General features: G+C 39.6%; 1 protein-coding gene and 1 non-coding gene across 2 annotated transcripts; both read left to right on the top strand.

Annotated features, from left to right (window-relative positions):
* Positions 1-35,984: 35,984 nt before the first annotated feature.
* LOC149297836 (homeobox protein CDX-1) lies at positions 35,985-49,654 on the top strand. Its single transcript, XM_089488120.1, has 3 exons — positions 35,985-36,417; positions 48,535-48,680; positions 49,442-49,654. The coding sequence occupies exons 1-3, from the start codon at positions 35,985-35,987 to the stop codon at positions 49,652-49,654; spliced, it is 792 nt and encodes a 263-aa protein (XP_089344246.1).
* Positions 37,137-37,210, top strand: TRNAI-AAU (transfer RNA isoleucine (anticodon AAU)). The gene has a single exon. It is a non-coding gene; the product is annotated as a tRNA-Ile (tRNA).
* Positions 49,655-72,089: the final 22,435 nt, after the last annotated feature.

Below are 72,089 nucleotides of genomic sequence, written 5' to 3'. Positions count from 1 at the left end.
TGAAAATAAATGGAAATATGATGAAAAATTGGAAAAAAGCACTTTAAAAAAATTTTACTCATCCATAGTTTAGAAATACCCAGTGGTTTTATGCAAGTTATAGGGCAATAGGTACAAGTAGCATTTTGTTATTTCACAATCATTTTTAACCAAATGGTTATTCCCCCCCATGTGCTTTTTTAGACATCTTTAAAGACAGTCATTGCAATTTACCTCCATCAAACCATATATTTTTGAAAACTAGACACCCCAAGGCATTTCAAATGCTGGTATTTTAGACATTTCCATGCACTATTTCTACTACCACCCTTTCTCAATCTTTGTGGTAGTAATTTATTTTTTTTGGTTTTTATCACACAAATTGTACTTCAGGTATGAAGTTATAGCTCCTGTTAGGTGACTGCCAAACAACACTCCAATATGTGTTCAGCAACATCTTCCTAGTGCAGTGATACCCCTATGCATGGGTTTGTTGGGTTGTTTGGGAGGTAAAATGCCACATTTGGGAAGTGCACATTTTTCAACTTGGAACCTACTGCTCCTATGTTCTAATTAGGCCATCTTTGAAGCCGGCTAATCCACCAAACCATGTACTTGTGAAAACTAGACACCCCAGGGTATTTCAAATGCCTATATTTTAAATAGCCATTTTTCAAACTGAAGGGACACCCCGTGCTACATGCACTTGCTTGGCAACACAGAGGGAAGAAGAGGCAAACAATGTACCTTGCCAGGGAAACTTTGGGACTTAAATATACTAAGTATGTAAGGTATGTCGTATTGTCTTACTTTATCTACATACGTTATATCTCTTCAATAAATAGGAGGGTATTTATCAAGACTTTGGCTACTGTTCTAGTTTATGTGTGCACATAGAAGCACCAAATTCCTCATTGTATTGTATTATTTCATTGTCTGGAGCATAGCCAAATAGGGAAACTGGATTTTTTTTCTATGGATACCACTCATCTTGGTGAGTCTTTGCTAGTAAGGTTTGCAGCAATTCTATATTGTTTTTTCCCTTGTTGTGCCAGAACGACACAGCCCTTAAAACTAGACTTGGGCACCAGGGGGCTCTTCGTCTTCGTGCTCGTCTTCGTCCAAAAAAAAATCTTCGTATTCCGCGAATATTCGCCCGTTCCTGTCTTCTCTTCGGGCGAATATTCATGGACATTCTTCGTGTTCGTTTTTTCTTCGTTTTTCCCGGTTAAGTGGTTAATACTGGGTTAACGTATACCGCAGCAGCTCTGGCGCCAGTAGTTTAAATGTGCGTATCAACAACTCTATTGGCCGCCAGCAGGGGGCCTCCTGCTGGCGACCAATGAGCACACTACCATATATAGATAATATATGTTCAGACAGAATGCTACCCTCTATTGGTTATACATTGAGTAGCATTGTTCCATATGCTTGAAATCCAAAGTTATTATGCTACTTAATGTATCTAACCAACAGTTCTGTCCGAACATATATTAGCCATATATGCTAGTGTGCTCATTTGCATTTGTTCAAATAAAATATATTCCCATGATCCTTTCGTGTAATGGTTTAATACAAAAAACCCCCCACAATAAATAGAAAAAAAGAGTTTGCAAGTTCGACAGAATTAATGTCCGCGAGTGCAGATCATGGGAATATATTTTATTTAAATAATTAATAAATGAAAATGAGCACACTGACACATATGGCTCATATATCATCGGACAGAATGCTGCCCTCTGTTGTTTTACATTGAGTAGCATAATAACTTATTAAGCTACTCAATGTATCTTACCAACAGAGGGCAGCATTCTGTCCGAAGTTATAATAAGTTATTATGCTAAGTTAAATGTCCGTACCAGCGACTTTGTTGGTCGCTGGCATAGACTTTTAACTGTTGCTGCAGGGTCCCAGGTTTTTTTTTCTTTTTTCTGCATAGCAACTAGTGGTAAGGGTCTTCCTCTGGATTGGTTGATGACAGATGACAGATGACAGAGGAAGACCTTGCAGGTGACCAATAGGCTCACTCGCACAGCCTTTTTAACTCCTGATTTCCGCTCCCGTTAACCCCTGCGATGCAGCATTGGATAACGGGAGCGGAAATCAGGAGTTAAAAAGGCCGTGCGAGTGAGCCTATTGGTCACCTGCATTGGTTGATGCCAGAGGAAGACCCTGCAGGTGACTAATAGGCTCACTCTCACTGCCCTGTAACCCCTGAAGGCGAACCTGCGGATTTCCGCTTCAGTTAACTCCCGCGATGCCGTGAAGATAAGGTAGGCTAGATGGGGAAGGGACCGGGGAGATTAGTAGACGAAGTTGAAGACCATCACGAAGATTCTTCGTGTGTGTGTCTTCGTCTACGTTTTACCGACACTGTCTTCTCTTCTACATGTCCTCGGAACGAACACGAAAACGCACTCTTCATGTTCGTTTTCATGTTTGCCCGAAGACGAATGCACAAGTCTACTAAAAACCCACCTCAACTAGGAAAGCCTAGGAAGAAGGAAGGGTAAAAAATAAACAGAGCAATGTAACAAAAAGTTAGATAGTTACATAGTTATATAGGCTGAAAAAAGACACGCGCCCATCAAGTTCAGCCTTTTCTATATTTGTTAATTTGTTGCTGTTGATCCTCTATAAAAATATGAAATTACAACATTGCTCACAGGTCATAGCTGCAACCAGAGCACCACTTCCCAGCAGCAGGTGGTCTAACAAGAAAGCATGAAGATCTGTCTGAACAGCACCTAGGTCTTCAACTACTGCCAACCAACCTGCATGTTGCTACGGACTCAGATGGCCATATATTAAGGCTAATAAACATGTAGCTGTTATTAGACCAATGCTTCACAAGGAGGTGAAGGGTAGACTTTTTTTTTACTGCATCTAAGAGTAAGAAAGCTGTATTTCTTTATTTCTGCACCACAATTCATGAACTTAAAACTCTTAGCACTCCAAGCAGGGCCGGCCCAAGACATAATGCCGCCTGGGGCGAAGTTTAAAATGCCCCCCCATTATCTACCCTTCCTCTGTCGCCCCCCCATTATCTACCCTTCCTCTCCCTCCCTATTATCTACCCTTACTCCCCCTCCCTCCCTATTATCTACCCTTACCCCCCCCCTTGTACTTACCTTTCAGCAGTCCTACGCCGACTCTCTCTGCTCGGTCTCGGTGCCGGCTTGTAATGCTGAGCACCGGAAATGACGTCAGCATTACAAGCCGGCACCGAGACCGAGCTAGAGGGCTCGCAGAGGAGAGAGAGGGGCGCCGAGTGGGTACTGACAACTTGGTAAGTGAAAACCACTCTGTGCCCCTCTCTCTCTCTTCTGTTAAAAAATAAAAATAAAATAAAAAAGGGGCTTCAAAAGTGCCGCCTGGAGCACTCTGCTCCATGGTAGGGCTGGCCCTGACTCCTGTCTCTGCAGTGTATAACCAGTGTGCATGATCTCTTTATGCAATGAAGGAATAAAAACAAACAAACAAAAAAGTTGGTAATTTCCACTTAAGTTTCTTGCGTTAATATACTATATAAATTTTTTTTAAGTAATGCAACTATTTTAACATATCCACATTTTAGAATGGTCTGTATGGTAAACACCTTGAATGTGCTGTCCCACTAAACAAAAACATTAATTACACACTTAAGAAGCTTTGCTCAGTTTCTCACACAACAACCTATACTAAAAACAAAATACAGCAACCTATACTAAAAACAAAATCTTTTGGGCAGATTGAGAGCATCATGGGCCTGTTGCTGAGGATTAAAATAGACAGAATCTTAACTACTCTGCATCGATGTATACCGGATAAAGATGACACCAGTGTGAGGCATATAATATAGGATAGAATCTTATGTGATGGGACTGCGAGGAACTCTGCATATTAAAAAAGTAATCATACACGGGACGCCTGAAGCCACAATTTACTGCCACTAATCATTTTTAATAAAATATGCAGCTTGAAATAGCGTAAATAACACAAAATTTTTACTTTTCCTCTCACTGATTTCTGAGCCTAATAAGTTTTGTCCTCTGAAGTGACTACAAATTCAGGAGGGCGTTTTATCTCTAGATAAGTAAATATTAAATAATTCAATTTATTCCTACGGTAAGTAAAGTGCCAGGAAACAGATGACCAAATACACACCAGGACAGGCTCTGTCACACCAACACCCAAACACACACCAGGACAGTCTCTGCCACACTGACACCCAAAAACACACATCAGGACAGGCTCTGCCACACCTATCCCCAAACACACACATCAGGACAGTGTCAGGAAACTAGGTCCATACAGGCAACTGTAATGACCCAGTGCGTCCAAAGATGGAGTTCAGGAGTTCAGTATGCAGTAGTGGAGTCTCCGGGCCTGGTGCAGGGCGACTGCGCTCACCCTGGTGTTGAGCACCTAGGGTTGTGCAGCCACATACCAGCGCCCTGACATAGCAGCAGATGTAGTCCAGAACAGAGCAGAACCAAACTTGGCTGGATGTGGAAATCCAAACAAAACTTGGATCTGACAAAATGAGCAAAACTTGGAGATATCCTGCAGGCACCCTGGAGCAGGCACGAGACATAGCACTAGCATCATGTCAGGGTGCTGCAGGCTGGGAGTATGGAAGCTGAGCAGATTATCAACAGAAACGTAGCAAGCAAGGAGGACCGAGCAAGGAACAGGGAGACTGGGCAAGGAACATAACCAGACAAGACATACATGATACAGGGCACAATAAAGGACGGGGAACAAGGCAAGGAACACGGGGGAAGGAGTGAGGAGCCGGAATCCTCGGACGCTTCTCCTATAAGCAAGGATAAGACATCTTAACTGGGACATGGGGACAGGAGAGAGGAACCGAAATCCTCAGATGATTCAGGGAAGAAGAGCAAAGGTACATAAGAGACAGACAAACATGAATACAGGAACTAGCCTAGGACTATGTGATAACAATTGGAGATTCCGTCACATCATATGGCCATAGTATGCTTAGCCCACCACTACGCCAAAGTACTCCAATGATGGTGGGTCCTAACGCTAAGCCCTGCTTACGAAAGTACTGATAAACTAAACATTGAATCCAAACACAGAACCGAGGACATACCTTTAGACTGCAGACTGAGACAAACAGAACAAACGGGTGGGACACACCTTATAAAGGAAACAGGAGCTGAAGCAAAGAGCAGACTGGAATCAAGGAATCAGAGGTTCAGGACAGAGCATACGGAAATCCAGGAGTGGACCACAGCATAACATGGGAACTGAGGCAAGGCAGGGAAAAACAGATATGCAGCTCCGCAGCCTGGATGGACCCTGACAGGCAGGCTCTGCCACACCGACACCCAAACACACACCAGGACAAGCTCTGCCACACCGACACCCAAACACACACACACACACACACACACACATCAGGACTGGGTCTTCCACACCGACACCCAAACACACACACACACATCAGGACTGGGTCTGCCACACCGACACCCAAACAAACACACACCAGGACAGGCTTTGCCGCACTGATACAAGGGATACACCGAAATGAAAATTCTGGGCGCAAACTGAAAATTCAGGAGTCACTTGGCCCGTACATGCTGGAATCTGGGTATGCCTGAGTGTGATTGCTGTTAGCAAGTATATATATATATATATATATATTAATATTGTTATTGCATTTTTTGTCCAATTAAGTTACACACCAAAGTTGGACAAAAAAAAAATAAATATTAATATATATATATGATTAACAGCAATCACACTCATATCATGCCGAGTCAGTCAGTACCTGCTAGAATCTAGGCATGAGAGGAGTGTGATTTCTCTTAGCAATCACACTCTTATCATGTCACTTAGCCAGTACATGCTGGAATCTGGGTATGCCTGGGCATGATAGGAGTGTGATTGCGGTTAACAATCATATATATTTAATACAGCAATCACACTCCTATCATGCACAAGCAGCCAATACATGCACATCACTTACAGCCTCCCTGTGTCATGCTTCCCCACTTCCACATCCATGCTATCATACACACACTCATTCACTCATAAATTCATTCATTCACAGATACTCATTCCCTCAATCACGCATACTTGTTCATACACCCTCCCCCACCCCCATGGGCGTAGGAACCCCTAAAAATCTGGGAAGAAAGCATTTTCCCCCATCAGATACCCCCTTTTTCTCCCCATCAGATACCTCTTTCCTCACTATCCCCTACCCCACTTTCTTCCCTTCTCTTTTTGCATACACGTACAATAATAAATAACTTGAAACACTGGTAAAAATAATGTACGTTTAATACATTAAATAAAGGAAAGAACAAAAACCGTAGGCAAACATTTCCTTGGTCCCCTAGCATGCAATCACTCCTTCTGCTCCCGCACCAAAAAAATACAATTTTTCCACACTGACTGCAGGTTAGGGGAAGACTGTGAGAGTCAGTGCATTCTTCCCTCCTTCTGACCCTGACTGTGACTTTGAGAGGTCCTCTCCCCCGTAATCATCCCCAGAGTCCCTTTGTCCCCTCATTCACTAAACCACACCTCTATTTTACTTACTCTCTGTAGTTCAGAAATAGATGAAATAAACAACACATGGAAACAGCACGTGCAACTGAATAAGACATAAAAACCCTGTATTTGCAGGTATACATAAATAATGTATGGAAACATGGTATTGCAGGTATATATCAACATAACACACAAACCCAGCATTGCAGTTATAGATCAACTGGAAATCACATGTTGTCGGGGTGCTAGCTGGAAAGGTAGGGAGCGTAGAGCAGGGTAGCACCAGATGGAAAGAATAAGCCAAATACAAAGTCCGAGTGATAAATCCGGGTCAGGGCAGGCAGCGAAGGAGCAATAACGAGAAACAAGCCGAAGTCGAATACCAGGAGGTCAAACACAAAAAGGCAGGATAAATGGGGAATCGCACAGAGCAGAACACAAGGCACTAGAAGCTCAATAGTTAAGCCCAGACTGAAGGGGGAGCTGGGTTTTATATTCAACAGGCCAGGTTCCTCCCACTGACTCACAGGTGTTACACCTACACCCGAGAGCATAAGTATTCCCCACCATGGGGGTTAATTTAGGGGTTAACTCAGTCTGCCCTGCACTACCGTGCGGCGGCCAGCAGAGGGCGCCTGAGATTGGGATTGTGCGGGAGCGCGCCTTGCTGTAATTGCCGTGCGCGGCCGCAACAGCGTGGGGGCGCGCCTCGCAGCAACTGCCGCTGGCGGCCGTGATGGCCGGATGATCTGCCGCGTGGTTGCCGGCACGGGAGGCACCGGAGGACGAGGACGTAGTCCGCCCCGCAACGGAGCACGGCGTCCAGCCAAAGACCCCGGTAAGGGGCATGATGAGGGGCTGGGGGCCTGACATATGTAAACTCAGAACTGAAGGAATAGATCAAATAAACAACACATGGAAACAGCACTCCAGGTATCGATCAACTGAATAAGGCAAACTCAGCATTTAAGGTATAGATAAAACACCCTAAATTACAGGCATAGATCACAGGTTGCCCACCCCAAAGCCAGCCCTGGCGTCCACATTGCCCACATAGAACCTGACCAGCACCCAAATTGCACACACATAGGACGTGCCATCTTTGCCCCCAAACAGCGCAGCATGAGTCAACATTGTCCCCAAACAGCCGAGCGTACGCCATCTTTGTCCCATAAACATCCTGCTTATACAATCTTTTACACTCACTTATTCACTTTCATTCACACAATCATTTATTCTTTCACTCTTTCACACAAATGATTTACACATATTCATTAATGCATTCTCACAAATCCATTAATTCTCTCTCTCATTCTGACTCTTTAGTTCAATATTCTTGCTACCCTACTTTCTCCCTATCTACCCCCTCTCCCTCCTCCCTATCTACCCCCCTCCTTCCCTTCTCCCTATGTACCCCCTCTCCCTCCCTTCTCCCTATCTACCCCCTCTTCCTCCCTTTTCCCTATCTACCTCGTCTCACTCCCTTCTCTCTATCTACCCCTTCTCACTCCCTTCTGCCCTATCTACCCCTTCTCCCTATCTACCCCTCCTATCTACCCTCTCTCCCCCGTCTCACTATCTACCCTCTCTCCCTTTTGAAGTACTCTTACCTTGTAGAAGTCCTGCAGTGGGAGTGCGAGGCCTCTGTCCCCCTGCTCTGCCGCGGTACTCACTACTGAGCGCTGGAATATGACGTCGCGGAGGAGAGTAAGAGGCGCCGAACGTATTCTGAGCAATCGCTCAGCGCCTTTCTCTCTCCTCCCCCCATGGCCCCCCCTTACCGACGCCACTGCCTAGAAAAACTTTGTCTCAGGTGCCCTCCTGCAAGTCCCTCCCCAGCTCAGTGCCCTGAGTAGGACCAACCCTGCCTTGAATCTCTTCCATCTTACTCAACTCTATTGTTAACAAGTTGGTGTACACCTAACCTGTTTAGACTTTTAAACACACAAAAAGAACATTTCTTAAAATGAAGAAAGAAAATCAAAAGCGACAGGACAATAGTGAAAGAAAACAATAACCTGTCATGGATCGAAATGCTAACTCGCATATATGAAAGTCTTAAGTATAATATCGTAATATTTCCAAAAAGCTATGGTTTTGCTCCCAATCCTTTGATCTCACATTGAGATTTATACGAGCGACAATTTAAAAGCCACCGACTTCCTTTGCCCGCAACTTAATATGTGGAAACAAATCTTAACAACTAAGCTGTGTGATCTGTATTAGAGGTACATGTTACTGCCTCATATGAATCATGCTTCCTTTTAATTGGTTTTATCTTAGTGTGCCTTTAATTCCATTAGAGAAATACAGCTTTTGATAATAATTAGTGTATCTTAAGAAATAATGGACACACAGGCGGATCAATAGAGGTATAAAAGCTATGACATGCACGCAGTCCTTCTCTCTCTCTCTCTTTTCATTACTTTTATCCATTGCAGTGCCAGAAATATGAAGATTAGTGAAACACACAATTACATAAATGAGCTTGACACAAGATATAGATATGCCCTCTTTGTAATGTGTACATTAGATTATCGCATTAAGCTGCAATCTTGTGTACACTTTTAAGCTTATCTCCGCATGCAGAACTTTGAACATAAGACATGTCATACACACAACAAATACCAAAAGCATTAGGTAAATGAAACTTCACTTCATGCATATGTCCACTAGGTGGCGATGTAAGGCAATTATCACTTAGCCTGAAATTATTCCCAGAATTGCCCGACAAAGCTTTTCAAGCTAATTATGAACTGATAATTAAATCGACTTAATATATACTTACTGATATATTCTTGAAAATGCATTAAATGTGAGAATTTGATCAAGCTGTAGTTTATTATTTTGGATGGATTCTAGAAAATGTATCTGGAATGGATTAATCACCCTGTGGTCTAGTTTGGCTGCATGGAAAAACCTTTGACTTATAGTATCTAGACATTTTGTGGAGTATTGTCTGGTTGGACATTACATAGCATTCACGTGATTGGGAATTATTTTTGCTGTGTTGGTACTATTTATTTTGATAACATGTCTAAAAAGTGTTTTGGAACAAAAGTAAAAAAAAATAAAAAAAAGTCTTATCACCTTAGCGTTAAAGGGAATTTTCTAATATGGAAAAACATACCATACACATTTGGCTGCAATAAAAAAAATATTGAATTTGTTGTTATAATGATTGCCAAATAGAACACTTTTAGAAATGTTGATTACTTGGATCTTTAATTATATTTGAATCTTGTATTAATGTGGATGTTTTTTGTGTTTTTGTTATCTACATAACACTAATTCTTATTTTCTATTTAGTGCATTATTTTGAATCCTGTGAGCAAGCCTGAACGGGTAAGCAATCTGGGATCCTTACATGCTGGTTGCTGGACAGTGTGTGTCAGAGTGTGTGTGTCGTATTAAACACTTCCAATAAAAGTTGGGATATGAAAGAGAGAAGGCATCCTACGCAAATAGCAATGATGTCAGCTCTACTTGGTCAGTCTATCATGAGCCGCTATTATTGTAAATTGAGCTTACACGTGGTAGAACAACTGGCACCTTGAGACCCCCAGGGCCGCCTTTAATATTTATTGGACCCTGGGCAAGCCGCATATATTCACACATATTCATACATTCATTCATACACTCCCTTACCTCAACTGCAGATTTTTACTGCCCAGGAGAAGCAGGAACGCAGCAGGGTCACATGATGTAATGTGGCTCTGCGGGGTTCCTGCATTCCCTGGGCAGTACAAGGGACGTTGTTCGTACAGTGGAAGCAACAGACTCTGCAGAAGTGATTGTGGGGGTCGGCCGGGCCCGGTCGCAGTTTCGACCTCTGTGGGCTATATGTTTAGTGCTCGACTGTTGTTGTTTTTGGTTTTGGATTTACATGTTAAATTCTGTTACACTGGATATGGTCATGATGCCTATGCCCCAGCACTGGCAGGTGAAGTTATTACTTTGGACTTAATTCTTGGCCATGTAGTATTTTTGTCCTGCATATTGTTTATTTCTACATTTGTATCTCTCTAATGTAATTAATTATTTCAAATAACCTACCACAAACACAGATTGATTAGTGATTAGTGGTGATTAGACGTCTGCATCAATTGGAAAGCAGATCTATGAATTAGGAACCAGAAACTTGCTTAAACAAAGTCTTTATATGTTGTTCTTATGGTCTTTAAGTACCACCGCTTCCAGGATGGCATAGAGAGTCCAGATTTGCAGAGGTTAAGGGTCATTTTGTTAATAAAAACCTTTGTTTACAAGTGTTCTGATCATAATGTTTTTGTCTACTGTTGTCTATTTTTACAAATATTTGTATCAGTCTGAATTATAAGACATTAGTCACCAGTGTTTTTCTTATTAGCAGATGGTTGCCATACATCTTTTCGGTTCTACGTGGGTGGATTTTTTCCGTGAAGGCTTTTTGTTTGAAATAATTCATCTAAACTGAAGCAAAGAAAATTATTTGGGGGCATGCATGGGGTAGAATATAGATCTGTGGTCAGACCTCAGCTAAAGTATTATGTACAGTTCTGGAGACCCCATCTCCAAAAGGCTATTGGCACATTGGAGAGAGTTCAGAGTAGAGCTACAAGAATTGTAAGTGGTTTGCAAGAATTATCAGGAAAGATTAAAGGATCTTAATATGTATATCTTACAGGAAGGAAGGGTATGTAATAGAAACAATTAAATACTTAAAGTGCAAGGAGGAAGCTTAGTTGAAATGAGGAGCAATGTTAGAACAAGAGGCAGAGCCTCATTACACATACGCCTCAAACTACCCCCCTCTGCCCCTTCAAACTACCCCCTCTCAAACTACACCTCCCCTCTGCCCCTTCAAACTACACCCCCCTCTGCCCCTTCAAACTACACTCCCCCTCTGCCCCTTCAAACTACACCCCCTCCCTCTGCCCCTTCAAACTACACCCCCCCTCTGCCCCTTCAAACTACACCCCCCCCCTGCCCCTTCAAACTACACACCCCCCCTCACATACCTTGTTGCCGGAGTCCTGCGGTGAGAGCGGGAGGCATCCGTCTTCTCGCTCTGCCGCGGTGCCGGCATTTCATGTTGAGCGCCGGAATAGTCCGGCGCTCAACATGAGATGCCGGCACCGCGACGGAGTCACGGAGAGTGAGGGGCGTCGAGCGGTTGCTGAGAACTTCATGAGCAACAGCTCGGCGCCCCTGCCGGGGACTTAGATTAAAGCATCGTTTTTTTTTTAATAACATGAATGATGTTAAATAAAGTTTAAAAAAACCCCGATGTTTTAATTTAAGTCCCGGGCAGGCGCCCCTGCTACCATGGTGCCCTGTGCGGTCGCACAGGTCGCACACCCCTAAGGCCGGCCCTGACAAGAGGTCATGGTCTTAAACTAGAGGTTCAGAGGTTTAGATGTGAGTTCTACTTTACTCAGAGGGTAATAGATAAATGGAACAGTCTCCAAGGAGAAAAGGGATTGTACAAAACCTTTACCTGGTACCTGGAAACCCCTGTCTACCTTGAAATTTCCGCCTGGCAGAGACCTTGCTGATCCAGTATTATGTCTAGTTGCTGTGCTCAGTCATGCTATGGTGTATGACTTTTGATAACCTCTTCAGCAACCTCACTTACCTGGCTTTATTCCTCCTACACAGACAGCCCTCAAAATAATTTCATATTCCATATTTCATGGTGCCATTTTTGGACACATTGCACATGTCAGGTTCTGGCCCAAATATTTTTTGTTTAGAATAGGTACAAGCTCTGCTTATTAAAATATATATGAAACGTGTTAGTCTTAAATAATATACATATGAAAACACATATATCACTGTGGCCCATGACATCATGTAATGTGCTGGGACCAACTGAGAGTGCACTCGTATAGTTTTCTAAATTACTGAACACAATGATATTTACAACAGAGAAATTACTTTCACAGTGGGTAATACACATTGCATTTAAACTTGTAGCTCTCCTTAAAAAATGAGATAAAATGTAAGGAGAATGGGGACGTGTTTGAGCTGTATGGAGTATCACAGAAAGTGAATGTGTGCATGTACTGTATATATGTGTAAGTGTATATTGTAAAGCTTGCTGTGAGTATACATAAGTGTATGGTTTTATATTGTGTGTGCATGTATGTTTAATTATATGGTGTAAGAGTGTGCGTGTATGGATGTATGTTTATAAGTGTAAGTGCATGGTGTTAGAGCGGCTATGTGTATGTATGTATAAGTGTATGGTGTTGAAGGGTCTTTGTATGTATGTATGCATACATCTGTAGTGTTAGAGTGACTGTGTGTATTTTGTGTAAATGTCTTAAGAGTGTGTGCATGCATGTATGCGTTAGTGGGTATGTGTATACGTTTGTGTGTTTATGGTTAGAGTGGCGGTATGTATGTACACCGATCAGCCATAACATTATGACCACTGACAGGTGAAGCGAATAACAATGATAATCTTGTTATCATGGCACTTGTCAGTGGGTGGGATATATTAGGCAGCAAGTAAACATTTCATCCTCAAAGTTGACGTGTAAGAAGCAGGAATAATGGGTAAGTGTAAGGATCTGAGCGACTTTGACAAGGGCCAAATTGTGATTGCTAGATGACTGGGTCAGATCATCTCCAAAACAGCAGCTCTTGTGGGGTGTTCCCGGTCTGCAGTGACCAGTACCTATTAAAATTGGTTCAAGGAAGGAATAGCGCTGAACCGGCGACAGGGTCGTTTGCGGCCAAGGCTCATTGATGCACGTTATGTGAGCATAAGAACTGGACCACGGAGCAATGGAAGAAGATGGCCCGGTCTGATGAATCACATTTTCTATTACATTGCCTGGATGACCGGTTGCGTGTGTGTAGCTTACATGGAGAACACATGGCACCAGGATGCATACATGGAGGCCCAACAGAGATTAGTAGAATACATCACATAGTAAAACATCGACAGTCTCAAGTGGATTAATGTCGGACATAAATACAGTAACATAGTTTGTATCAACAGGTATCGTCATGTGGTACAGATTATGAACAACCGCAAGCAGCAAGATACGTGAACTTTCAACAATATACATACAATGCATTAATAATGGCAACAACATGTTTGAGCTGGTGGCCTAACAATAGGCTTTCTACTACCAATATGTTTTCTATGAATATGTATCTGTTTAATACAAGGGTCACCAATGTTATTACAGTACAATAGTGTTGGAGCATAATTAGAATGGAAACTACATTTCGTTCCAGGGGAATCCCTTACGAAAAAATTACTGCAGTTTTTCTGAAGTAATACTGCAGTTTTTTGGACATGAAAAAACTGCAATACTGCACTTTTACTGCAGTATTACTGCACATTTACTGCAGTATTACTGCATTTGTACTTCACTGTACTGCAGTTTTACTGCAGTTATTTTTGTACGGAAGTACAAATGCAATAAAGCTGCAGTACATTGAAGTACAACTGTAGGTTTGCAGTATAAAAAAAAAAGTATAACTGCAGTACAGTGAAGTACAAATGCAGTAAAACTGCATACGCGGGCCGCACCTCGAGCCCTGCTACTTACCTGTGGGAGGGTCTTCTGTACTGCATAGAGGAAGCGGAACCTAGCAGAGTTCACGTGACATCACATGACTCTGCTCCAGTCCTGCTTACTCTGTGCAGTACCAGAGAACGCAGAGGGAGGCCGAGCCCTCTGCTGAAGTCTGTGAGCAGTATTGCAGTTTTTTCATGTCCAAAAAACTGCAGTATTACTTCAGAAAAACTGCAGTAATTTTTTGTAAGGGTAATACACTACACTACACCTGTAAAGAACAACATCCTATAGAAGGCCCACCCAATACTGCAGTATAGGTCCACCACTTGTTAAATAACGACTTGGCTTTGCATTCTTAATGCAAGGAAGCCTCTATCCAGTCCATCTGGAAGACACATTAAGAGTTAGCTGGAGTTGGTTCACAACAGGTGATTGTCTCTGGATCCATTGCACCAAAATTGCGTTTTTGCTGGTTGCAGAGATTATCAACAGCAGCGTTTTATCTCTGGCCCTTAGGCTACAATTTTTGGAGATGGAGTTTCAAAAAGCGCCCACGTAGGCGAGAGTTAGAACCCAAGCCTCAAAATGTGCGTGATATAATGACAGACCTCTCGCCCAGTGGCGTCGCTACAGGGGGGCAATTGCCCCCCCTAGGTTAATCCTTGCCCCCCCTGTTGCCCCCCTGCCGAATTTGGAATAAAGTCGCAACAACTTTAAATCCCGTCCTTTTTTTTTTTTTTTTTTAATGCGGAGGAGAGAGAGGGTGCGGCCCGCATAAGATCGGCAGCCAGAGCAACCGATCTTACGCGGGCCGCACCTCGAGCCCTGCTACTTACCTGTGGGAGGGTCTTCTGTACTGCATAGAGGAAGCGGAACCTAGCAGAGTTCATGTGACATCACATGACTCTGCTCCAGTCCTGCTTACTCTGTGCAGTACCAGAGAACGCAGAGGGAGGCCGAGCCCTCTGCTGAAGTCTGTGAGCAGCATCGAGGAGCTGCAGTGCAGGTAAGGGGGTGGGGAGGGTGTTTGAATGAGTATGCGTGATTGAGGGAATTAATCTGTGAATGAATGAGTATATGAATGAATGAGTGTGTGTGTGATAGCATGGCTAAAAACTGCAGTATTACTTCAGAAAAACTGCAGTATTTTTTTGTAAGGGTTTGTATGTCTGATTCTGTTTATTTGATATATACCTTCAGTGCTGAGATCACAAGTGAAGTTCAGTTAATCTATACATGTAAAGCTTGGTTTGTGTGTTAATGTGTTGATCTATACCTGCTATCGGCAACTGGGGCTAATATTAATATATATGGGCAGCAGAGACATCAATACACAAGGGGCAAAAACACTAAGGGGGGTATACATGACAATGCAGTGTAAGAAATCCATCCTGATGTAGACGTCTGTGACGTAGATTGTGTCCTGCTGTTTGTGTGTTTTTGGTTATCAGTGTAGCAGAGCCTGTCCTCGGGTGTGTGTGTATAGGTGTTAATGTGGCAGAGCCTGTCCTGGTGTGTGTTTGGGTGTTGGTGTGGCAGAGCCTGTCCTGGTGTGTGTGTGTGTGTTTGGATGTGGGTGTGGCAGAGCCTGTCCTGGTGTGTGTGTGTTTGGTTGTCGGTGTGGCAGAGCCTGTCCTGGTGTTCGTGTCTGGGTGTTGGTGTGACGGACCCTGTGTTGGTGTGTGTGTGTTTGGTCATCTGTTTCCTGGCACTTAACTTACAGTAGGAATTATTTAATTTATACTTATCCAGAGATAAAATGCCCTCCTGAAGTTCTAGTGACTTCAGGGGACAAAACGTTCAAGGCCCTGAAATCATTTAGTGGAAAAGTTATTTATTGTGTTATAATATTTATTTCAAGGATTAGTCGCACTCAATTATGGCTTCAGGCTTCCCATGTTCAATGATCAAGTATTATTTTAGCCCAATAACAAAAGTATAATTCCATAGCACATTGCTTTTGGAAATTATGAATGCCCCCCCAGTTTGACTGTGGTATCTTGTGTGCCCCCCCTATATATTGTTTCTAGAGTCGCCACTGCTCTCGCCAAAACTCAGCTATGAATCGGCAGAACCACAATGCATCAAATTAGCATTTAGAGATTGGCATTTCAGGCATTTAGAGTGGGACATGAATGACATGGATATTAACACCAACGTTGCCAATAATCCTCTCTACCCCCAAGCCAGGACGTTCTGTTCCCCAGGCCACAAGCCGCTTTGTATGGTTTTCCAGGTCAAGGTTTGTTTGGGACATTGAAGTTGGCAATGTTCTTTTGAGGAGTGTGAGTCGGCCCAACGGGTTATTATGATCTATAGTTAAATATAAGAGTAGTAAATCACCCAGGCGATAATAAAGGATATACTTCCCCTAGAGATATTGGCATGCAAAATCTTTAGTATCTTTTCACAATATGAACACACAGGAAAGAAGTCAAAGTGTAATATTTTCACAGAAATGGTATGTGTAATAAAAAGCAGGTGGACTCTTGCCTGAGAAAGAAGCAATCCACTGCCCCTGTGTTATTAAGTATATTGATTTTCCTCGTGGTCTGTAATTATATGCTTCCAACAGGTGAACTCACTGATGGCTCATCGATATAAAGGAGATGTCAAAGGAGGGAGCATGATTAAAAGCTGGTTAATATATTTTAAAATAAATATATCTGTTTACATAAAAGAACCCTACAGTGTCCTTATTTGTAGTTCAGAGTCTCTCTACATTGGGTCCCCAAAATGTTCTTAAATAATGGATTTGACAATCTGAACATGCATGCGGACCTTCAACTGTGTGAGTCCTAACTTCGTTCAGGACATGCAAGTCTTTGTTTTCCGTTTCTTCAAGGTGCTATGGTATTGTGATCTATACCTGTCAGGGAGGAGGTCACTGTTGTAATGTAGCTAGTTAGTTGCAAGGAATGCAGAAGCTGGATGGGGACTGTTTCATTAGCTGTAGTAACGTAAGCCTACTACTATTTCCTGGTTCTAATCTTCCCCCTTGATTATACAGACCAGGTGTGGTCTACCTTGCCATGTTGGACCATGGGATTACAAATCAATGGTACAAATCTAGAGAATGTTCTTTTCCTGACTATTTTTCAAGCTTTCCAGGCTGACGACAACATAGGGTTAAGCATCTGTTCAGGCCAGGATGCACAAGATGCAGGAGGGCGGCCGAATGGATATCCAAAGAGAATTGTTGGTCTAGGCCTGGCAAATCTGCCATGATTTAAGATTCAATCTGTAGCTATGCGATTATTAGCCGCTAAATTATAGTCTTGTATATTGGGGGGATATAAGTGGTGGGCTGCTGTATCTTAAATTGTAATAGTCTACTCTTTTTGTTCTGCCAGATAAATCATGCAGCAACCTATTGTGCCTTTTCATATCATTCCGATTCATGATTACGGGAAGCAAATGTTAGAGGTACAACAATCTCAGAAAGCATACCATTTTGTACATTTTCCTATAAAAGATAAGTTCAATTTTGACCAACTCCAACATGTTTCTTCTACTCTTGCGCAAAGTGGCACTATGTTTAGTTATATAGATTGTATAGGTTGGATATCCACATATTTTAAATGGATTGGCTTCCCATTTAAAAGGTAATGGAGATCACCAGCCCAATTTTGCTTGTGGAAAGATGGGAAGTGTCTTGGTTTTCAACATAGTAATCACAAAACCTCTAGCCTGTCTAAATCTCTCAAGAATTTCTAAATGTGGAACTATTTATTGCTTGGGTTCAACTGCTCCTACTGCGATGCCCTTGATTTCCTGTATGGCTCAGGGGCTCTATAGCTAGGCTAAAAAATAAAGGGAAAAGGGGGCATTCCTATCATGTGACCCTACCCATTCAAAATCTGGCCGAGTTAAGGTTGTTAACAGTCACCTGTGCCTCAGATCTATCATATAAGGCCATGAACAGATTTAAGTAAGGTACACCAAAGATGAAGAAACTAAGCAGATATTCCCAAGAAATACCATCAAATGCCTTGTCAACATCACAGCTAAGAATGATAGAAATTGTATTTTTGAATCTAGACTCCTCAAAATGGATGTCCTAGGTTATCGTCAATAAAGCTGTTCCATTCCTTTTTTTAGGAGGGAGAGAAATGTGTCAGAGGGGTAAAGTTAATCTCCAGTTAGAAGAAAAGCATTGTGATTCCCTCATCTTAAGATCTAGCCATAGATCTAACCATAGCATGGTCTGAGATGAAAATGGGGCCTATATTCATGTCTAAAACTCTATGTAACTATGAGTCTGGCACGATAATGTGGTCCAGAGGAGAAAAAGATTTGTGGGACTATGAGTAAAATGAGTATTGTCACTCAGTAGGGTTGCAATGTCTCCAGGTATTTACCAAGCTAAAATTGTTAAACTGTGGAGCTGAATATAAGCTTGTAGATCTGGGGGGGTTGTGGTGTCCAGATTGCTGTTGGTGACTAGATTGAAATTCCCTCCAATATCGAGATATATTGTCCGAGATAGACATCTTAAATAACATATATGGAGGCCATAAATCTATACTGTCTAGTGTTTGGGGCATAGATGTTCATCAGGGGGAAAGCTCATTCTCTACCAAAACCTCACCTCTGGGTCATGGACGGATGCCAATATGATCAGGGCTGGATTGATTTGGGGCTGATGGAGCTGCAGCTCCAGGCCCCTACCTGAACATAGGCCCAGTCAGGCCCGGACTGGCCCATCGGGAAACCAGGAGATTTCCCAGTGGGACAGCCGGTCCAGAGGCCACATGACCACCAGGGTCTTTAACGCAGGCAAAAGGGGGAGCTACCCTGGGCCCTTTCATTCCTGGGGTGCCCAATGCAACTGCCCCTTGAGCCCACGGCAACCGCAGTCGTGGGGGTCACAGTTGCTTCACTTCCGAAGGCTCCCACTGCTTACCTGTGCATTGCTCGCACACTGTGCGAGTAACGTCTCATGTACCGCCCAGAGGATGTAGGAACCCAGTGGAGTCACGTTACGTCACATGACCCTGTTGCGTTCCTGCCTATCCTGAGTGGTAAAGGAGAAGTTGTTCACACAGAGTGCAAACAACCCAGACTTAACCAGCAGGCCCTTGGCTGGGGGGGCGATACACAAAGGGTCTAAAACACACAAAAAAGTATGATTACTTTTTGTAGTGAACCGATGTACTCCCAATTTTTTTATATAAGATTATATTCTATACCAGTGATGGCAAACCTTTTTGAGCCCAAGTGCCCAAACTGCAAACCAAAACGACTTATTTTTTTCAAAGTGCCAACACTGCAATTAAACCTGAATAACGAGGGGGCGTGGCCAGGGGAGGGCTGGCAGCCTAAGGCCTGGGGGGCAAGTCAAGTGAAGTGGCTCCGCCCCCTCGCACTCACTTTTCACCCCTCACGCTGCTCCCATCACTATGCGGCCATCAGACTGCTGGAAAACGTATCTAAACGGCCGCTGGGTGCTTATGCCACCGGCCGCAGCTACTTCGGATCGGCTTGCCATATTAAAAATAAATAAATAAAGTATTAAAGTAGCGCCGGCCGGCAGCATCAGCACCCAGCGGCCGTTTAGATTCGATTTCCAACAGTCTGATGGCCGCATAGTGATGGGAGCAGCGTGAGGGGTGAACGGTGAGTGCGAGGAGGCGGAGCTTTCACCCCTGACACTGCTCCCATCACTTGGCGGCCATCGCATACGGCCGCTGGGTGCTGATGCCGCCGGCCGGCGCTGCTTTAATACTATTTTTTTTCATTTAATAGCCGATCCGGCTTGCCATACTAAATTTTTTTAAAAAGTATTAAAGTAGCGCCGGCCGGCGGCATCAGCACCCAGCGGCCGTTTAAATTAGATTTCGGGCGGCCTGGGGGGCAATTGCCCCCCTGCGCCCCGGCCCAGCCCGCCCCTGGACGTGGCTTCAGTGTTCTCTGGGGAGGGTTCTCCCCAGAGAACTGTGGGAGATGTAGTCCGCGGGAGCCGACGCCGTGACTACAGTATATGACTGTAGTCACGGCGTGGCCACAGAGACGGCTCGCCGTGCCAACAGCGGCACGCGTGCCACTCGTTCGCCATCACTGTCCTATACTATCTGAGTAGCACTGATGTCATCTTTATCTAGTACACATGGATGCCGAAGAGTTAAGATTCTGTTTATTCTGTCTATTTCATTTATTTCCATAAAAAAGGCCCACACAAATCCTCAGCACAAGGCCCATGATTCTCTGAAATCCAGCCCTGAATATGATTGGAACCCCTCTTGACTTGCTAGCTGAGAGGTAGTCAGAGATCCAGGGGGCTTTAGGTGTATTAGTTAAAGGGTCGTTCCAATGGGTCTCTTGTTGAAAAAAGATATCCCGGGCAAATTCTTTTTTAGATGTGTAAGAATTTTCTTCTGTTTGATGGAAGAGTTTAGCCCCTCAACATTCAAGGAAACAATATGAAATTAGATAATCATGCAGGTAGCGCTAGCTTTACCAGTCCACCAAAGCAAGCTTTTAGCAGAGAGTTCCCAAAAGCTCACCCCCAGGGGGTTCCATAGGTGCAAGGCTTGAGTAGGGACGCGTGGACAAACCACACGCATTGTATTATTATTATTATTATTATTATTATTATTTATTGTTTTATGTAGCGCCATCAAATTCCGCTGTTGTAGCGCTGTACAATGGGTAGACAAGACATAACAAGTAGTATGTAACATAACATACTAACAGGTGAGGAGGGCCCTGTTCAAGTGAGCTTACAGTCTAGAGGGGTCTATTCTACATTGTTCCTCTTAATTTCACAATTTTAAACATAACCATGGTGGAAATGCGCACCAAAATATAGTTAAGTATTTTCAATGCCCCCATTGTAACAGCACTATTGAACCTGCTGTCGCTATATACATAAATGTAATGTGATATAAAAAGCTAGCAAAAATAACCATATTTTGTGACGTGCTAGACTAACTTTTACTGAACTTGTTCTTCTCCTAAATAACATAATTAGAGTATGAGTATGAATTGAATTAATAGTTTTTTAAATATGTGCTGTGTGCATTAAGGAATCAGCAGAGATAAAACATCCAAGTCCCATCTTATTTACCCTGCCTCCTACCGTGATTTACAAAGTGTTGATAGTCTAACAAGCAGGTGGGGGATGATAGTGGTTTGAATAGAGTTAGATAAGGTATTTGGACACAGATTTACTAAGAAGTACATGCCCTCCTGGGGCCAGAGTCAACTAATTGCAGTGATATTGTTAAGCAGAATTCCCCTATGTGCAAACATGATTCTAGGCAGGATTACTAGGGTAGATGCTGTTTTATTGTAACAAACTTGCATTGAGACACATCCAGGAAGACAAGCCCACCGAGATAACCACACAAATTTAGAGATGGACAGAGAAAATCTCTCCTTTTTGTCTAGACTGACCGTGTTATTTATGTAGCGCTAGACAGAGTGCTTTTAATGCAATGGCAATAAACAACAGGATAACATGAAGGCAGGAGATGACCAACCCAGACTGGCCAACAGGAACAATGCTCAAGTCGGGTTGTGTGCATTTGCTTGACATCATTAGGTGCCCAGCTTGTGCGCCGGCACCAGTACTTTTGTTTAGTTGTCATTCAGTGAGAGATGTTACAGGAAGATACATTATCAACAAATGGGGAGATACATTCCAAATTATTTATTATATGTACGTCACACCTAACAAATTAAAATAACATCACTTCCATTGGCAGTAGTTTTCACAATGTCCCCAAAATATGTCACATCTTAGTGTCAAGTAATTGCGATCCTTACGGTGGTTGTATACAAGTTGGTTTATGTTTAACTGAGAAAAGCAGAGATTTCCCATTTTTTGTGTGTTCTTGGAGATGGGATGGCTCTGTCCTATTCCATCTATGTCTCAGCCTACCTCACAATTCGTGTAATATTTCCAGGGATGATGGAGGGATGTTTCTGTAATATTTGCACCCAACAGTGTATGTTAAATTCAACCCAGTAGTGTTCTAATTGAAGAATGCATTAGACACAAGACTATACCTTGGTAAATGTGGTTACCAATTGCAAGGGACCTGCAGTAGAATATCCATGGGCTGGTCAACATTGGATATTATTTTAAGACTAAGTTGGGCTTACATGCACATGTTATCAACCTACGTCAACAGCTTATCTCCTAGATTCCTTCCATCAGAACTAACTATTGTCACTATTTACTGCAGACAAATCTGTTGTTCAAAATGTATCAACAAATTTTAGGTACATGGGGTTTCAGAATAACAGCTTGGCCTACTAAAATCTAAAACAACTCATTCACTCCAATGTCTTGTCTCTAAGATAAAAGAAAATATATAAGAACTTTGAAAATTCTGGTGTAAATATATTAAATGTTTTGGTACCTGTTTAATTCAATGGGGTACCACATACTATTAGTTATTGGTTTATATAAAGCCAACATATTCTGCAGAGCTGTACATTATGACCATACCTGGAAACAGAGCCGGCTTTAGGTGTTCTGGCGCCCTGTGCTGACTACTCCTCTGGTGCCCCCTTCTCACTTCCCCCCCTCTGCCCCTTCTCACTTACCCCCCCCGCCCTTTCTTACCATATCATATTCCGGCGCTCAACATGAAATGCCAGCACTGCGACGGAATCACGGAGAGTGAGGGGAGCCGAGCGGTTGCTGAAAACTTCACAAGCAACCGCTTGTCGCCCCTGCCCGGGACCTAAATTAAAGCATCGGGTTTTTTTGGGGTTTTTTTTTTTAACTTTATTTAACATGAATGATGTTAAATAAAGTTGAAAAAAACCCAACAATGTTTTAATTTAAGTCCCGGGCAGACGCCCTTGCTGCCATGGCGCTCTGTGCAGCCGCACAGGTCGCACACACCTAAGGCCGGCCCTGCCTGGGAACTTTCTAATGAGCTGACCTTTAGACTTGAGAAATATTAATAATTTATTAGCCCATCATACAGAGTTTATGTAGTGACTTAGTTAACTAAATGGCTCTAATATCCTTTGTTGTGGAAACCTTGTAATTATTTGTGACCCCAAGAATCTGTACCCTCACTCTGAAATCTGGGAAAAAACCCAGAGACTTAGGGTCAGACCCTGAGAGTTCTCGGGTATGAATATGGGGCACAACTTTACATGTATGGGTCATTAACGTGGGATGTTTAAATGTGTCCCGGGAGAATCGCTGATCCCAATTTACCGTTCTAAGCTTGGTATATTTGATAGATATACATTTTATAAATATAGCATCTCAAAACATATACAGTATATGGAATTTATATTGTCTTTTTCAACATCCTGGAAGAAGCAATTACCCCACGCACCTCACTCACTGTTAATCCTTTGGCTAAGAAAGTGCTGTGGAGGGTGGTTTGTATGGGTTTATGGCTTGATTATGTCCTACGCTATGTAACAGAACAACATAGACAGGTACAATAGAAATGTCTACAAGAATGTTTCCACTTTTTAACATCTTGAAGGTGTATGTTGTTTTTCAAGAGCAAATATAGAGTTTCAAATGTTTTCTTGTCAAGCACTTATATGAGCTGCAATAAAAATGCACAAAACATGAAAAAATAAAGTGTATCAGTTGGATCTTTATGACTTCATTGTCTGAAGGCCTCATTTTTTGTTTTTGGCCTAGAGTAAACGGACTCTAATATCTAAGCTCCTCCAAAAACAGGAAGAGACACCTGGAACCGTGTGTTAAAGTATTTGGCCTTCACTGGATCTGTTTCACCCATCTTATCTATTTATCCAAATGTTCTATGACTTCCAAAGACACATTCTTTGTACTGAAAGCCTTCTTGTGTTTCCTTTTTCTGAAGCTCGTGAATGCTGTAAATGTACTTTTTCTTTCAAGCCTTGAACATGTAGCCATAGTATTACAGTGTGACCATTATTCCCAAGAAAGAATAAAAAAAACAATTATTATAAAATCAAATTATGTACACTGTTCCTGATTAAGTGTAAATAGGCAGCAATACATTGTGTAAATGTGATTGTTGCTCAGCTAACACAAAATGTGATTGTGCCAAAACAGACTCATATTACTTATCCCAATTGGGGTTACTTTTTTAAATACCGGTAATAAGTGTTTTTGATCACGTCTCCTCCCTAGCAGTAAAGTTAGCCGCAAGGTAAAAAGGGTAGCTGCCCAGGGACCAGGCAGTCTGTGGGCTTTCCCATTACCTGTTAACTTGGGAAGTTTTGCTTTCTCCAAAGTTTACACCTTACACTAGTCACTAGGATGCCCCCATTGCCACATGACAGTTTGTATAATTTGAGCCTTTGTACATTTGCCCCGGTACACAGTAAGTGCTGTTATTTACCCTTCCTACTGCATAAAGAAGTTTTTTGAGGTAAAAGTGCAACTCCCATGAACTTTAGTGAATAAACCTGCTGTGTCAGGCAAAACAAAGGAAAGTTACAGCAACCAGGTCTTTAAAAGTGCTAGGCTGCTTCTGGTAAGGGCGATGTTTATTTGTAACGGGCCAAGAGCAGTTGCCGCTTTTTCCCCTACTTTAATGGCAGCACTGCATCTGGTCTGCACTGTAAACTAAGTCTATGGAGGGTGCGCTATGTCGGCTCAGCCTTCATAGTGTAAATGGGCTGGTTGGGGAGATCAAAGATCTCTCCTGTAACTGGCCCATTGAGTGGTGGACCCCCCCTGGAGCTGCCACCCTAGGCCTGGGCCTAGTCAGGCAAGGCCAGGATACGTGACTGCTTTTTAGTATGATAGAGAAATTATCAAATTGCATAAACTTTCAGGACCACTTTCAGGACCTTTGAAGACATTTCTTCAATCTGAAGAAAAGACCACTGAGGTCCTGAAAGTTTGACAAAATAAAAATGTAGCTGCTTTGGCTACTCCATAGTTGTTCTGCTGGTATTCTCTAATAATAATGCCTTCACATGGACAATTTTCAATGATGTCTATCTAGATGTGTAAAACATTCCACAATGTAGGGAAACAGGGGCCAGTAAAGTGTCCATGACAAGATGGAGGACTTTGTTCCTGTAGCGTACTTATTGAAATGCCCTTCACAAACCCAATTGTTGCCAATGACTGTAAATAATGTATGGCGATAAATTGGCTTCTTCTGCTTGTTATTTTATACCAGAGATTTGAAGATCTTTCTATCTCAGTGAAAGAAGGCCATCGGAGCATAGCAATTTTATGTAGATCCATGAGACAGAAGATTTAAGTCTATTCACCTACTGCTAATAAAACTGGGTTATACTAAATATACATCTGAAATATCTTTAATCCTAATGGAACCTGAGATAACTTAATTTGGAGGGACCCCATATATATTAGGGTTCAAGATAACCTGTTTGTCTTTCTAAAGAACTTGCAACCCTATTTTTATGTCCTTTTTAATACCTCTTTCATAACAGTCATTGAGGAAATGGACATCTCTGGGTACTTGGGGATATCCCTAAACATCTACCCTCTTTGGTAAGAAAAAGGCTGCTTGATTAATTTCAAATGTATTTCATAATTGAACTTGATTGTGATGATTCTTGCTGACCATCATGGGTTCAGAAGATGCAGTAGCTTGATGGTTGCAGTCATGCTGTGAGTTCTGTCCTAAAAACCCATACACATATGCCTACGAAAACACCGTTTTGTCATAAATTCCTTCTTGTAAAATTAGTAGCTAAGGCTTTGAAACGTATAAAATCTTAGATACAAAATGTTAGTTTGTTTGTTTGTTTGTGTTCTCTGACCAAGAGGTACATTCATATCCTGGTTTCCTCTTATCTGTTCATGGCATCATGTTCATTGAAGGAAATACAGCACAGCCTGACCCTGTATTCCTGCTTTTATTGACCGAAGGTCACACAGGGGTTGACGACTCTAATTAATGTAGATTGACCACTTCAAACAAACCCACCTGTCACATCCTATACCCATCCCACCCCTGTAGCTATTCCCATAGACACAACTACCTTACCCTTTAATACAAGCAGTTATACAAGTTTCTTCTCATGAAAGAGAAAAAAAAATACTTCCTTTGGAATATTGGAACCTCATTGTTCTTTTCACAGTCAAATCAGACTTTCAGCAGCCAAAGCCAATTTGTCTTACAATAATCAGATACTGTTGGTGTACAAATGAGAAAAGCGAACATTAGAAGTTCAAAATGGAAAATGTATGTATGCACGCATATTTTTTTTATACAAGACTAACAGATGTGCTTAGCACTTTACAGTTTACAGCATAATAAAGAGGTGGGACAATTCCAGTCGTATAAGTACAGTAGGCAGACATTACAATCAGGGTAAATTCGGTTGGCAGCATACAACATGCAAAGTATTTATTAGTTTTAAATTGTTAGCATGAACTCACCACTGAATCATTTTTACACAATAAGGTACAAATGTTGTGATAAGAGTTTATTTAAAATAGATAGTAAGCCTGTGAACAGGGCCATCTTTACCTAATGTATCAGTTTGTTTTCATGATTTGAATGCATGTACTGTAAGAAATGCTGCATAAGTTAGCGGCGCTATATAAATAAAATATAATAATCATCGTTAAAATGGAAGAATTGTCAATATGTCCTTAATAACCTACCTGCCATAGGAGTGAATATGCTATGGGCATTTGCAGCGCATATCTAGGGAGCCTCTGGAATTTTGCATACAAGAGATTAAGATGAAACAATGAACAATCCGAGATGAAGAACAAGTGTATAACTTTAAAATGCAACCTGAAAATAAAATACTTCATTTAAGCTACTATTCGTTTCTTTTATGCAACTAATGTTACTACTTTAATCAGATAACAAGCAGCCATGTATTATATCATGGCTGCTTGTTATCTGATTTTAATATAATATTATATTATTTTATATTAAAACTAAGGGGGAAATCTTATTTTGCCATTTCTAGGCAAGAGAAAATGCAACCTAATGCAAAGGTTTAGGATCATCTGAGAATCTTGATATTAACTCGCCACAGTAGATTAAAGGGTATAGAGAAGAATTTGGTAAGTATTTAATGCGCATGTTCTCTGTGAAGAGGAAATGCCATCCTGGGGCTTACAAAAAGGAGTTTTTAGATGACCCTTTAATCTGCTACAGAACTTTGCAAAGTCTAAGACATTGATGGAAGTATTGGGATTTTATTTTTGGTACACCAAGTCTTCTGAATCTTTATATTGGCTGATACCTTACTACCAAAAGTGTTATTTACTGATGCTTGTACCCATGCTGTATTTGATGATTTAGAAAGATGCTCTCCAGTAAAATAAATCATTTGTGTAAACTGTGTTTTAAATAAAATAAAGCAGGTGGCCTGGATGTTCAATGGGATCTGACACCAGTAAAAGTTCACCAGACCTCTTGTTTGCAAAGACATTTTGAAGAAGGTGCAAATATAAGGATAATAAAGTAGCAGGTAACCTATTCACTTGGCTTTTCTCCCTCTCTTCTTATTTCATCATGATCCTTACCCTTCCTTCCCCCTTGACCCATAAAATAGCCCGTGACACCTTTGTCATTCATGGCCACCATTTGTGACATGTTTAACATCCATTTTACAGCATTGCATTGTTAAATTGTATTTGATTTTTAAACTTTTGGTTATTTTGCCTTAACGTTTCTTACACTTTTTACTTCCACACTCAACACGGTTTTGGTTTCAAATTGTGACATATGATTCACTAGGGAACCACAACAGAGTTCTTCCCCTCTGATTGTAAAGCATAATATTCCATGCTAAAAACTCCTGCAGTTACCCAAATAATAATAGCAGCATAAACATTATACAATGCTTTGAGAATGTATTTTGGCATAATGTCACTCTATATTTAGCCATAATTGGCAGCACTTTAATGCCTACGCTAGTTAATTATACAGCCCGGCAGAATATGATGGTGCTATATAAATCAATAAATAATAGTAAACAATAAAAAAAAAATACTGAATTACTAATATTTTTGAAACTGTCAAAAACTAAATAATTCTTAATAAATAGTTAAGAATCCAAAAATCTTTACAAAATGTTATCATAGTCTAAATATCATACAGAATGAGGTTTGCTTGTTATTTAGACATAATGTGTTTTAATGATTTATGTTTCAATTACACTACACATGCTTATTGTCTGGACTTACCTGTGATACATTTATCACTGATTTTATCTCCAGTCTCCCCTATAAGATCAAAAGAAGAATCTGGTCAGCCATTTTTATTGATTATTTTAATATTGAATGTATAGATCGGAATCATGTGACTAAAGGTATAATAAAGATGAAAAATGCAGGTTACTCAAGCCAATCCTTTTAACACAATAAAGTGAATTTAAAGGTAAATCTGCTTGACCTTTTTGTTGTGAAAAAAGGAAACATTTATTGCTAACATTTATTACTAAAAAGTAATGTTTCAGTTTGATTTCAATGAAATAAATAAATAAATGAAAATTCATTAAAAATGAAAAGAATGCAACTAGTAGTGTTGTAATTTTAGTAACTATTTTCAAATATCAAAATGCGGTGGAAATTAAAACAATAAATGTCCTTGTATAATCATGTTTATTAGCTATACTTACCAGGAACTATGTTTATTTCACTTTCAAAGGATTCATTGTAAATTCCATTTGCCACATCTTTTTTCTTAAATCCAACATATTTGCTAAGTGAAAAAAATAATAAACGGGATATACATTTCGTTTAGCTAGTTATAATATGAATACTATATGTGTGACTTCTAAAGTTATAGCAGAAATACAGATCTAATGAACATATCGCTATAATGTTTAACTCAAAATGTATTTTGTATATCCATTTTGTACTGATATATCATTCAATCCTTGCTACACTGTGTGCAGGTTGTGCAACTTAAATCTATCGATCTATAGTAGTAGCCCATACTAAAGGAAATTCAGCCGCAGCTCTTGCACAAAGGTGTCTAAAAAAGATACCATTTGCTATGTGTCATGCTAATTTCACAATAATAAAAAGAGGAAGAATGAGATGATTTTATATATATATATATATATATATATATATATATATATATATATATACATAAATATATATTTACAAGAATTACCCCATATTGCAATGTGCATTTCTCAATGTCTGCATTGTTCTGTCTCTGCCAAGTCCGGCTAGGCAATGGTTAAGTGGCTTTCTTTTCACACTTTGATACTTTGACCACCCTGTAAGCTGATAAAAATGTGCTTCTTCTGCACAAAAATATAACCATGAAATCCCTGTGTACTTACATTACCTCTTTTTAAGATGCGGTGTCAGAACCTGAAAAGCTGAATTATTACTTTCTCGTCTTCTAGGCTGCAATTGCGACAAAGTAATCGTACCCTCCCCCACACTTTTTTTCATGAAAAATATTATGTCCGTATGCATACAATGTGTATGAAATATTTAGATATTACATTACAGTCATACAATTAGAATTTAAGAAAGAAAGAAAAAGAAAGAAAGAAAGAAAGAAAGAAAGAAAGAAAGAAAGAAAGAAAGAAAGAAAGAAAGAAAGAAAGAAAAAGAGAAATAAATGAGACGGACAAACAGTGAATATAATACACATATTTAACATAGAATTAAAAATAAAATATGAAATAATTAGTTAAATATAGGTATGTGTTCCACAGGTTTCAAGGGGATAGAAATACCATGGGACTGTTTAATTCATTGTATAACTGAAGCCATTGTGAAAGAATGAAATCAGTGTGAACGAGACAAGGGGATGAGACTTTTTGGGTTTTAGCATTTTATGGTCTTGGGGGATTCTGCTGGCGCTTTGTATTTTTTTATTTTTTTTTGTCTTTCTTTCTTTTTGCCTTTTTTTAATTCTTGGCAACTTTGGGACAATAGTAGTGGAGCAGGTCCCAGGACAGAGGTGTGAGGTGGAACCAGAGGATGAAAGCATGTCTCCAAGGAATAAAGGTTAGGGGTCCCATTGTCTCAAGACAGGATCCAGATACAGAGGAGCCTGATAGTCTCTGAAGGTGGAAAAGAATAAGCGTGTAGGAGGGTCAAATGGACAACAGAATGGCTGGGGGAGGAGAAGAGGGGCAGAAAAAAGGTATACACCAGGCACGTGGCAGCCCCCAGCCTCCCATTCCTTTGAGAAAGCATAATCTGGGGTCGCCTCTATCTTGCCCTTAGTAAAAATTAAACGTTTTTCAGTTTAGAGCTCCACACAATCTTAAATAAATCTTAATCAGAAAATCGCAAACATCGTTCTCCCAGTTGAATGCTTAAATATATTATTGTGTTGTAAAAAAACACACTTGGGTTACAAATATTTTTTGTATTCAATATAATACCCAGATGCATTAAGCTGGGTCTGTACGTTTGGGGTTAAATGGCTTATATACTTTATCACCATGTAGGGAAAATAGAAAGTTAATACAATTAATAAAAAATCTTTCCAAATCGTCTGTCTTTTTTGATATTTCATGTAGAAGCCAATGCTGAAGTTGATCAGCTAGAGATGTTTAATCATCCTTTTTAAATACAAGAAGATTTTAATAAATGACAAAGAAACCAAAATTAAATTCATTTGAGCCTGGGTCGGATTTTTTTTTACTGCTAATAAAATTCACAAAACAAATTAAATTCTTACATGGTGGGTATCTATGAAGAAGTTGAGACTTGATGTTTTCTTAATATAACTCTATTACCATTTGGGAAATATAATCACATGGACGCCTTTTCTTATTTGCTTAACTTTTTGTTACAGTCTTGCCCCTTTTTTAAGTATTAATGGCTATTTTTAATTCTAAAGTTTTTTTGGAATGAACTCGTAAAAAAAGGATACAATAAATGCCGTATTTTTTAATAAATACATGAATTACTAATCTTCAGTATAATTCAAAATATATTTTGATTATTTATATATTAGAATAATAGAAATATATTTGTTTTAGTTGATACATTTCAGGGTTAATTCTGGGCTTGGGGAAAGTCCCAGATTTTCCCATATTAATAAATGCATTTAAATGTACATGACACACAGATGGATCCCTAATAGCAGATGGCTAAGGTGTATTGAAGGTTATAAAGTTGCGATTGACAGATACACCTGAATGCCAAGTCTTTGATTTTAATGTCACAAGTTAAGGCACTGCCAGGTCACTCAATGCGATCTTAGGATCTTCCTACCCTCTTTTCCATGCTCATTATTGACATGTCCTGATGACACTATATCTCTAAAGGTCTTTCTCCATTACTTGGAAGATGCTCTGAAGATCATTACTGTTTAGTAAACATTAGTAATAGTGTAAGCAGTTTTAACAATGTATATAGTCAATTTGATTTAATAATTACATATCACAAATAAACAACTATACAATATTGCATATAAAACATTTTTAATAAGTACATGAGATTAAACATGCCCTAGTGCTTTCTCTTTAAAACAAATACCTTACAAAATTAAGTAATAATATCTAAGATGAAAATAGGTCAATTTATGTAATAATGATCAGAGGGTGCTAATGGGCATGGGTATAAAATGCAATCTAACTAATATCACTCATCTTCATCCAAATAAAATAAACCCTTACAATTCTATTGAATATGTTTTATTTAGTGGATTCAATGCAGTTCACACTACAGTTTCATAGACAAGATAATTGTACTAATAAGCCCTTTGCTCATAAAGCTTTGACCAGCTATTTCTATATCTGATTTAAAGGTCTATATTGCTTTCATATTATTGATTAAAACAAACTGCTCCTATTTACAGTTATAGTAATTAATTTTTAACTATTCATTTTTTCACAGAAAATACAAATATGTCAACCCCCCCTGTATTATTGAAAGCATTTTATTTTAATGTACTATGAATTCAATGTGATTTGTTTATTGGAAATCACCATGAGATAATGGCTATAGGGGCAGTTACCCACAAAGCAAGCATCTAATATATAAGCCCTTGTGAGAGTTAGAGATCTAGATTGCTTGAAAACCAATGGTTGTGGTCTGACTTTTATTTTTATTTTCTTTAATGTGGAGGGGCTCTAGTAATCCAGAATCATATACTAACCAAAAGTGCTTCAATGTGATCTAAGTGTCTGTTTTAGAAGCTCCAGTTTAAAACAATTATTAAAACTATTTATAGACTTTATGTAACAAGAAAAAAGGTATTAAATTATATATAATATTTTAATAAAAGGAACTTTTTTGGAAATTATGAAAATGAGCTGTATATATCAGCCCTTGCAACAAAAAAAACACACAAAAAATTAGGTTTGCTTGAGTTCTTATAAGAATTATAAGAGGGGGCCATCATGTGTTCTGAGTGTTTTACTGTTAGTTTTTATATAAGCTATTTCAATGTTCTAATAGTGCTACAGAATCTGCTGGTGCTCTATTGATATATATATATATATATATATATATATATATATATATATATATATATATATATATATATATATATATATATATATCCCATTATTCCCACTTACTGGGCAGTTGGCACAATGAAGTTATAAAATGTTCTGTCAGTGACTTATTTACACAGCTCTGAAGAAGAACACAAAACACTCATGAAACACACAGGCGACAGTCACAGGCGACAGACATTTCAATAGCTTAAGACTCTCATAAACCTGTCCTGGTTAAACCTTTTACATATTTTCTATTATAATCACATAATTGGTCATATCTTAACTCTGAAAGTTTATGGCCAATTCACTTGTGTTATGGCGCCATTTTATGTTCTTATGGTTCAGTAACCACAGTCCATATAGTAGCTATATATCAGAGACGTCTGCCAGCCTGTAAAAGTGTGAAAATACTACACTACGGTTATCGGTGACAGATACCAAATTAGTTTCATTGTAAAAATTCTGGCTCCTTATAAGAAGGTGTAAAAAAAACCTAATGTATTTGAAATACAGAGTGAAATATACACAATCCAGTGCTAGGTGGAAACAGATTTTACAAAAATCATACACCAACATTGTATACAGAGAATTCCAAATGTCCAAACTAAATTTTAAATTTTCAATAATATCCTGGTAAAACAAAAAAACACATCTTTGTAATCCATAGGAAAAGGCATCCGGATTGTGTGAGTCTGAAAATATGCCTTTTCACCATATTAGCCTCTTAGGACTTACATTTACTTATGGAGCTATCTATTAAAAACATAGGAGAGACCTAAGCTAAACTCATTGGAATTTCCACCAGCACTAGTTTCATAATACACAAAAAAAGGTAATTCTATACATTTTTTGATAGGCTAATAAAAGATAACATTTCCCCAACGTTACTTCATTTTCAAGGATCCCAGGTAGGATAATTAACACTAAAACTGGTTTGGGCAACCCAACGGTAATGGCGGATGGGTGAAAACTGGTAAGAGACCAAATCCAAGCCTGGCTTATAATGGTGAAGTGCAGCCAGGCCCCTCCTGGCAAACAAAAGTGCCATTGGAAGAACATGACAAGGACGGTTGCTGGATAGGCCTTTGCTGTTAATTCTGGTCCAAGATCTGCCATTGCTGAAGTCTTTCCTATAACAGTGGACCAGGTATCTGGGACATGCACCTTTCTAGCCTGCACAAGCCCCCAGTCCTATATAGGGGTGCTGGGTGACTGTTACGTCACATTCCCTATGTGGAAATCCTCAAATATGTTGTTTGGATTGTAAACTCTTAAAACACCGTTCATTATTTATACTTTTCATCTTTATAAGTTCTGGTCTGGGACGCTCGACTTTGCATAGGCATGTCACTTCATGAACGTTTTGAAAAATTCACTAACAGATTGTTTTGAACCAATCAAATACAGCCTTCTATACAAGTATATTAAATATTATAGGAAAAAAAAAATTCAAATATATCCAAAATTAACTGCATATATTTTGCAAGCAGCATCTTCGTGAATTATCTGCTAAGTTAGTAGAACACTTCATATACTATTGGGACATATGTTTTTATGAGGAAACTACAAAATGGAATACCATTAGAGTTTTTTCCCAAAGAATCTAAATAAAGAACAATAGATTGTGGTTCAATAATCCTGGTATATTTTGCTATTCACTAAATTTACTGGTGGGGTTTACATTGTGATTTGTGTATACAAACGAAATAATAATATCTTGAAGTAATTTTGTTTTTGTTAGTCTTAAACAATTTGTTAATCTGCCAAAAGCTAATTAATTGTCTTGTTCTAACATAATCCTTTATTTACACGTTTTGTCTCTAATTAATGACTTCCTTTCACTGTGAAAAAGTGATACCACAAATTTCTAAATAGGCTTAGATCCCACTGACCCTTCCTTTCTTTACCAGACTTTTGGAGAATCAGGATAAACAAGCAAGATAATTAGAATAATAGCTGGCTATATTTCATGTATGGGCAGGTGTACTCTAATTAGCTACCGGCTATTGTGAATTATATCAGCCATGGTCACGTTGCATTTTGAAGACCTTCTTCTACTAAGTGGAATCAGTGGAGCAACCATAGAGGTTTCAGGGGATGAAGCCTGGACTGTCGCTCTTGCCCAATGTACCAATATGCCTGTTGGTCTCCTATGGAACAACATCTCTCAGACCTTCAGTCATTGTTTGGGAGAAAAGGTGTCGATATTAGCACCCACTACCTAATAAAATATGGTCTCTTCAGTTCCATGCATTGGGCACTGAATACGTAGAAATATATACATATATGTAATGCATGGTATATCACATATATCCATTGTCTACTCTGGACAGGGGTGGGCTGTCATATGTGACATTATCTTTAATATAAAGTTTATTTTTTATGAGATTCTACAGTCTCATTAGTGGATCTACTATGAAAGCAAGTGTATCACCCAGTGATATAAAGAACCATATGGTCTGAAGGTTCTTTTAGCGTACACAAATTAGTTATTTACTAAACACTGTTTAGTGCATTTTAAGCATTGAACTCAGCAGGATTTCTTTGGAGTGTGGACAGCAGATATCAGTGGAGCCTGACACAAGCTATAACAGGACTTGAATCCAGGAAAGAATCCTTGCATTGGATTACTATAGCTTCCCTTATATAAACTATATATACAGTAAGTCATATTACAGAGAGCTGGATTTCTTTATATCCTGGATGATTAAGGATGTCCGTAGACGTTACAAAAATTAAGTGTGATATGTCTATTGCCAAATACATATCTAATGCGGAATCTGCCGGCGCTTTATAAATAAATGTAATGCGATGATGTGACACTTGGAATAAGTACGCAACAACTCAGCTAAATCACCAACAGCTTTATTTGGACTAATAATTTATTTTGCATTTTTCTTTATTATTTGTTTACCCCTTTAACTTGCCCCTGCCATTATATTACAATCATTGCAGCATTACATAATGTAAATGAATGAACATGCCCTACAGACACTTGTATTTGTTAGACCAAAGGTGATGTGACTAGCAGATATGAAAAAATAAATAATTAAACCAAACTAACCTATAGATATTGTAATAAAGCAACATAAATATGTCAATGTCAATATACGTTTAAGATATTTGACAAGAGTATGTTTTGCTGTTGGTAAGATATCCACCTGTTTAGCAAGTGGCATGGTGAACAGAGGGTATGGAAGCCTAGCATACCAAATCCTTTAGTATTTGGTCTGAATTACAATTGCTTTGGTTTGCTAATTGAGTGTATATGGTATTGTCCCTTAGGTGCCTTCTTTTTCCTGGAGACACACTCACACACACCAGAGCTATCTGTTGAGCAATTTGTACCATTTGAATTCACCTTGTGGCTTCCACTTTGATATGGCACTTGAGTATGTATCCCTTTGAAATGCAAAAGCTGCCTTTCAATGCAAATTGTATGCCTGGTGGCCCAATAAAAGGCTTTGTACAGGGAGGTGCCTCTCATATCACTAGTACAGAGCTGCCAAGGTGAAGTGAACAGTCATCCAGGAAGAAGAAGCAGTAGAGCAGAGTTGAAGGAAACTCCAGGACAGAAGAGACAGTTGCCCAAGCACATTATGTGCACAAGGCTCTGTGGGAAAGATGTACGTGGGATATCTCTTGGATAAGGACAGCAACATGTACCCCAACCCAGTAAGGCATCCAGGACTCAACCTTAACCATCAGAATTATGTCCCTGCACCTCCTCAATATTCTGATTTTGCCAGCTATCATCATGTCCCTGGGATTAACAGTGACCCTCATCATGGACAACCTGGTAGCACCTGGAGTTCTCCTTATGCTCCAAGCAGAGAAGACTGGCACTCCTATGGACCAGGACCTGCAGCCTCTTCAAATAACCCGGGTCAAATAGGATTCAGCCCCACTGATTTTAATCCGGTTCAGCCACCAGGTTCTGGACTATTACCACCACCCATGAACAACTCAGTGCCCCCTCTTTCTCCAAATGCGCAAAGGCGCAACCCCTATGATTGGATGAAGCGCTCGGTGGTACCCAGTGCCAACCCAAACAATGGTAAGTCGATGGAACCTCACGATGGGAGGTCGGGAACCCCCCCTGTAATATATATATATACTGCAGTATTAACGCTCATTCATATAGTGCCTTTATATTTAAAACAATAAGTAAATATATTTATATGCATATATTCCTTAAAAAATAGTATTTTCCATTCATATCAGATATCAAACGCTATATTTAAATATTTATTTTTACGTATTTTTTTATTTTATTTGTGATGCCAACAATGCTTAAAATAATTGTAATATTATCTTACACTATTACAATTTTAAAAGCGCATCTACTATATGTGAATATGTGACCTATACGTTGTTAAATTAACATAACCTTGTTAATAGTTTTAAAATGTAGTGTTATCAAATTATTAAAATACTTTTATTTTTATTTATATCTTTGTTAGCTACCTAAATGATTGTTATGCAATTATATAACTCGTTATTAAGTCACATGTTCAGATTTATATATATATATATTATAATTTGTTTTTTAATATAGGTTTCAACAGTGTGAAATTGATACATAGCATAAATTCAAGTGGGAGGTTTTTTGAGTCTGAAATATCTCGGTATCCCTAAGTATGAGTTGTTTATTTTAAATACATTTATTCGTAATAAGAAATATGCAATATTTGTATATGTAGATATTAACATAGATAGCTAGATGAATAGATGAGATTGCCAATTGGAAAGTTGTTTTCGCGAAGTTATATATAGGGCCGGTTAGCTCAGTTGGTTAGAGCGTGGTGCTAATAACGCCAAGGTCGCGGGTTCGATCCCCGTACGGGCCAGCCTTTTTTAGTTTTTATAATTATTAGGATTTTATAGGTTTGCAGATCCTAATAACAATACAAGTTTATGATAGTGTTTCATAAGATGCATATGTCATTTTGTTTTCAGATAACACAGTGTATTGATATTTCTTTGTAGATATATAAATATATATATATATATATATAAACTTTACAAAAAGGTTAACAGAAGGATTATTGAGGAGGTATGTGAATGAGTTTTAGCAGGCTAGTTTTCTGACGATTTTTTTTACAGCATGTAAAAGCAGATTGATTAACGCAATTAACAGTGATGGTAGTTGACCTAAAGTGAAAGTTTTTTTAAACAAAAAAAACAACTAATGCTTATTGCGCGAGTTATGAGAGTGCCAGGGAAAACTAGCGGACTCCTTCATATTCTATTCTGATTTAATGATATCTGAGCATCCAAGTGTTGTTTATCTCATTGGGGTATCACAGCGGAAAACCCTGCTTGAATACAGGTTACTTATTTGAGAATGTCTTTCATTCCTGACAAGTGATGGTTTTCATACAGACCAGGACACCACGAGAGATTCGCTCAATGGAATCCTTGTGATTTATTATGAAAATGTTAAGTAGTTTTAGTTATCAAGACAGAAAATGTCATTCCTTTTCATTAAATAGATATACGGATGGAACCACGGGAGGGAGGTTTTACTTTACTGAGAGCCATTATAGCCGTCAAATTATGTATTTATGGGTCTTATGTTTCGGCCAAGTTTGAGTGAGAGCTTCTGTAATTCTTTTTTTATTGATGATGCTGTATTATAATATTTTCCCCACTGTTCATAGTCAGTAGCGAGTGTGTATGGTTGTATGTGTGTATGGTTGTATGTATCTACATACACGCCAGTGAGTTATGCCGTGTATAAATATGTTTATTGCACTCTCTGTATTATTTTACAAAGGTGAGAACATACGTAAACCCGTAAGGGTTTGTAACAAGACTGTAGGTAATACATAGCCTCGTTACATAGTTTTGCTTTTATTTATTCACATATCGAGTGTCGTTGCAATTTTTGGTAATGTTTACGACTTACAGTAAATGATATCGAAAAAGAAACTACCCACCCTTCTATGATACATAGATCCTAAAATACTTAAGGAGCCGCTGCGGCTTAGTATGTACTGTTTTTCTGACCCACAAGCCCCCTTTGTGATAAAACAATAGTTCTGTCAACAAAGACAATAATATCTGTTTAGGAGAAATAGTATGAATAACCAAGGAAGAAAACCTAATTAAAAATGAGATATGGTATAATTGTTGGTGCTATCTACTAATACCCTCCACAAGCAAGGTCCCTCCATATTTAAATACAGCTATTAATTTAGACAAGAACTAATGCATAATTCCCTTTCAATACATAATCTACACGCAGAGATTGTTTAGAGTTAATAAACTATACTGTTCTGGATTTAGTCCTTTTTTCCCCCTACAGAACAACATAGCAAGGTGCTATAACTTGTATTGATCTGTTTATTTTATACGTAGTTTATAAATTGAAACCTCTGAAACAAAAATCCGATTGGAGTAAAAGAAAAAGCCAATAATGAGTTAAAAAAACAAAAAAAAAATACTTTATTATATTTTCAGCAATACAAAAACTAAAATAATCATGATATAATTTTATGTATTAATGATTCACTTTAATGCGTTTTTTATACTATTACAATGGAGGTTCAATGAGTTAAGTCTTGGAAGACTTTTTTTTTTATATACTTGTTATTAAAGTATTGACATTATTGTACTTATATATATATATATATATATATATATATATATAATTTGGGGTCAAGTTACAGATACAAGTTGTGTGTATTTGTCACCTTTAGAGTCTTGAAGAAATCTAAGTTGCTCATCTAGACGTACGTTGGTTAAGCTGCCTGTCCTATCCTATTCTATTCTACCTTAAGTTTTCTTTAAAAGCATTTTTTTTCCTCAAAGTACAAAAAAATATCAGACTTCACAACTGGTATTCAACTACAATAATTTAAAAACAAATAATTGTTTTTACTACTTTTCTAATATTTTTTTTTATAATTTCACACACACATTCTGCATATTGGTTTATTCTGTAAAAAGAGTAAACAATACTTGTTGTTTCATAGCCATATAAATGTGACAAAATCAACACCCCTGCTTCCTTCTGAGTAAAAGGAAGACACTAATTGTAGGTATGTCGGTAAAAGCATTTGTTCACACTAATGAATATTGCACTCTATTTGCCATCGAGTAATTTTATGAGCCATATAATATCTGTCATGATTTCATTGGGAACACAGTGGATCAATCTATACTTTTTAAGGTTTTTTTTTTAATTATTTTGAATTTAATGAAGTCAAACATAAAGATTTAGAAACCCGCTAGATTAGAACAGTAAGATAGACTTTTTTTCCAGGCAATTTACAGACCAAGTCCGCTAGATATATTTCTGTCCCCGTAATCATACTAGGACATAGTGTAAAATTAAGCAATTATGTTATGCAAAAAAGTATTCCATCGCTGAACAGAAGCGGCAGATAAGTAGAAGAGTTTTGGATCAGACGTGGTAGAAGTCCATGTGTCCTGTCTACCCTGTGTACAGCGCTGCAGAATCTGTTGGCACTATTTACAAAACAACAAATAATAATAAAAGAGTGAATAGACAGCGACATGAGCAAATATGGTTTTACAGCAGGTAGAAAAAAAGGCAGACTCGTTGGGTTCTTCCATGCCATGTTGCTCTACGCCACAATCTTCATGCGGAACTTGCAAAGGTTGGCTAAACAAAGGAGTGCCAGTTCTATATTTTCCATTTTATACGATTAACATGCAAATGCCGTGCTTTGTTGAGTCCACTTTTACTGCAATAGGAGTGTCTTTTATTTTCAGATTTTCCACTTAGCTATTGGGAGACCTTATGAAGTTCATCAGAATTTGTATGTTTTTTTTTTTAAGTGCCCTTCAGGATTTTTATGATGTATTTTTTTAATATGGGTTTACATATCCTGTCACTTAGACTTAGTGTGATACTTATTTGACTTCTCATGTTGAGTGGTTGCTCAGTTAGTATGTTTTTGCAGTAAATCTGAATTAGAACATTACCAAAGATTTCTGGAATTCAGGATATAGGGTATAGTCATGTAGACTCCAAAATAATTTTCTTGGAAGATGTTTATCGGTATCAACACTGACTACTATAAATGAAATGTATGATAAGAGTGCAAGTTTTTAAGACAAACGTGAAGATGAGACCTAAGTTGTCTTGAAAGCTTACACTCTAACCAAACTCTACCAATAAGAGTATCGCATTGACTATGCTTGCCTTCTTTTCCTGAGTCTTGTGTCACATTTCCAGAGCTCAAAACATCTAAATGTAGCTTCTGCCAAAGGTGTAAGAAGCAGTTTTTGTTTTAATTTTTTTGCCATTTTAACCAATAATTCTGTCATCTACGTGGGCAACTTGGACCGTGACGCCATCCACCTGCTTCTACAAAAACAGTTCTTTTCTTATTCCCCGCGGTATCCGAGCGATCGTAATACCACTACTTGGGTGGGGAATTCAAACAAGGCAGGGTGCTATCTATTCACATGTTAAGAAAGTGGAAGTGGCTCCACATGAAAAACCAAATAAGCATGTTTTGCAAATTGTAGTTCAAAGGATGTTGGGGTTGGACAGGATAGCTTAACCCTTTCTTTCTCTACTCCTATTGTGCTCTCATATAACCACACCATACACCTTGCATTGCCTTTCCACATTGTACTAACAATGTATGTCATAGGACAAATTATTATTATCATTATTGTTGTTTATTGTTTTATATAGCACCATCATATTCCATAGCGCTGTACAATGGGTAGACAGGCCATAACAAGTAGTATATAACATAACAATTTGAAGATGTGATCAAAGTTTCTTCGAAAGAGTGTTAACGGAGATGATGGCGCTCACCGGCTGCCCTTATTTACTAGAAAAATTAGCAATGAGCTCCGAAACAACAGAAGTAAGGTCAGTAGGGACAAAGTTAATGAAAGGATGCACAAGTGCCCCCCTTTAGGGAACTCTAAATGTTACAAGCTTTTTTTTTTTCTAATGTAAATTAGGTATCTCCTGAAGTCTCCTGTCCAGGAAGGAGGAGGAGATAGACAAGGACATTGATACATCTAATTGCACCCAGGCTTTGTTCTGACCTGTCCCAGGGCGGAGTAACAGAGAAAGGAGAAGCTTTGATCTTTGGTTGTCCCATTCTTTAATTTTAAAATCGGGAGGTTTCTGCTCCTTAATGAAAAGACAGAAGCATTGCATGTGAAAGTAGTATGGATCTGCCCTAAATACAATTGGACAATAGAGTCTCAGAGATAAGATAAAATAACAGTCGAGTTAAAATAGTTCATCTATCTGCCCGAATCATGCATTATTGGCATGCGTCAAGACAGAGTTGGCCCTGCGCAATGCATAGTTAAACCGAGCTTTGCTACCTAAAGTCAGCGGCATGTGATCTGCGGCCAGTTCTTTTCGAATTTCGGGGAATTTTGTTTGATAATATGTTCCAATGTTTTTGGCCCTTTTGGTTAAATTTGCCAAGACTGGAAGTTGCAAATCTGTTCCTGGATGGGTTCAACAACTGTTAGCCATGCAGTGGTTCCAGTGCGTCTCGTGGTAGATTCTTGTTGTACATTGATTCCTCTACACTGTAAATGTCAGCTTAATTTGGGATAGCGATAAGCGTGGCTGTTTGGCACTGGGTGCTGGATTACGCTTGCTGGTAATGCATAATGGAGTTGATTTTTTCATGGACTCCAAGGCATTTTCCTGTATGTGTGCATGTGCTCTTTCGATTTTGGAGTACAGCGCTGTTACAGTAAATTCTACTTTACTCACAGGTATGCCTGAACCCATCTATCGTTCTTTAAATCTCACTTTTCTTCCCCGGACTCTCACCAGGACCAAGAGAGCCAGGCAGATGGGGAGGCGCAGATGTCAGAGGCAGGCTGAGCCAGGAGAGAGAAACAGAAGCAGACCTTACAGGCAAGCTTTGGAGAGGGGTTTTTAACTAACTCAACTAACTTGTATCCCCTTGGCCGCTCTTTGAAAAACCGCTATTAATAACTGGAAGCAAATTCATCTTGCATCCAGCTGCTAGTATATCATTAACCCAGTTAAGTCTCAAGTGCCAAAGGATCCTGCTGATGTCAGGTGGCTAGTTGGGTTAGGTCCTTTTCATTAGAGGTGGGTTGTCCAAGCTCAAAAGCTAAAACAGGGGGAGACAAGAAAAGTCTGTACTAACACACACACACAAGGACCAAAAACCAGAAGGGATGTTTGAATGGTGTCTGCTTTGGTTCTTACTACTCAGTTTTTCCAAGCTGAAGCAGACCAATATCAGCTTGCCTTATTGTATTTTAGGTGAATATCAGATGTGATTCTTCTTGAGGTGTTACGACAGAAAAAGTTGATTTTGAGTAAACAGACCCCTAAATTTTGTTAAATAACAAACTGCTCTCATTTGGAGCCTCTTTATACAGAGTTGGGCCTGCAAGCTCTATCTCTGCTTGTTCTGCTACGACATTTGGCAGTAAGTGAGTTATCCCTCCGTTTTAGATGAGAATGTCTGCCTGTTGATGAAAAGGTTGGCAACTATGGTGGAGCAAAGTAATATAATATACTAAAGGTGCTTGTCTTGACCAATGGCCTAATCCTCTGTGTAGATAGAGAATAAGCTACTTGGCATCTCTATCCACTTGCGTGGGGTAGAGATATGGCTATTCTGAATCTAATACGAAACCAACGACCGAGTAAGGTCTTTACACCAGAAATAATCGTAAGACTAGATGGCCCTAATGGTTATTATCTGCCATAAAATTGCATGTTTCTACCCATGGTTTCCTTTGTATACTTCTCTGTCAAGATATGTTTTTGTTATTTATTGCCAGGTCTGCTATATGTACAAATAAGTAATGAGTAACTGAAGTGACTAAACGGTCACCAAATGTGACATTCACAAGTATTTAAGACTTTGGTGTTGAGGTTTTAAGTGGGATATGGAATCACACTATGATGTAATAGTAGCGCTACCATGGCACCACTAAAGTGTCATTTTTCACAAGTGTCTAGTCTGCCGTATGGAAATGACTAAAAAAGTCTAGTGTGAGGTCACCTTGTGCTAAGGATGTTGACGTAATCAGTATAGATAACTAATGCAAATGCATTTTCGGGCCATTCCTGGTCATGTAGTTTATTGGCTACTCTCCTGTGCTAAAAGTTGCAAATATGAGTTCACAATTATCATAGTGCATTAATAAATAATTACTATAAATTCGGCACAGTTCACACATTATAATTTCTTACTATAGTTACCAATTTTGGGGCATTATATTCACTAAACATGTTAATAGCCCCAAGTGATTTCGTACGATATTTAGTGAAATTCCAGAAAGTGTTTTTCTATCTTTTTGCTAATCCTTCTTTGAGACTTCAGTTCCACCATATCTTTTTTCTACCCAATGTCTCTACTTTGGAGGATGTCACAAAGCTTTACATTATGATTATTGTTTATTGTTTTATATAGTGCCATCATATTCCATATAGCCGTCCCAAAATAGAAAAGGTCATTTGACATTTTGTATATTTTGGAATTTGGGTGTTTCAGGTATGCCATTCAACGTTAGCTTCTCTAGTTCTTTAGTGTCCTCACACAATGTAACCTCCTAACAGACAGGTTAATTGCCCACTTTCTTTTATGAGTTAATTTCTAACAGCTTCTGTGTAAATCAATTAAAGGTGGGTCTCCAAAGCCTGCACTGATTAGCCCGGTGTCTGCAGCTGGTACAGATAATTAATATATGTGCTTATCATGAGGATAGTTGTAAATCATAGAACATCAGAGGACTGAAAATAAAGTGGCCTATTAATGTGTATAGTTTAACAAACCACTCACCTGGACACTCCTGAAATAAGTTTCTCTTACTATTTGTTCTGAGGCAACCAACATGCAGCTGTCCATATGCCCTGCAACTACAAATCTCCTGATGTACTTATTATTATTAGTCTACTGACCATAAATGGGATGGAATATATGTGTGTGTGCGTATGTATGTGTGTGTATATGTATGTATGTATGTGTGTATATCATTTAAAAAAGAGGATATGGCATTGTGTGTACACCTCAGGCATGACTTATAATAGTTATTACTAGCAACATGTTGTAGAATTACCAGGTTAATGACAAGGCATGTAGACACGCACATGTGCAACCCGTGTCCACCAGACATGTTTTTTTTTGGTTTTATCTCTACACCAACCAAGCCAAAATATCATTCTTTGGAGCAAAGCTTGGTTTAAGCATTTGCTAGTACATTGGCTAACTGAACATATAGGCGGGGCCGGCCCAAGACATAATGCCGCCTGGGGCGAAGTTTAAAATGCCGCCCACACCCCCATTATCTACCCTTCCTCTCCCTCCCTCCCTAGATAGAGCACGAAGACGAACACGAAGAGCCCCCTGGTGCCCAAGTCTATTATCTAGACTTGTGCATTCGTCTTCGGGCGAACATGAAAACGAACACAAAGAGTGCGTTTTCGTGTTCGTTCCGAAGACACGCCGAAGAGAAGACAGAGGCGGTAAAACGTAGGCGAAGACCAAGACACACACCACGAAGATCTTCGTGATCGTCTTCGTCTACCACTCTCCCCGGTCCCTTCCTCTTCTAACTTACCTTGGCATCGGGGCAGTTCACGGAAGTGGAAATCCGCAGGTTCGCCGTCACGGGTTACAGGGCAGTGCGAATGAGCCTATTGGTCGCCAACAGGGACCTCCTCTGCAGGTGACCAATCGCAGGGCATCTGCAGTGTAAGTTGCAGCATTGGGGTTTTAAAAGTCTGTACGAGTGACCCTATTGGTCGCCAGCAGGGGGCTCGTCTGCCCCATGCTGACGACCAATAGAGTTGCTCATACGGACATTTAAACTCCTGGCGCCAGAGCTGCTGCGGTACGCGTTAACCCCGTATTAACCCCTTAACCGGAAAAAACGAAAAACCGAACAGGAAGAATGTCCACGAATATTCAACTGAAGAGAAGACAGGAACAGGCGAATATTCATGGAATACGAAGATTCCCCCCCCCGAAGACGAGCACGAAGACGAACACGAAGAGCCCCCTGGTGCCCAAGTCTATTATCTACCCTATCCCCCCCTTTGTACTTACCTTTCAGCAGTCCTGCGGAGAGTCTCCCTGCTCGGTCTCGGTGCCAACTTGTAATGCTGAGCGCCGGAAATGAAGTCATTTCATCTCTCTCCTCCGCTTTAAAAAAAAAGGGGGCTTGGGGCAAAGCGCCGCCCCTTCAAAAGTGCCACCTGGGGCAATTGCCCCACTCTGCTCCATGGTAGGGCCGGCCCTGCATATAGGTATAAGTTTGTATTGTTCGCAAAGTTCCAGCATGTCATTTTTTTAATAACCATTGAGCCTTAACTGAAATGCCTGTTTTACTTACCCACGTCCCCAAAAACACTACCTCAAGCATGGATAGTATCCAAATCATGTTAAGCCTTGGGCAGTCCTGCTAAATGGGACACTTGCTGGAACAGCTGATGCCCAGGATGAAAGCTTTGTTGTTGGGACTGTCCCAGCACCTTTGGGAGTGTTGACAGCTATGTTTTGCTTTTTTAGAACAGAAATGTGACACATAGTAAAAATACCCTATGAGACCCTAGATAATCAGCTTCAGGTAGAGCGTTACCAAGGCACTATAATTAGTAGAGCTTAATCGATTGGTCTTGTTGTTTGTTTAAGTTTAATAGTATATGACAGTCTCCTTTCAGCCAGGTAGACTCCAGGTTTCAGAGGGACAGTCTGATGTAAGCTGACATTACATGCCGCTAAAACAAGATAAATCCATAATTAATTGCTAGGTAAACTTTAAAATACAGGCTTTTATCTTAAAAGGTGGCAGTTAACCCATTTTACCCTTCGACTTAGCAAGCATGTAAATCCTCACCTGTGATGAACAGACTGCAAACTAATTTGTTAATAACCGCAGTCAATAGTCTAATTATTCTAAGACCTATATACTATTTACTTAATAATAATTTCACGGACAAACATGACATATCTGACATATCAAAAGCATTTATATACTTCAAAGGGTTATAGTTACATTACTATAATGTGGTTAACACATCGGGTCCCCGAAGCTTAATCATGTGATCGTTTCACATAAGACTGTCGAAACATTCTGCATATAACACACATTAATGTTCATGATACATATGCTTTTAAACCACAAGATTCTTCAAATGTGCGAGCATGTTTCATAATGTTTCGGATTGATTACCGCCTATCGGAAAGAAGCATACATAGAGAAGAACATTTCATTTTAAGTGCAGGAATATTTGTGAAATTATTCAATATGTTAATTTGCATTTTGCAATTTACATTGTGATATTGAACTTAAAAGGAGCAAACTTTGACAATATAATACAAAGGCATATCTTGCATAAAAGGGCCCTCCAACCATCATATGTACTTTAATGCGTATGATAGCTGAGTGTGCTCATTACATTGTTGTGCAGAATTCCCTTATATACAATTGTTTCTTGGTTTCGGCTCCTATTCCCGAAAGTGATGTGCCTAGTGGAACACATCTGCTGGTTGTGCCTATGTGGTATACTCACCACCACCAGTAGTCACCACTGGTCTAATGTGGGTTCCCGATCTGTTCTAATGAGAAAACAATCCCAAATGGGACCACAGAAAAGCATTGCACTGTAGCTCTCTTAAAGGAAGGTGTATGTTTAATAAATGAATATCACTCTTCATTGAGAAGGCAGCCTGGGTCACTGGAGCTTCCTTTTGATAGCATGTAGCTTGATAAAATAATAACACATATAACACAAATCACATCAAGAAGATTGGCATCTCCCTTCATCTATTTATAGCTATTTATTACATAGTAATCAGGAGATACTCTAAGCTTTATGTGCTTGGTGGGTATTATATAGATTCTTTTAGTTTGGGAACACTTATACATTCAATAGTAAAATAATGCTAAAGTTTAAAATAGATTTTGTGTATAACACAGTTTTTTAATCCGGGCTATATTACCAAGGAATTTAGGTAGAATGCACCATGCAGGGCCGGCCCGACAATGGAGCCAAGTGGGGCAGCCGCCCCAAGCCCTTTTTTTTTTTTTTTTTTTTTTTTTTTAAGCCGAGAAGAGAGAGAGAGGGCGCCGAGTGGTTTTATTTTACCAAGTTGTCAGTACCCGCTCGGCGCCCCTCTCTCTCTCCTCTGCGAGCCCTCTAGCTCGGTCTCGGTGCCGGCTTGTAATGTTGAGCGCCGGAAGATTACGTCATTTCTGACGCTCAGCATTACAAGTCGGCACCGAGACCAAGCATGGAGACTCACCGCAGGACTGCTGAAAGGTAAGTACGGTGGGGGAGGGGGAGAGGAAGGGTAGATAATGGGGGGGGCGTCAGGGAGAGGAAGGGTAGATAATGATGGGGGGGGCGGCATTTTAAACTTCGCCCCAGGCGGCATTTTGTCTTGGGCCGGCCCTGGCTCCATGGTTTTATTATAAATTAAATGTTAAGACATTTTATCCTTTTAAAATCCAATCTGTACCCAATCTGTTACCCTATGATTTTTAAACCAGGCAGTTACCTACAGGTAAATGTAATAGACTATACATAAAATCATTCTTTATTTATATTAAAATAGTTTTATTGGAACAATATCCATACTTTAGAAGTTTGAGATGCTTTTGTATGTCTGAGCCCATTTTAAACTTTTTGAGAGATAAACATTGTAAACTCTAAATGGAAGAGTATGGTCCAAGGGAAGGCTTGGCCAGTGGACAAGAGACAGTATAAATCTTGGGTCGAAATCTGGGAATTATATCAGTAAGCATTTACCTATTTTGGGTCGAAAATGGCCTAGCTTGAGGTCTATAATCCACAGGATACCTTAGGACGTGGTATTCTATTGAGATCAACAAAAGTAAGCATTGACATTGCACCTCACTAGTGTAGATCTGGAAGGTTGCCCTCTGGTTGAGCTGATCAGATGAGTATCTACTTAACTAAGCGTGGTCTTAGGCTTCTGTGTCAAACAAAAACAATTTTGTAGCCTGTGAGCTTGCCAAAGTTTTGGAGTATAACATGATATTACACATTAGGAGGCTGCATTAAAGCTTGAATATTATTACATACATTTTTTCTTATTGGTTCTAGTGAGAAGAGAAAATACTCACTCTTTGTCATATTGTTGCTATTGGGTGTGGGTATGGAAAGAAATGTAATTAACATGGCACCTCCTCTTCTTCCTAGGAAAAACTAGAACAAAAGATAAATACAGAGTTGTGTACACAGATCATCAACGCCTTGAACTGGAGAAAGAATTCCACTACAGTCGCTACATTACAATCCGCAGGAAGGCTGAGTTAGCGGCTACACTTGCATTAACAGAGAGACAGGTAGGTAATCTACAATGCATGGGGTGAAATCTTGTTACGTTTGTGACAATGTTCCTGATGTCACTAGGAATGACTGTGGTGATAAAATATATGATCATCTATCACCCCCACAGTGGGCTGGAGCCATTAGAGTGATACTTATGGCTATGCCTGGTCAGGCCCCTACTATGTGGGGTGCCAGGACAAGCAAAACCAAATGTCCACCAATTAGAATCTGCTGCCGCTCCCCTCAACTTTAAATATAATCCCATAAACCAGGGGTTTCTTTCAGTTAACCAGACCCACTAGCAGGCCCAGACTGGCCATCTGTCACACCAGGCAAATGCTTGGTGGGCCTGTAGGCAACAGCGCCACACACTTACCTGACTTGCCACTTCAGTGACAGATCAGGTTCTTCAGTGAAGTTCTCTATAAGTGAATATAAAAACATTGCATATGTCAATGCATATCTAGCCGTTGGTCAATGTCATCAGATACAGGGGGAGTTAAAAGTGCCAGGCTTGCCCCACCATCATTAGTCCAACCCTGCCCACTAGAAGTGGTATTCTGCAAAAAAACATAATTACAATTTACCTGTGGAAAGCTATAAGCAGAACCTTCATAGCGTCAAGTATAATTAAATTAATGTATTAAAAATATGCATTGTGCTCTTTGGAGGATTTAAATTAAACAAATGGTATGTTAAGTGCACATTACTCTAATTCAACTACTATAATGGGCAATTCAATGTAAAATTCTCCAATTTGCTGTTTTTTTTGTAGGTAAAAATTTGGTTTCAAAACAGAAGGGCAAAAGAGAGGAAAGTAAATAAGAAGAAGATGCAGCAGCAGAGTCAGCAGGCCAGCACCACCACTCCCACCCCACCGACTGTTGGCACCACCACTGGAATGGGCGGAATTTGCAGTAGCAGCAGCAGCAACAGTAACTTGGTATCTCCGTCGGCACTGACTATTAAAGAGGAATATCTTTCTTAAGGGACATTGGCTAAGAGTATAGCCCTAAAACACTTTGGAACTTCAATGTATCCGATTCTTTCCGGAGTAAACCATCAAACCTTCTCTGCTGAATGAGCCCACTGTATCTCAAGTCTATGCAGCATTTAGGGGGTTCAAATGTTCAACACAATTTTAATACTCCTTAAACGGAGTCATTGGAGGACTGGTCATACCATTTTATGTATGCATACAGAGAATATCTGGATTAGTATTTTGGTTTTAATGGCCATCATTGGACACTAGCTTATCTATTTTTTGTAACTGTCTATTTAAAAGGAAACTTTTCATGTAAAAAAATATCTTTTTATGTACTTAAAAGTAGGGGGTATTTTTTCTATTTCAACTATTCCTTTTTATATAATTTTCTCTAGTATGGCGTCTATGCAAAGGTTAGAATTGAACAGATTTGTGGTTAAATTTGGTAAAAGACTAGTTCTTTCTGTAAATTATTGTAAAATCTCATTTTCCTTGCAGCTGAGAAAAATATATAGTTAGAATCAAATAACAGCTTTGTTTATAAAATTAGATGGTACTCACACAGCCAGCAAATTTGTTGAGCTGTATATAGGGCTGGATGTACTATAGGCACTTTCTGAGAGACCCACATTTTTAGGGGTGCCACAGGAGTAAAAGAAGGAATATTCTAGTGTAGCCACATCCTCCCAACTGCAACACCTTTTTGTGATCGATTTTAAATGCGTCAATCATAGCGATTTGATATCCTCTTTTATGTGTATATGTTTGCTGTTTCACAGGTTTAAGAGTCTTTATAGTTTGGCTTGATAGTGGACTATCTTCCATTTTTATAGTTTCTACCTTTCAGTCTATGGAGTTGGCAACATGATCATCCCAGACCTAAACTAATGGGGCTAATAAGATGTCATTTTTATGCAACTTCCAGTTTTTGGGGATATCCAGCTTGGGACAAGGAGGTTTCTTTCAACCAGTTGGACTCCAGTAAGGATTGTCCCCCTCCTATGGGACATATATTTTCACATTTTGAGAATCAATTTTTTATTGCCAAAATTTGTCACAGTTCAACAACTTCAGAAATTCACCAACTTGGGTGTAAACCACCTTTTATGCCTGTCAATAATGTCTCCTTAGCACATAATAAAATGCTTGGTATGTCCCTATTACCAGTGAAGAATGGAGAAAGTACAGTTAAATTCTGTAGGTATATTTATTGCCGTAAAAAAACAATATTGGTTTCATCTTAAAAAAAACCCCAGTGAACATTCAAGTTATAATTCTGCATTTATTGTTTTTAACTACTCTTCGACCTTGTTAGGTCACAGAATAAATATATTTATTTTTGTTGTAAATCTAGAATCTTAAAATGTCTTATTTTTGGTAAGAAGTGCCATTGTATTTGTTTGGGCACAAATGTTAATAACTATTAGTAATACAATTATTATCTTTGAAGTATCTCTAAATCAGATTTCCCCGAACCAACCAAAAAAACCCTTACCAGGACAACCTATAATAAAGTCCTCAATTCTGCAGTTAGGATCTTGCTTTTTTTGTTAAAGAAGTACCTTTTGTGTTATTCTCCTCCACTTTGTCTGCTGGAAGATAAAAAAGTTGGAGGAGAAAATGAGAAATAAGTCTAATTTTCTAACTCCAAAAGCAGAATGCATACACTGATACGCATGGAAAATTACATTGGCTTTCATGTAAAATGGACTCTAAAATATAAATGTGAAGTGGTTTTTAAGACTTTGTTAAGGTGAGGATTGTGGGTGAAAGTTGTAAAAATTACAACCTATGTTTGGCTGTAGATGTTATTGCCAATAGGCTGCTGATCTACATGTCAGTGGCAACATTTTCCTTGCACTTGTGGATCTGAGAAATTTTAACCTTGTCTTTTTTTTTTTCTATGCAAGTAAATACACCAATGACTTAAAATAATAATGTATAAGATGTTGCTGGCAGAGGAGACTACAAAGAATGTATGTTGTTTGCTATATATATAAAAATCTCACTTCTAAAAAGACTAATTTGTGTGCGTTTATTTAATATCTATTGTTCTGTGAATTCACATTATTTTTTTATTTTATTTTTGGGGTCATAATCGAGAACTTTGCTGCTAATCCTCGTCCTCGCACTTTTATCCTTCTCAGGTGGAATAATGTGGCTGCTATTCTAGGTACTCTGCTGGGGTTAAAGAACAATCTATGCCTCACTGATAGGGCCCTAACTTCTATGGAGCAAGAGGGACAGTTGCCCCAGGTACCACAAGGTAAAGGGCGCTTTTGAGCTGCCCAACAGCAATGTCCTCCACCCCAGTCCTCTTCTGGAAGCAGATGTGAAGGTCCTCCTCCTCTGCCGCAGGTGCCAATAGCCCTAGTTACGGCGCTGTTCAATAGATCTTTTGCCAACTTCTCTACTGTAGTCCTCTCAATTGGGTTATTCACTAATCCTGAATGAAAACTCCCATCGCACTTAAATATATTTGCTATTGTGCTTTGGTTGTAAGGAATATGTATGCAATATTTGTTGTGAAAAGTCGCATTGATAGTAACATAATGATTTATTTCTGTTTCATGCAAGTACTCACCTACCAACAATTCCACCTGGAAAACTCTTGGAAATAAGAACGTCTGATTGTGCCATATATTACGTGGGATAATATGTTACAAATGGTGTTAAACAAGCTAATGCAAGTCGCATATTCTATCAAAAACAGTGAACATTACTACCGGCTCTTAATGTGTGCAGGTGACACTCAACTGTAGGGAGCTCTGGATTTTCTATATGTATATCACACTGGAAAACCAAAGATCTAAGTTTTTTCTCGCTCCTCTTCCTTAAGTAGCAAAAACCTACTTGTAGATCTATGGCACCAAATATCCATATATTCCTGCTCCAAACTGGGTCACCAGGGAGAAGGGTTGAAGTTGTGATTGGACCCAAACCGTAAATATAGTGTCATCTTGTATTTCCATTTTCGCCACAGAGCAAGCAAGTAGTTAAGCAATGCATAATAATAATATTCAAAAATAGGTCCTATTCTCATTTAAGAAAGACACTTCTAAGAGACAAAGAAAAGGAAAGGACAACATAGAAGGATGAAAGAACAAAAGAGAAAAGGAACTAATGCATAGCCCATTAAATTCAAGCAGGGCAAAAATGTCTTATTGTCTGCTCTACATATCAGGGTTATTTTGTTACAGGTACACATGAAATATAAATGAATCTTATTGTGAGTACCTGGTTATATAGGTATAAACAGTGTGTGTGTCTGTGTTACACAGTGAAGTTCACTATGAAGACCTCTGTTCTTTCTCCTTATGCCCATATTCTTTTAAATCATTGTTGCTGAAAACTATGATGTTTTTCTTCTCACTTTAGAACTTGTGCTTTACCTGCATATTGAGGACTGAGCAGAATATTAACTAGCAAAAGGCATATAAACAAGCGTTAGACAGGTGGGAAGAGGTAGCTTTGAAAGAAAAAAAAAAAGCGGAAAAAGGGCAAAGAACAAGGCCAAACCTTTATAAACTCTTTGGATTCAGTTCGTGTCCCAGAGCCTAGCCTAATCAGTGTTTATGACTGCTAACAGACTGAATATCCCACTGCCATAAACATTAAACATTCTGAGATATCGGTGGGAGCAGCTGGCAGAGGGGATATCACATAACAGCTGAACGATAAGTCACTAAAGGTGAAAGGCGCTAACATTGCATGGGGCGCTGGAGTATGCAAGATTAGGTGAATAATTACTCATTTACCTGTTGCCTCTGCCACGCGAAAGACAGCTGTATATTGTGCGCACAAAGAAATGTTTCATATGTTTCGTGAATTTCTAATGTTTAAAATTTCATTAGGATTCATCCATTTGTTCCCACCTGTAGCAGCCATTACATTGGTGAGGTAAAGTGGGAAGGGACATCTACCGGTCAGTTATAACAATAACTGACAGGTAGAAGTAGCCAAAAATGAGAGGTGGCCTTACTGATGGTTATGGCTGTGGTGGGTCCAACAACATATGGGAGTTTTTCCTTACTTTTTTCACTCTGGCCAATCAGCATTTACAAGAGGGCGGGACAAGCGTTAGATATATAAGTGTGGTGACGCCATTTTGAATTGTCAGCAGTTGCAGACTGGTGAGAGGTGGAGTGTAAGACAGTGATGGCTTAGCAGGGCTGAAGTTGATGCTCATTGCTCATATACAATACTGAAAGTTAATTGATAAAGTAATAATAGTTCATTATTGATTGTGGGGTGGATTGGAGAAGCTGTAGTATACTACTGTAGTGTATGCATATAATTTATATACCAATTACAGGGACTGCAGCAGACATTTTTCTCCCAGTTATTTTAAGGGAAAACCTCCCTTTTTTTTTTTGGTCAACACACACACAAAAAAATATTTGTGACAAAATTAGGCCTTTGTGCTTGCTCACAGTGGGTTTTAGTTGTTTATTAAATACTGTTCTGTTCCTCAGTAGTGTTGCCCATTTACGCGAATAACCAAATCTCTAATTTGTGGAGAACACAAAATATTTTGTATTATATTTCTATGGTATCATATATTATTCTTCATCTTCAATGATAAATATTGATGACAAAACTAGGCATTTACCGGCCTTGCGACAGTTGCCCATTTCCATTTATGGAAGCTTTCCACAGAAATCCCTGAAGTCTGCAGACAAAACATGTTGCTGATGGATGTTATGTTCCAGTCTGGTGTAACCACAAGTGACTACAGTGGTACTATTACCCTACCTGCCATCCAGGGGATTTTTCATGCTACCATTTGGAGCAGCATGTCCAGACTGGTAACCTGTATAATTTTATAAGCGCTTTTAGCACTTGAACTGGTCTCGGTGCCAAGTTTCTTGTGAGTTGATCACAATTAATCATAAATGGTATTCTGAGTTTTGATACACTATACTGTGTTATGGAGTCTTTTCTTCTTTCCTTCCATATGTCTACCCAGTCCTATCATCCAATAGCTTTGTAGATATTGTCTGTTTTCTATTACAGTGTGCTTTGGGATCTAAGAAGTATTTGCGGAGGTATAATTAGGGGAGTGTTATATATAATATAATATATATATATATTTACGATACCAGCCAAACCTCAAATTTTTTTATTATTATTATTTTTCTATCATATATTATTCTTCATTGATAAATACACATTGGTCAAAAAACATGCCTTATAATATATTTTATATATAATATTGGGAAAGTCCTGCTCCAAGGGCTTACATATGCCTATCATCTGCCAGTGTCTGCCCGCCTAGGCCCAGTGCTCTGCTTCTGCTTCTCTTTCACCATTCTTACTCTGGGTGATCAATTCTTATATTTTTTAATATGGGAGGTAGGATCAGTCTTGTGGATGGATGTGTCTGTCTGCCAGTGCTTGGCCTGTCCTGCCCTGTACCCTGCCCCTGTACCTCAATGCCCTTCTTTATTGTTCTTTTTTTCTAATATGAGGGAGGGGGGGCTTCAGTCCGTCTGCCAGTGCCCTGCTTTTCTGCAGAGGAATAAATAAATAGTTTTCTAAATTTAGGGAAAATTCAGGGTCCTGTACAGTAGGGCTGGATATGTGCCAGTGTCTACCCCCTTTCAGTGCCATGCTACTGCTGCTGCTGCCCTATCACCTCCCTTACTCTGAGACATCAATTCATCAAACTAGTCCAATTTTTGGAGTCCCATAGCATGCTGCTATATGTGTGTGTCCAGTGGTGCAGTGCTGCTGTTGCTGGTGGTCCTGCAGTGCAAAACCCAGTGTGGATCTCGTCCTTAACATTGAGATGATGCTGCTGTTGGTGAAAGGTGAGTCCAGCAGGTGTCAGGGACCTCCCCCTTTGGCAACATCCCCCTAATATTGTTGGAATATACAACAATAAATCATAATAAAGTGGAACGGAGATTCCGATCCAGGCCTTCTCGTCCAACATCAGTGCCTGACCTTGCAAATGCTCTACTGGATCATTATTTTGAATTATTAATTAATAATAATATATTAATTATAGTATACCTACAGTAAGTTATACTAAATAAGGTTTTGTCTGAATTGTGACTTATCTGCTGGAGTGTCTCCTAATTCCATCTCAGGTTCTAGTTTTGATGCTTCAGAATGAGACGGGATCACAACACTTATGTGTTTATGAACAAGGGTTCACTATCCTTCTTACAATCTACATCTTATCTCAAAGTTTTATTGGTAGGTATCATAATTACTGTTTCTCACGTCAACATCAAAGTCTTCCTGTGCTTCCTTATCTTACTTTATCCCATTTTAATCTCATTTTACCCCGGAGCTCCCAGCCTAGGCCACTGGGGCTGATTTAGAAGACCCTCCACCATAATTTAATATCCCATAGATACGATATTTTGCTATGGTTGTAAGGAACATATATGTAATATTTACAAAAAGTTTTATAAAGGGCAATGTTTTTATTTATTCCAATGTTTCACATGATTACTCACCTACTCATGGTTCCCTGCCATTGTCCCGAAAAATATCTTAATGCATATTTATTTGCGGCAATAATATGGATTCACATTTTTGATGCCAGGTCAGGCTATTACTGCCCCTTAGTGTACAAACTAGACTTGAGCATTCGTCTTCGGGCGAACATGAAAACGAACACAAAGAGTGCGTTTTTTGTCCGAAGGCACGCTGAAGACGTAGAACGTAAAACGTAGGCGAAGACGAAGACACACACACCACGAAGTTCCCGGAACTGGAAATCCGCAGGTTCGCCGTCACGGGTTACAGGGCAGTGCGAATGAGCCTATTGGTCGCCTACAGGGTTGGTTGATGCCAGAGGAAGACCCTGCAGGTGACCAATAGGCTCACTCGCACGGCCTTTGTAAGTTGTAACCCCTGACAGCGAACCTATGGATTTCCTGTTAACCCCTTCGATGCTGCGTTAGATAACGGGAGCGGAAATCCGTAGGTTAAAGGGCCCCTTAAGCCTTTTAAAAAAAAAAGTTAACCCCTAATGAAAGTTAAAAAGTTAACCCCAATGCTGCAACTTACCCGACAGATCCCACTGGTCTCCCTGTTCCTTCAGTTAAATGTCCGTACAAGCGACTTTATTGGTCGCTCGTACGGACATTTAACTGATAGAACAGGGAGGCCAGTGGGATCTGCAGGGTAAGTTGAAGCATTGGGGTTTTAAAAGTCTGCACAAGCGACTCTGTTGGTCGCTCGTACAGACTTTTAAAACCCCAATGCTGCAACTTACCCTGCAGATGCCACTGGTCTCCCTCCCTGTTCAATTAGTTAAATGTCTGTACGAGCGACTTTATTGGTCGCTCGTACGGACATTTAACTGATAGAACAGGGAGGCCAGTGGGATCTGCAGGGTAAGTTACGGCACCAGGAGTTTAACAGTCTGTACGAGCGACCCTATTGGTCGCCAGCAGGGGGCTAGTCTGCCATCAACGATTGGTCGAGTCCCTTGCTGACGACCAATAGAGTTGCTCATATGGACATTTAAACTCCTGGCGCCAGAGCTGCTGCGGTACGCGTCAAAAACCAAGAAAAACCGAACACGAAGAATGTCCATGAATATTCGCCCGAAGAGAAGACAGGAACAGGCGAAAATTCGCGGAATACGAAGATTTATTTTCCCCCGAAGAGAAGCATGTACAAACACTAAATGTACTGGGAAAATGCCTGTGCAAAGTAACTGCTTCAAGTAACAAAGCCTACTTTAGCACACTTTGTTAGGTTCCTTACTGACTATAGATACAACAAAAATGTGAGTATGTGGAGAAAAAAATAAATTCAAATAAAAAGGCTTCCCTGTTTGTACTTCCTTTACATACTCCAAATATAATGGGAGGGAGCACAATTACCGATGGTAATAAAATCGAACAGAAACACTATAGCGCAATACAATAGCGCAAATAGTAATGATAAAAAAAACTTAATACAGTGCGCTTACAGTAGTGCTCAAGGATGGGCCACATGATCTTATGGATCCTTTAGTGCCTTCAGAATGAAACCAGCAAAAGGAGGAAAGCCACACAATTCAGCTACACTATGGTTTTATTTTGAAGGCACTAGTAGACTCATAAGATCATGTGACATGACCTTTAACACTACTGCGTCAGTAAGTGCACTATATATAAATAGCATCAAGTCGTTTTTTTATTATTACTATCTGTACCATTGCGTGTCTATTTTATTTCCCACAGTAACAGTGTGCCATCCCGACATTTGGAATTCCTTACTAAGTGTATGCAACATTAAGGGAGCGCCCCTTTCATTATCCAACATTGCACCTGCTGGCATAAGGATAGATATACAGTATTTATTCATGAAAAGGGAATTTTGTAAAATCACATGAACACACCAATCACGACAATAAAATGTTTTATTGCAGTTGTTACAGTTGCAAACGAATATCTTCCTTTTTTTCCCCCCACCATTCTGTGTATTTAACCTAGAACAGAAGAAACAGGAAGTTTCAACACTGGCTCATCGTCATAATTCTTTAAACAGCACATTTATGGAGGGAATTTTGCTACTTTAAAAATGCTTTCAATAAACAACACAGCATAACTAGTTTTTCTGAATAAGCATTAGTCTACATGGTGTATCGTGTTTCTTTAAAATATTAATGTATGTTTAAATATTACTAATGGTCAAATCATCCAAGACACTGGACATACAGGATTTCTGGCAGTGTGTGGCAGGGCCAGCATTGTCTGGCCAGTGTCCCGTCCTGAACTTTTTTTTCAACACACAATCCCCAATTATGATTGGGGATACGTATGTTTTTTTCTGTGGTTACTAAGGTTACATCCCGGGAGAGTTGAGACTGTGTTTCTAGTGTTTTGTAAATTGAAGTGGGCTCTCTTTCTTTTATGTATACATTAGACTTGGGCGCCGGCCAAAATCTTTGTATTCGTGTACATTCTTCGTGTTTCTTTGTTTTTTGCCGTTTTTTTTGGAGAAAGGGTTAATACGGGGTTAATGCGGTATGCACTACGCAGCAGCTTTGGCGCCAGGATTTTAAATGTCCGTTCGAGGCCCCTGCAGGCGACCAATAGAGTCGTTCGCCAGGCCCTTTAACTCCCGACAGCGAACTTACAGATTTCTGCTCTCGATAACCCCTGCGATGCTGCGTAGATAAGGTAGGCTAGATGGTGAAGGGACCAGGGAGATTAGTAAACGAAGACGAACACGAAGATTCTTCATGTTGTGTTTCTCTTCATGTTCGTATGTTCGGTATTTGGGCTGAACAACTCAAGTCTAGTATACATGATGGTTGGATGATGCATCCAGGTGCTAATATCATTCTGCAAGTAAGTTGTATGCATGGTTTCTTTTGTATATATAATCACATTTCAGCACCATTGAGTGAATTAAAGTATAGCTCCCACCAAATTATTACTATTATCAAAGCAAAAATATATTTTCAAAATGATTGTGATGTTTTCTTTGATAAACAGTTTTAGTTCAGTTCACTGCCTATGGCAAGCATTAGAATGGTTCATTGTTAATTACCCAGCCGGACATGGTGACTAAATTAAAGTCTATAGTCTATAGTGGGACAGACAAGGTGGTGCTCAAAACACTACATGACTGGCAACAATAGCAGTCTCCAGGTCTAAAGATATCTAGACGTTTAGACTTTTATTTGAACAAAATAAAATATAAAGTTTTTTGTTAGTGCCAACCTACATTACAGTATACAGCACTGTATTTAATTCAGTGGGGACTTTCCTTTAAATATTGAGGTTGAAGCATGTAGAACAAAATTTAGTAGGCTCTCTTATTTTGGAGTTGAACCAGTACTTCTCTACTGTTTTGTCTACCTTAGAATGGCGGCTAGATTCCAGGTGGTCCGTCAGGGACAAATGAAGGACAAGAGAAGAGGATAGGCAAGGAGTACAGATGGAACACGGCAGCCGGGTTCCCTTTGGAAGAGCATTATGTCCTGGTCTCTAGACAGTGCCAGCACTAACCAGATGAGTTGGTTATAAGGATCGTGCAAGCTCTGAATGTATAGTTTTAGAAATAGTACAACAAATATTCATACTCTGTAACTGACAGCTCATTTCTAGAAATTGCCATACCTAGGTCCACTATTAAACACTGACCAATCTTAGCAAAGTAGCATATAGGCTCTGACAGATGAAGGCAATGGCTGATAAATGACAACATGCAGCTGTATTTGGTACTGTTACTCTTGCAGTGTGTGACCACATATATCCAACAGGCAGCCATGCACTAAAGCAATGGATCTGATGTATGAGCAGCAATAAAGTTGAGTGGGTTCCAGTCTGGGCCTGCATCTGACTGCCTCCTATAAAAAGTGCACCTATGTTATGAATGCACGCATAAAATGTCAGTAAGACCCTGAGTTTGCATCGTACCATATTTATTATTGGGTCATTCCCCCTGAGTAGTGACCCCTGCTGGTGGGTTGATGGTACTGAACACAATCCTCATTCGATCAATTTGTGGGGGATCTAGCCTCGTTTTCGGGGCTTTCTACGAATTGCCAAATTTACCAAAATTTGGTAAATTTGCAATTCGTACAAATCTGAATGCACAAGTATAATTCTTAATACAACTGTACTCTCTAATACTCAAATAAAAGTATGTTCAATCATTTTACATGTGATTGGAATTATATATATATATATATATATATTTTGATAGAACCAGGCAGGCTGGTGGCCCACAGGGCCTCACACTCCCTGTCCGCACGCTATGTGAGCACATAAATATAGCATTTGGCCGCACATATCCAGCCGCCAACCGCATCAATGTCATCAAGTTGCAGGGCCTTCCTTCATTGGATACGTGTGACCGCAGTATGCAGTTGTATGTATCTCGCACAAGAGATCAGGTGCACAGTTCAAGCAGCAGTAAAGGGGCCTTTGCCATTTAGCACTTGCCCACAGGACTTTTGCGCTGCAGAAATGTTCTTATGAATTAACTTGTCTATCTAAAAAACCTTGTTTTGCCTGTAATTACCTTACACATAAATATCTCTCAACTGGTCAACTGCCAGGCCACATCACTTACACACCCAAAACATTCTTCTTTGGTTATTTGAAATGTTGGAATGAATGTACTTCTAATGTTAGGCCCATCATCAGACAGTTAAGCCCTGATGATGACGAGTACATGTTGAATGAATGTATATCTTAAAGTAAAAGATTATTTTCCAGTAGAACAGCAAACAAAAACCTGGATATAAAAGTACAAAGAGAGAAATAGCTTATATACCTGTGACTTCATCAAAAAACGCTACCCAAATGGAGAATTATTTTGAACATACGATGGAGCATTAACCCCTTAAGGACCGGGCTCATTTTTCGTTTTGTACCCTGTGGGACCGAGGCTGTTTTGACACTTTTGTGGTGCTTGTGTTCAGCTGTAATTTTCTCCTCACCCATTTAGTGTACCCACATAAGTTATATATTGTATTTTTCAGGACAAGATGGGCTTTCTTCAGATACCATTATTTTGATCGTATCATCTTATTTACTATAAAAAAAATTAAAAAAACATGGTGAAAAATTGAAAAAAAAACACATTTTATGACTTTTATTTGAAAAATCTTTTACTCACCTAAAAAAGCAAGTAAAAAAGCTAGCTAAATAGATTCTACTACTTGTCCTGAGTTTAGAAATACCCAATGTTTTTATGTTTTTTTGCTGTTTTTTGTAAGTTATAGGACAATAAGTACAAGCAGCGTTTTATGATTTCCAAATCTTTTTTAACAAATCTGGTCAGTCTGCCTCCATCTCCTCTTTGGAACATCTTTGAAGCCGGTTAACTCAATTTAACCCATTCAAACCATATATTTTTGAAAACTAGACACCCCAGGGTATTCCAAATGCTGTTATTTTAACCCTTTCCATGCACCAATTATACAACTACACTTTGTCAAACTTTGTAATAGTAATTTTTTTAATTTTTTTTTCCACACAAATTGTACTTTAGTTATAGATATACAGGTGCTGGTATATGTCACTGTCAAACAACACCCCAATATGTGTTCAGCAACATCTCCTGAGTACAGCGATACCCCACATGCATGGGTTTGTCAGATTGTTTGGCTGGTAAAAGGCTACTTTTGGGGCATGCGTAATTCAGGTGGTCATTTGGTCATTGTGCCTCCCTCTCCTCTTTGGAATATCTTTGAAGCCGGTTAACTCAATTTAACCCATTCAAACCATATATTTTTGAAAACTAGACACCCCAGGGTATTCCAAATCCTGTTATTTTAACCCTTTCCATGCACCAATTATAGAACTACACTTTGTCAAACTTTGTAATAGTAATTTTTTTTATTTTTTTTCACACAAATTGTACTTTAGTTATAGATATACAGGTCCTGGTATATGCCACTGTCAAACAACACGCCAATGTGTGTTCAGGAACATCTCCTGAGTGCAGTGATACCCGACATGCATGGGTTTGTCGGGTTGTTTCAGATTTAAAATGCCACATTTGGGAAGTGCGCTTTTTTTCGCCATTTTGGTCAGTCTGTACCTATGCCCTATCTTTGAGCTAGGCCACTCCAATTTACCCCATCAGCCATTTTTTTATATATTTGACACCCCTTGGGTATTTGAAGTGCTTTTATTTTAACTCTTTGTTGAGATTTTTGAGAAATTTTAGCACTTGCTCAAAATAATAAACTTTATTTTTTAATTTTCTTTTATTTTTTAATACTTTTTTTATATTTTTTTTTACACATTTTGCTGGTACTGGATGGTTCATCTAGTGACATCACTGCATAATTATTTTTAAATGTTAGCACATTTTTTTTAAATTTTTTTTCCCATTTTTTATTTATTTTTATTTTTTTTGAATATTTTACTAATCACATAGTGATTAGAAAGCTGGGCTCCATTGACTTGCATGGTTGAATGCAGTACCTGTATTCAACCAGCAAGTGGAGCCAGTTCTCTAGAGGGTCTGGAGACCCTCTAGCGAACTTTTTCGTCTTTATTGTTTTATTTCCCGGGCCGCCGCCATCTTGCTTGATGGCGAAGATCACCGGCAGCGGCGGCTGTGACCGCTCTCCGGAGCGGTCACAGCCCACCCAGAGGTAAGTGTTTGGTGTCGCTGGATGCCTCCTGATCGAGGCATTCCAGCGACACCTTTTAAGTTTAGGAGGCGATCGTTGAATACGGTATATTTCATAAAGTACATTCAACTAAGAAATGCTACTTAAAAATTATTTTCTACACTCCTGAAAACAATACAAAAGTTAAAGTGAATAAAAGGTACCCTCTCACAACTTTTGAGCCCAGTGAAAAAAATCTGCAGAAGTAATGCCACAAATATGATAAAACTCTATCTTTTTGGTCAAATAATTAGTTAAAACTGAGAAAGTATATTTGTTGAAATAAATGCAAACTGTTTGACCTCATACCACACAATTCCGTGAGCAAACCTATTTTTTTGTGATCATGGTACAAAATATATTGCAAATAAATTGTTCCTTTGGCATGACTTATCATAAACACACATCTCTAAACTTATTATAAGATCAAAATTAAGGGATTGAGTTTATTACATGAATATAACACATGTCTCCTATACCAGGAATTTATTTTGTAAGAGCCTAACAAAAATACCAAATTCCATCATAATTCCGATTTTTATGTGGAAATGCATACAATTCTACTACCATTCAATATAATTTAGAAAGGTTAATAACTCTCAGGAACCTAAAAATATGGTCCTTAAGATTTGTCTAGCCACATAAAATTTTTACATGCTTGCTTCTTGGGGTTTTACGATAAATAATGGTCAAATATGGAAAGAAGATGCAGCACTAAACCCACCATAGCAAAAACTGGATTATGGACGTTTATAGAGTACCACAAACAAGATGTTAAAAGAGCAATCATCTCAAATTAGGCTGAAAATATCCATATAAAAATAGAAGAGGACAATAGAATTGTCCCTGCTTCTTATATTGGCCATAAATGCTGTAAATTCTTCTAGAGTGCCACCAATCTGATAGCTTTCCAATGGTGACATAAAGCACTGCAAACACACTTTTAGGATTTCACCGGTCAACATAAAAAGAAAAATGGATATTGCTGTATTTGTATATTGTATATTGTGTATTGTATATACTTTTCATTGGGCTGACATAACACAAAGATGTAAAGTAACAGACATATGGAATTAAACAATCATCATTAAGCATTTCTGAAGCCTGGAGACCCGCATTGCTAACTGTTTTACATTAGACCAAAAATGATCCGGTATATACCCTATTGTAGATCAGTCACCACCATATGTGGTACTTCTATGAATGGATCTGAAGTAGGTTACTTGAACAGGAAGAACAGTAGTCTGTAATTGTAGTATTCTAAGTTTACTAAGAACCCCATTTAAGGCAGCTCTTAAATTGACCACTCAGGGATGATCCTTGGATTTCTGCATCTCTTTTTCCCGTTTTATTTTATTTCTATAAATATATATATTTATTTAAGTTTCTGTACTTGTGTCTTTCTGGGGCTAAAATTACAATTTGATAAAGTAATTGAATAGAAAAAATGGATATGGCTGCATTGGAGTGTTTTGTCGAAGTTAAAAATGAGATGTATGGAAATGTTTCGTTGTTAATGAATGCAAGTGAGACATTACATTATATATCAGAAATACATGTTCAGAAGATGCAAAAGTAAAAATTACTCAACAGGGGAAGAAAATTGTAGCAGAAACTGAGACAGTTGGGGTGAGGATATCCAATAAACTGGTTCTCACAAACATTAAGTAATTGGTTAGCCCCCCCAGCTTTGACCCATTATTATTTAAAAGCTTTCCCTCGATCAGTTTAAGCCTCTCCCTGCACAGCTCCTTCTGACTGATAGAAGTCTGTCTATCTCTTAGTCTGTAAGACATCTCTTCATAAATCCTATTTGTGTTCTGGACTGCTAATACCGTGGTAAGAGATGGATCCTTTCAACCTCTAGCAGTACATGTGAGGGCTGCCAAGAATATGTGCCTAATTAACCTTCTGGTACTTAAAGTAGTGCCTGGAGAGAACATGTCCAGCAACATTACCTTGGGAGAGAATTCTAACTCAACCTCCAGGTTGAAAAGGGAACAGAGGGCAGCCTTGTCTCATTCCATCCAGTCAAGTACTTGACTCTGTAAGAGTAAACAATACATAATCCACAAATAAGGCTAACTGCTGGGCTTCCCCCTTGCTCACTGCAAGTCCCTTAATGTTGACATTGTCTCATACGCTAGCCAATAAGAGTTCGAACGATAAGACATATAGGGAAGGGGACAGAGGGCAGCCTTGTCTCATTCCATTAGATATTACAAATTCCTTTGATCGAAATCCCATATTATTTAATGTCGCTGGTGGATTTTTTATATAGAGCCATACATGCATTTATAAACATAGGTTAGTATTGCGCCAGGACCCTTTTTCATGTACCCCCAAATGTAGGGGTATTTCCGCATTCCAGCGAGAGAAATAGACAAAGGCTATGGGTCTGACCTGATTCACAAAAAATAATTAGGATCTTTCGTGTATTATCCGATGGCTGTTTTAGGTAATAAAGCCTAATTGGTCTAATCCCAATTAGAAGACAATTAACTTTTTTTTTTTATTACTAACTCTTCCACTTAACAAACTTAACCCCTCTAACCACATGCATTTTCTATGGTTACCACTTCACCTCTTTGGGCTCCCTGACTTCACCATGTAACATGTAACTCACATTGAGACAGATGCACACTCCCACCACCACAGTCAGGGCTCTGCCGAGGCAGGTGGCGGCACAGAGGAGAGGAGAGAGTGGGGCGCTCATTCGGTGACTGCTCTGCACCCCTCTGCCTCCTCCGCTTACTGCTGCCTGGGCGCTGTGCACCCCGTGCGCCCCTGCCTCGGCATCACCCTGCATCTGCCGGGCAGTGGAGATCTGTACTCTTCCACACTGAACTTAATCTGCTTCCCCCTCACTTTGCTCACCATTTATAAAGCGGGTATGATGTCATCTCCTGACCTTCTAAACTTCTTCTTTTTCTTTTTCCATGTTTCATGTGCTGTATCCTTCAATACAGCTTCAACAGTAACACAGATGCCTGCCAGTGATATCCATGCCGAGATGCAGCTCTGCGAGTATCACACATAGATACTGCTGGCAGGCCCTGGAACGGTTTTTCCTGTTGCATTGGCTGTAGCATCGTTTGAAGACCAATGGGTTAGTAGAGGTAGATGTGGGGCACCTCTGGGACCTGTCCTTGTCCTGAACAGGGAAAGTCAACCAAAATATCAGATGACTGACAACAATGGCAGCCTCCAGGTCTGCATTTGGAATAAAGTTAGATAAAAACAGGTATTTGTCAATAATAACCAACATTACTGAACACAGCACTGCATTTTATGCTGGGAAAAATGTGTTTCCATGGGACAACCCTTTTATCAACAACTCATTAAATGCACCTCACACTGCTGAAGGCAGCACTAACTTAGGAGCTAAAGTAATCTGGAATCTGCTTTATTTTCTCACTTTACCATCAAGAACATTGCAGCTTTCGGTTTCCTCGTAACAACCTTAAAGCTGCTGAGGTGATAACAGCTGAACACAAGTCATGACTGGTGATCCACAGAATATCCTTCCACAGCCTATTAATAAGGATTGTGGCTAAACATTGCATTACAAAAAGGCTTCTGGGTAGACATTTGCTTAGTTAAGCCTTCAGCACTTAGAACTAGTCTGGGAGAACATTAGGGTAAACAAGAAATCATAGCAAGCAGTTGGTATTGCTGATAGAATATGTTTGAACAGCCAGGGCAAAGGTCCTTCGATAGGCAAGATCCTCACAAGGTGTGTGCCCTTGTATGGGCTGATATGTAAACAGCAATAAATATGTATTTTGTTTTTCTCTCTGCCTTTCCACCCACATGCAAGCACGTACAAGTTACAAGCTATGTGCTGCATAGAAGGAGTGGATGATAGGAGTCTTTTAACCCCTTAAGGACAATGGGCGGTCCTTAAACCCATTGAAAACAATGCATTTTGAGCCCGTACATGTACGGGCTTTGTCATTAAGGGGTTAATGATGCCTAGAGTTGGAGCCAAATAAGAACCATTGGGCTCAACTACTCTGACCATGTTTCCTGCTGTAAAGACTCAAACTTCAATCAGTCCTAGGTCTCAGCTTAGATTCAGGATTGCCTTATGCCTATCCCATCCGTGTGTAACGGGTTTTTGGGTAGGCTCACCAATATCTCTGTGGTCCTTTACCCCAGTTACCTCTTTGTGCTCTGCAGGCCAATCCTGAGCCTCCGCTACCTGGGAGTTGGGTTACATAACTGTGGCAGTGCCTCCACCCAACGGAGCATCCAGGGTATGTATATGAGCTCCCGCTGGGAACATAGCAGAGTGATTAATAAAACTGACACAGGGCTAACTTAAAATTAACTTTGTATTGCACAGCAAAACACTATGCATAAATGCAACAGAAAACATGAAATATAGTAGAATGAAATATACAGAATATGCAATATACAATACAAGGTTCACCCACCCACAACAATCACTGCGGCCCTCCCTAATCTTCACCCTAGTGGCCGCTGGGTACCTTTAGTTGGTGCACATAACACAGTTGGGGCCCATGAGTAACTTACTCCACAGTATGGGTTGAATTGTATTGGAAACTTCAGTATGTCAGTGGGACTGGAGATCAAAATCTTTTATTGGTGTGTGGCTAAATTCAGGGTGCCCTGTTGTGGAGACAGGGGGAGAGGTTTTAGGCACCACCTGCAATCAGGGCAGTTCAGCCTTTAACCTCTTCACTGCCAACTCTGCTGCAAACAGCTCTGTATCTCTGTCTGCTGGAAGATTGTGCCAGGATGCTGCAACTCTCCTCTCTCAGCAAGGGTCCTTCACCTCTGGCATCCAACTCTCAACTTCTCTCTCCAAACTCCAATGGCCCCTTTTTTCACCTCATCCATGTGCTTTTTAGTTCGCCATCTGCTGGTCACTCCATAAGAACTGCAGGTGAGTCAGTGACACAGCAGCAATCACTAAAATCCCTTGAGGGGTTACACGTGTTTAAATTTTCTCACTGTATGAGCCTCTACCACTGCCTCCGGAAGGCTATTCCATTTATCTGCCACCCTTGTGGTGAAGTAAAACTTTCTTACATAACATGAAAGCCTCTCACCATCTAGTTTTAGGTTATGACTTCTTGTTCTAACACCTTTCCTCCTTTCAAATAAACATCCTTCCTGAACTTTGCTAAATCTCTTTATGTATATAAATGTTCCTATTTCATTGCCTTACCTGTACATATTGAAACCACTCTAGTATTTAAAGCAAAAAAACATATATATATATATATATATATATATATATTTTTTTTTTTTTAAATTATATACAAATGTCATTGTATTATTTAATCTGAAGGTTTAAAACAAGGAAATGTTTTGTAGCTTCCATGGCAACAACTATTGGCTCCTTGCTAAGTTATGAATGAAGCAAAATTTTGTATTTTTAACAAAAAAATTCTGGGAAGGGCATTGGACAGTACTGGGTTTTTAATCCAGTATTTAGTTACACACGTGTTAAATTCAACAGAGTATATGTAACAGCTCCTTTAACCTTTTCTACAGGAAAAGTAAAAAAACTTGACAACCCAACGACCTGTGGCTGTGTCATTCCGTAAACTCCACCCACTAAATCTGGGGAGGAAATACTCAATTACTGTGGTGTCGGCTGGGGGGGTAGAGGGGGCCACAGAGGAGAGAGGGGCGCCGAGCAGTTGCTCAGGAATACATTTTCAGCAACCGCTCGGTGCCCCTCACTCTCCTCTACGAGGCCTCTGTCTGTGTCGCGTTGCCGGCATTTCATGCTGAGCTCTGCAATATGACGTCAAATTCCGGCGCTTAGCAATGAAGCAGCATGCACTGCGGCCTGAGCAGTGAGACAGAGGCCTCGCACTCCCACAACAAAGGGGGGAGGGAAAGGGTAGATAGTGAGAAGGGGGGGTAGATGGTGAGAAAAGGTGGGACAAGGTAGACAGTGAGAAAGCAGGGTAGTAAGAATATTGAAAGAAACAGTTAGAATGAGTGAGATAATTAATGAATTAATGTATGGATGCATTGTGTGAATGAGTGAGAGAATACATTAATTAATGTGAGGATGAATTGTGTGAATGAGTGAGAATTAATGAATTCATATGTGAATGAATTGTGTGAATGAGTGAGGAAATGAAATGTGTGGATGAACTGTGTGAATAAGTGAGTATTAATGAATGTGTTGATGAATTGTGTGAATGAGTGAGAGAATTAATGAATTAATGTATGTATGAATTGTGTAAATGAGTGAGAGTATGAATTAATCTGTGGATAAATTGTGTGAAAAAGTGTGAATTAGTGAGCGCCCCATCCAGTGGGCTTCCAAGCCGAGCGCCCCATCCAGTGGGCTCCCAAGCCGAGCGCCCCATCCAGTATGAATTAATCTGTGGATAAATTGTGTGAATGAGTGAGAGAATTAATGAATTTATGAGAATGCATTAATGAATATGTGTAAATAATTTGTGTGAAAGAGTGAGAGAATAAAAGCTTGTGTGAATGAAAGTGTGAATTAGTGAGCGCCCCATCCAGTGGGCTTCTAAGCCGAGCGCCCCATCCAGTGGGCTTCCAAGCCGAGCGCCCCATCCAGTGGGCTCCCAAGCCGAGCGCCCCATCCAGTGGGCTCCCAAGCCGAGCGCCCCATCCAGTGGGCTACCTGCCGTGAGCCCTATCCAGAGGGCTACCTGCCGTGCGCCCCATCCAGAGGGCTACCTGCCGTGCGCCTCTTCCAGAGGGCTTCATGCCGTGGGCCCCATCCAGACGGCTTCCTGCTGTGCGCCCCATCCAGAGGGCTTCCTGCCGTGCACCCCGCCAGAGGGCTTCCTGCCAAGAGACTTACCACCTCTGCTTGTTTTTCATGCTAGCATATTCAATACAGATCATATCAGCGTATTCTGTCTGTGGTTTGTTTCTTTGCGCCTGTCTGTAACTACCCTCAACTGTTTACTCGGTTCGTGACAGAAGGAGGGGAGACTGCACTGACTCTCACAGTCTTCCCCTAACCTGCAGTCAGTGTGGGGTCCAATTTTTTCAATATAAAATATATTGGCAACAGGGTCTAATATTTATATATATATTGGCAGCAGGATCTAATATATATATATATATATATATATATATATATATATATATATTGGCAACAGGGGCTAATATTTATATATATATCGGCAAGAGGGTCTAATATTGATATATATTGGCAGCCGGGTCTAATATATATATATATATATATATATATATATATATATATATATATATATATATATATATATATATTGGCAGCAGGGGCTAATATTAATATATATTGGTAGCAGGGTGTAATATTTATATATATTGGCAGCAGGGGGTAATATTAAAGAATGAAAACTAACCGCCAGTTCAGCTGTTATTGTAAAAATCGTATTTCAGTCACGGTCTTTACTTCAAAGAGATACCGTGTTTCCCCGATAGTAAGACACCCCCGATAGTAAGACGTATCGGGAGTTTCAGAGGGGTCAGCTAATATAAGCCGTACCCCGAAAGTAAGACATATGTCTTACTTTCGGGGAAACACGGGGGATTTGCCTACGGCCTACGGCCGCATTAACGCAGGGCATAAGGGGCGCCTGCCCCTTAGGCCCGCCGCACCTGCGACCGGGTCCGCCACTCTAAGGGGCCGGGAAGTCCCCACCAAGGCCGGCCTTACGTGTCTGCGGCCGCACAGGATTTAAATTAAAACATCGGGGTTTTTTTTTTAACTTTATTTAACATCCTCCATGTTAAATAAAGTTAAAAAAAACTTTATTTAACATGGAGGATGTTAAATAAAGTTTTTTTAACTTTATTTAACATGGAGGATGTTAAATAAAGTTGAAAAAAACCCCCGATGTTTTTATTTAAACCCTGTGCGGCCGCAGACCCCTAAGGCCGGCCCCTTAGAGCAGACCCCTTCAACCCGGCTTAAAATCACTCAAGGGAGCCGGAGGTCTGTTAATGACCTCCGATACCGCTCCCTTGTGATCTGCGCGGCAACAGCTGTTGTGCGCCGGGGTTTCTTGTCAGATCCCGGCGCACAACACTGAAGCCGCGCCCACCGCTGTCCGTGCCCTCTGACCCGGAAGGAGACAAGAACTGGCGAAGAGGAGGAAAAGAAGCTGAAAGAAGAAAGGAAAGGTAGGAAAGCATTAAATTCGAAAATTTTTTCCCAATATAAGACATACCCCGAAAGTAAGACATAGTGGGGCTTTTAGGGATAAAAAGAAAGTAAGACGCTGTCTTACTTTCGGGGAAACACGGTAAGTACATATTATGCAGTTAAAAATGCATGTCTAACGTATATATATATATTTATATGTAGCGTTTTATAACTCCCCCCCCACACACTTTGGTCCCTGTCCCCCCATGGGCCCCCCTTAATATGAAAGCTGGAGATGCCACTGCTCAATTATAACCGTATTATTTACATTTATTATAAATTGAGGTGTCCTGCATTATTGTTCTGTTCTTTACACCACAGATGCATCTTGATTTAGGTCTACTGAATATAGAAACACAGAAAGTGATGGCAGATAAGAACCATTTGGCCCATCCAGTCTGCCCAACCCTGAATACTTTCCTTAGTATCTGGCCTTATCCTGTATCTAGTTTAGCCTTATACCTATCCCATGCTTGCTTAAATTGCTTCACTGTATTAACATCTACCACTTCCGCTGGACGTCTATTCCATGCATCCACTACCCTTTCCTGATGTTACCTTGAAACCTTTGCCCCTCCATTTTATTAGCCCTTCTCTGAACTTTCTCCAACATATCCATATCCTTCTGGAGATATGCTCTCCAGTACTGTACACAATACTCCAAGTGAGGTCTCACGAGTGATCTGTACAATGGCAATGAGCATTTCCCTTTTTCTACTGCTAATACCTCTCGCTATCCAACCAAGCATTCTAGTATTACCTGCTGCTCTACTGCATTGTCTACCTACTGTGATGTAATGTTATGTTGATTTGTGACACTGTTAATGTTGTTAATTTCCAAACTCTAAAGTTCTACCTTAAATACTAATATATGGTCTACCTTAAGTCCTGTGATGCAACTAGGAGGGGGCAGCAGAGAGAGAGGAAGAGAGAGCATGGAATAAAGAAGTTTCTGCCTGATCTGTCTGTCTTTATTGTACATACAACACATGGTACCAGAAGTGGGGTGTATCTAAAGAATAATGGCAAGCAGCACAAGAAACATTCCTCCCCTGGATTTAGAATCTGGAAATGTATCAGAGAACTGGGCAAAGTGGAAGGAGCTGATAGAGCTGGTTTATGCAGGCCCTGATGCAGCACAATGGACGGATCAACAAAAGGCTGCATACTTTCTCATCAGTGTTGGC

This window comes from Sceloporus occidentalis, unplaced genomic scaffold (genome assembly GCF_023333645.1).
Source record: "Sceloporus occidentalis isolate IW3139 unplaced genomic scaffold, rSceOcc1.0.p SCAF_36, whole genome shotgun sequence".
NCBI lineage: Eukaryota > Metazoa > Chordata > Lepidosauria > Squamata > Phrynosomatidae > Sceloporus > Sceloporus occidentalis.
The sequence above is the reverse complement of the archived record's forward strand: the minus strand, read 5'-3'. Positions and strand labels throughout refer to the sequence as shown.

Excerpts from the sequence above, each read along its gene's own strand:
- LOC149297836 (XM_089488120.1), top strand. The coding sequence starts at position 35,985 with ATGTACGTGGGATATCTCTTGGATAAGGACAGCAACATGTACCCCAAC. Across the intron at positions 36,418-48,534 it reads CAGTGCCAACCCAAACAATG|GAAAAACTAGAACAAAAGAT; the intron begins GTAAGTCGATGG and ends TCTTCTTCCTAG. Across the intron at positions 48,681-49,441 it reads TTGCATTAACAGAGAGACAG|GTAAAAATTTGGTTTCAAAA; the intron begins GTAGGTAATCTA and ends TTTTTTTTGTAG.